Below are 55,921 nucleotides of genomic sequence, written 5' to 3'. Positions count from 1 at the left end.
TTTGAGTAATAACATACTGTGGCAAATTACTGCTCAAAGTTGTTGCAAGGCGTGGATAAGTCTATTGGTTCAAAGCCTGTTTCACTAAGGCTTGTGTTGAGGTTCCAGTACAGATTCATGCATCCATCCATTCAACAAATATTTATTGAGCACTTACTATGTGCCAGGTACCATCAGAGGCACTGGAGATATAATAGTGCATGAATCAGACAAAAGTTCCTGACCTTTTGGAGTTGACATTCCAGTTAAGAGAGACAGACAATATACAATATACAATATGAATAAGTATATTCTATATTACATACTGCTAAGTCTTAGGGGGAAAAATTAAATCAGGAAAGGGGAATAGAAGTTTGTTTTTGTGTAGTATGTGTGCCTCCTTTTGCAGGGAGAAGGGTGAAGAGGATTTGAAATTCTAAATAAGGGGACCAGGAAAGGCCTTACTGAGAAAGAAACATTTGCATAGACACATGAGGGAGGTGAGGGCTGACAGTGAGGGAGTGGAAGTGGAGCAAGCCTTGAGATATCTGGGGTAAGAAAAGTCCAGGCAGAAGGAACAAGTGTAAAGGTCCCGAGGGAAAGGTGCATGTGTCACTTTCAAGAGCAACATGATAAATCCAAGAACTAGGGGCAGAGCAGTAGCAGATGAGGTCAGGGCGGCCTGATCACACAGAGGGCTGGCTTTTACCATCAGTGGTACTGGAAGTCATTGCAGGGAAGGTGGTCTAATCAAAGGAGTTACAGGATTTGACATATGTTTTAAAAGGATCCTCTGACTGCTGTCATGATTGAACCAAAAGAGAGCTAAGCCAGGGGCAGTGAGACCAGTTGGGAGGCTGTTTCAATAATCTAGGTGAGAGACAATGATGGCTTGGACTAAGGTCTTGGCAGTGGAGACAGCAAGAAGGCATCAGATTCTGTGTATATTTTTATGGTAGCGCTGGAAGGATTTGCTGACATTCTTTGTGGCATATGAGAAAATGAAGAAGCAAGGATGACTCCAAGGCCTTTGGCCTGAGCCACTGGAAGGATGAAGCTGGCAATAATTGATGTGGAGAAGACTAGATGAAAGCAGGCTTGGGGGTGGAGAACAGCAAGAGTTCAGTTTTAGACCCATTAAGCCTACTGGGGATCCAATCAGGAGATGTGGAGTAGGCAGTTGGATATAGTGTCTGGAGGTCCACACTGTAGGTTTAAATTTGAAGTCATCAGCATATATTTGGTATTTAAAAGTGTGAGATTGGATGAGATCACCTAGCAGGTGAATACAGATAAAGAAGAGAAATGGACCAAGCTCTGAGCTTTGGGGGCACTCCAACATAAAAGGTTAGGAAAATGAAGAGGGACCAGCAAAGCATACTAAGAAGGAACTCTCAGTGAGGTAGATCAATCAGGTGATGGTAATGACTTGGAGGCCTAGGGAAGATAGATCTCAAGTTGGGGAGAAGGCTCACCATCTGAAAAGCCGCTGGTGGTTATTTAAGGATGGACAACTACTGACCACTGGATACAGAAACATGGAGGCCGTTAGTAGTCATGTAAGAGTAGTCTGGTGGAGGAGTGGGGCAAAAGCCCCATTGGAGAGCTTCCGTAAAAGAATGGGAGGGAAGAAATTAGAGATAGCAACTATCAACAAATTTCAAAAGATTTATTATAAAGGGAAGAAGAGAAATGTTGTGGAAGCTTGTTCAAGGGGGAAGTGGGCTCAAGAGATTTTTTTTTTAAGACAGGAGAAATAACAGTATGTTTCTATGATTCCAGGAATTATCCAGCAGAGAGAAAGATAAAAATAATGCAAGAGACAGGGGGAAGATTAGCTGGGACAATTTTCTCGTATAGATAAGAGAAGATAAGCTCTAGTGAACAGTAGAGGGCTCAGCCTTGGCTAGGAGCAGAGACAGCTCATCTACAACGACAGGAGAGAGAGCTGAGTAAATGGTCACAGGTGCTGGGAGGTCGGGCTGTGGAAATTCTTCTGATTGCCTCTATATTCACAGTGAAGGATCTGGGGGAAGCTATGGAAGGGTTAAAGAGAAAGCAGAGTGTCTGAAATAACTGTTGAGGAGGTTGGGAGAGTGAATGCTTTAGGGGCAGAGGGTATGATGGCTGAGCAACATCCAAGGCTAGTGATTACATTTAAAAAATATTTTTCTTTTAATTTCTTAACTTTTCATCTTGAAATCATTTAAGAACTAGAAAAAGATGCAAAAATAGTTCAAAGAATTCCCATATGCACTTCACTCAACTTCCCCAAATGTTAACATCTTATATAATCACAGTATAACTGTCCATACCAGAAAGTTATCACTGATCCACCACTCTACATTAAACTAGACCTTTTTCAAATTTAGCAAACTGTCCTATGAATGTTCTTTTTCTGGAGTAGGATCCAATCCATGATCCCATATTCTATTTAGTTGTGTTGTCTTCTTAGTCTCCTGTAATCTGAGACAGTTCTTCAGTCTGTCTTTCATTACCTTGACACCTTAGAAAAGGCTAGTCATAGAATGTCCCTCAGTTTGGGCTTGTCTGTTTCCTCACAATTTAAATCAGGTACATATTTTTGGCAAGAATATCACAAAAGTGATGTGTTGTTTTTAGTGCATCACATCATGGGGCACGTGATCTCTGCCAGAGTCCTCCTCTGTAAAGGTACTATTTCCTTTATAATTAATAATACAGTGATCATGGATTTTAAAATACAAGCATCCTGTATGGTTTCTTCCCCACCCCATTCATCTCCACTGGTGCAGGTACTGAGTAAGTGGAGGGTTGATTTAATATTGTGGTTTATCAAGTGAGGACCTCAACCAAGGTGTAACTAAAAACAGTTGTAGATATCATCAAAGAGAAGGGTTAACTGCCTCAAAAGATTTTCAAAGTAGACCAAGACAATCAGTTATAGAAAAGGTGTTTGATAGATTGATTATCAAAAGAGATAAATAGACCTGATTTTAAAGTTTTTCAGGACTGGTTGATTTGCACCCAGCCTTACTGGAAATACTTCTGGGGGCTTTTGGGAAACACTTCTTCAATCCAGTTTTGTCATTATAGACTTATATATAAGTGTACTTGAAAACAGCCTTCTGAAATCTAACCTGTTCATAAGTAGAAAAGAGGTTCTAGATTTTCATTCATCCATCCAACAAATACTTATTAGACCAATATCTGGTCCAAAACCTGAATACTTGGTTTGTGCTACAGGTGATAGAGAAAACAAAAGATGTGTCAAATATCTGATTAAAACATTCCAGAGGCTCCATGAAAAGTCAAAGATTTTCCCAAATGACATTAAAAATGATTAAATTTTCTAAACTTCTGACACAGTAGATATGCCTAATTAAACATTTTTCTTGCAATAGGATCTTGAACTACTCTGTGGCTTCACCTATATACTCTCAAAGAAATGGAGGCCTGGGGTGAGGTGGAAAATATACCAGACCACAAGTCAAGGGATCCTGGATCGAAATTTGGCTGTTTCAACTTGTGTGGCCAGATGAAGCCAGTATAGCTAGGTGATTAAGAGCACATGCTCTGGAGTTACAAAGGTCTGGGTTCCTAACTTGGTTCCTAGGTTTATTGTCTTTGTGCCTTTGGACAAGTTTCTTAATTCCTGTAAGCCTGTTTTTTCATCACAACGGGAAAAGTAAACAGCACACACAGCCTAGCATAGTTACAAGGTATACAGGAAGTGATGCATGGAGAGCACTTAGCATAATGACCAATATAGCAAATACCAATATAAGATATGAACCAAAAGTAAGTCATATTTAATAATTTTTATTATAGTTACTATTATTATTAGTCACCATTCTGTGCTTCATTTTACATAACTGTAAAATGAGGGGCATCAGCTAGACCAGAATTTCTCAAACATGAATAAATATCTGGAAAAATTATCTCAAACGTCCAAAGTTGTCTTTATTTCTATTACATGAGCAAATTCATAAAACTTGGCATAAACTGCTAATGCCATCAAAGCCTAAGTATAAATCCAAAATCAGGTTAAATTCAAAACAACAATAACAACAAAACCAAATTAAGTTATTTTAATGAGGATACTGGTGATTTTCTGGAATTAAATCGCCTTGTGAACATGGCGCTGATCCCCCATTGTGCGAGTTCTTCTGTGTTCATCGTCCAGGTTGTCTACTGTGTTCTGCTCAGTTCTCCCACTTTGCTTTCTTTGAACAACTGCAGGCTTCAGTGACATCATTTGGCCTTCACTTTGCATGAACTCATGACTTACTTGGAGCTGGTTCTTTTTCATTAGCTCTTGAAAATTAAGGGAGGAAGTTGGCCTCAATTCTAGATACATCTCTTAATGCAGATCCCCGTGGATTCCCAGCTCCAAATCTTTCAGTAGCTCTCTGCCTGTCAAAATCCTGATGTTTAAGTCTCTCCCAGACTTACATTTGCAGCCTTACCTACCCATCTTCTCTCTAGTCAAACTAGGATACCTTTTGCCATAGACTGTCAGTGTCCCTTCAAAACTCATATGTTAAAACCTAATCCCCAGGGTGATGGTATCTGGAGGTGAGGCCTTTGGGTGGAGCTCCCATGAATGGGATTAGTGCCCTTTTAAAAGAGATCCCAGAGAGCTCCCTTGCCCCTTCCATCATGTAAGGACACAGCAGAAGACAGCCATCTATGGAACAGGAAACGGGCCTCACCAGACATCAAATCTGCTGGTGCCTTGAACTTAGACTTCCCAGCTCCCAGAACTGTGAGAAATAAATGTTTATTAGGCACCAGTCTATGGCAATTTTGTTATAGCAGCCAGAACAAAGACACTTGCAAAATATTCTTTTAGAATTTGCTGAGATTTTCTTTATGGCCAAGTAAGCATCAATCTTGGTCAATATTTCTTGTGTACTGAAGAGACTGTGTGTTCTCTGGTTATTGGATACAGTTATCTATATACGTCTATCAGATCAAACTTATCAATTGGGTTATTCAAATTTTCTATATCCTTATACTCTTTTGTTTGCTTGATCTCTTAGTTACTGAGAGACGTGTTTTTAAAAAATCCCCATTTTAGAAATGAATGTATCAATAACATCTCCTTGTAATTCTGTCCATTTTTGTTTCATGTATTTAGAAGTTACATTGTTAGGTGCAGTCTCATGTTGGCATGTCATCTTGATGAATCATTTCTTTGCATCCTTAAAAAATAAGTCCATGAGAGCCTACTTTGTCCAATATTCGTATATTTCTTGCCCAGCCCTATGGTCAACTTCCTTGACACTTCACTGGCTAAGGTGTAGATTTTTTAGCTCCAGAGGATGGGTCTCAGTTTTGAGGCTCTCAACTTTATTCAGGGTGTTTTGATTCAGTTCTCTGCCCACTGCAGACTAGAGAGCTCATCTTTACTTCCTGTGTCAGTGGTACAATCCCAGTGCCTGGCTCCTAAAACTCCACGTCGGATACCCCCGTGGAGTACCATGGCTTCACCTCGACCTTACTTCACTGCCATTAAATTTTTTTGTATCAACACCTGGGATCTCCCTTTCTGTTCATCTCATACATATTTTATCTTACATTTCTATGTATTTGAGGTGGGTAGAAGGCTGTCCACATCAGCACTAATAGCCACATAGACTGAAAGTCCTAGCACTGATTTCTAACCAACAAAACAAACTACACATGCTCAAGCATAAAATAACTTTATGAATATATATATATATATATATATATGTATATAATTTTTGGGAAGGGCACAAGTTCCATTTCAGTTTAATTTAGCAACAAAGAAAGTCACTGTTATATGTAATTATAATAATAATGGTCAGGAGTGTAGCCTTTTCTTTATACTATTAGATTCTGGAATTATCATTGGGAAAAAATGATAGTTGACATTTATTGAGCATTTTCAATACTCAAAGCACTGTATTAAAGCACTTTGAGGACATTCTCATTTAATTTTCACAACAATTCTATGTAGGGTAGGCGCCATTACTGTCCCAATTTTACAGATGTGGACATTAATAGAGGGTTGAGAAACTTGACCAAAGTCTTACAACTAGTAAATGGTGGAGACAGTACTCAAACCATGCCTGTTTGGTTTTAGGGCCCAAATATGTAACCACTTTATGTCTTATCTTAAATAGCTGAGGTAGACAAACTGGGTACATTAGGTATCTATACTATACAAAGATTCCCTTCAAAATCACCAGAGGGAATAATAAATACTAAAATGTAAAAATAGGCAAGAGACTAGAATAAGTCATTTATAATAGAAAACATTCAGTAATAAACAGAGGAAAAGATGTTTAAGCTCATTAATAATCAAATGCTAATTAAAATAAGATGTTATTTCCCACCTATTAGAATAGCAAAGCTTAAAAAATTGACTAATTCCCAGGATCAGTTAGAATGAAGAGAAATAAACACTCTTATACACAGCTGATAGGTGCTTAAATCAGGATTTCTAGAAGAAAAATAGGGGGACTTCCCTGGTGGCACAGTGGTTAAGAATCCACCTGCCAATGCAGGGGACACAGGTTCAAGCCCTGGTCCGGGAAGATCCCACATACTGCAGAGCAACTAAGCCCGTGCACCACAGCTACTGAGCCTGTGCTCTTGAGCCCGCGAGCCACAACTACTGAGCCCACATGCCACAGCTACTGAAGCCCACGTGCCTAGAGCCCCTGCGCCACAACAAGAGAAGCCACCACAATAAGAAGCCCGCACACCGCAACAGAGTAGCCCCCGCTCACCACAACTAGAGAAAGCCCGCGTGCAGCAATGAAGACCCAATGCAGCCAAAAATAAATAAATAAATAAAAACCTTGAGGATATTTAAAAAAAAACCAAAAAAACCCCACTCTGGATCAAGTCTAGTCCTCAGGTGTGGGTCTAAAAATCACAGCTGCTCTAATTCATTACAGCTCGTCTTACACTACAAGATTAGCAAAACCGGCCATTCTGGTTCCTAACTAATTCCTACTAAGCAAATGGTGACAAGCCGGATTTGTTATACTTGTGGTTCCACTTTCAGTCACTGTGGTCTATCAGCTTAGCTCCTCACTGACCCCATAAGTCACTTTTCCATTCACTGGGGACATCAAGTGCCTCCCAACCATGTACTGAGAAGAAGCAGAGAGTGAGTGTGAGGATGAGATGCTTTTCTCCTCCCAAAAGGGATCACCTGGGCAAAGTGATATGAGAAGGTGCAACTCCTCTGGATGCAAATCCTTTTCAATGCCAGGAGTCTGGGTTTGGGAAGTGGGTGTTGGGGACGAAGGGGATGGTCTGGTTTCCTTAGCTCCTACTGAAAGAAAGTGTGACTAGAGGTATCTCCTTATGGGTCTGATTCAGGTGGGTGGGTAGTGTGGGGTTCGTGGGTGCAAGGAAGGTACCCCACCAGCAATGGCATCCAAGGTGTCCACGATTCAGGACGAGGTACCATCTGATGAAAAGCAGGAGCACAGACTTACTCTCATGCTATTTGGTGGTTTGCATGCAAATCCTTGTAGTTACTGAACCTCTTCTTTAAAGCAAGTCTTAAGCAGAGCCATATTAATATGTCAAACAGGTAAAAGGGTAGTTGCTCTGCTTGGAACTGCGGTGGAGGGAAGAGCAAAGCCCCATGGCTCCTGAACAGAGCTGGACACCGTATCTCTTCCATTGGAGGGTATTACTTCACCTGGAATAGCTGGCAGAGGAAATGAAGGAACAGGGTGAGAAAAGAAACAGTGTCCTGGGATTTACTAAGTTCAATCCTGATATAATCTCCAACATCAAAACATAAGGGTGGGGGGACTGAGATTGTTGTAACTCTTGAAGAACTGTCAAAAGCATACTAAACTCACTGTGTGACACTGAAACAAAAGTGATGGTTCTGTTAGTCCCGTTGTGGTGTAAGAAATGTGAGTTCTTCACCAACACGGAGAATATAAAGCACCATGACAATGTGCAGGCAACCTGTGCTCTTCCCCACCTGCCATCCCCAGACCTCATTACACTTAGGACTGTCAGCATAAAGCAGAATAAGTCTGAAAAGCAAATCCACCATATTTACTGTTTAAGATCATAAATTGCTATTTGCCTTAGAATGAAGAGTAAGTAATTACAAAGCATTTCTGCTTACCTATGGTTCTACATGCTAGAGGTCTTTTTTGAGGACTGAACAGAAGGCATGCAGCTCCTACACCTCCTGGGTATGGCACATGCTCCTTGTAAGTTTAGGACTAAATCCTAGCTAGTCCCAAGGACTCAGTAGATTATTCTCCCAAAGTTCAGTGAGCACTTTAGAAAAAACCTGAGAAAAATTATATGCTTTCAGAACATCTTTCCCTCTAGCAATTCTGAGGAGGGTCACACTGCAGCCTTTTGGCCTTTTCCACTTTTGTTTGGCTCACCAGCTGGCCTGGAGGACACCAAGAACAAGGCAGCTTTCATCCTTGGGTCACAGGTTGACATTCATCATGGATTGGGTCCAGCTCAATGCTGACAGCAGCTCACAGACTCAACTCACGTGAATGACACAGGTCAAGGTCTCTTTACTCACATCACTGCACTTGGACATTTTCAGGCATGAGCTGTCCCATGGCTCCTCTGTGGCCCAGAGGGGTATAAGGACCAGTGACAGAATATAGGGACGTGCCCTGGAGCATGCACGACATTTGTTCACAATCTGAGAGGTGCAGACCTCTTTCACCAACATACCAGAGACGTTAGCAAAGCAAGTGTGATACTTTATGGATAAATGCCCAGGATTCACCCCTCAACACTCCAAATACTTTGGTTAACATCAACTATAATCACATAAAGCAGGGACAACGCAGATAGGAAATCTGAGCTATTTGTTTTTAACAGCTAGCATCTAATGAGGACTCATCTGTACCCAGCATGAACCTAAGTCCTTGACCTAGATTCTCTCTCTAAATCCTCACAACATCCTGAGTCAGGTACCATTTTCCCCCAGTTTTACAGGTGAAGAAACCACAGGGGCTTTAATAGGTTGAGTAGCTGGTCCAAGGGCACAGAGCTGTCAAGTAGCGGCCAGGGATTTGAACCCAGCCGAGCTGAGCTATGCTGCCTTTGATTGACATATGATGCAGGTAATAGAATTTTCAGTTAACATGAGAACTGTGGAGTCAGATAAAACATAAAATCAACACTTAGACCAGTGCCTTCCACATGGTAAGTAACCACCATTGACATTTCATCACTCACAGCAATGAAAGGCAATGTTGCTTAGTCAACCTAACATTAAGGAAACAAGTACTATTTACCCTTTTTTGGTGAAGGACACAATCATACAATATACACAGATATCTAGTATCAGCTGGGTGTAGACAGTCTAAAACAATCACTGAAACTAAGGAAATACAGAACTGTTCCTAAGTGTTCAGGGTACTGTGAATAAATAACAGTATTCTATCCGAGCAACATAATAAAAAGATGTTAAAAAATTAAAAAACCTCAAGTAGTCATAACTATAAAGACTGAAAAGATTTAAAATTTCATTTTAATGTCTAAAATTATAAAGCCTCAAATGAATCATTACATGTTGTTTTAATAAAGTTTAAAGTTTAGCACCTAGCAAAGAGCCTTACACACAGGTTCCAATAAATCATTCTGGAGTGAATGGCTAAATTCATGAATATGCTTTTATAACAGATGGACATTGTTCTTTCACTATGTTTGGGAATTTTTCTTAATTCTATGATGCAGGTTGCATGACCTTTCCTTACTAATAATGATTTTTCTGAAAAAAATCCCTGGACTATCATCCTGAAAGACAAAAAGAAAAAACGATATAACCGGCCCCAAAATAATTAAGAACAGAAATGAAGTTTTTGCCTTTGCAATGAGATAGGAGAGGTAAAAAGAAAAGCAGCTTCTTCAAAATATCTTTATTAACATTTAAGAAAATATAAAATTGTTCTCTATGCAGCAGCATGAAAACACATGAAATAAAAGTATACATTTAAGCCACTGTGACTGGTGAAGAGTAAAGACATTTCTAAGTATATATATAAGAAAACAGGTAAACTCAGATCAAGAAAATACCTCTTTCTCAAAAGCTTTTCGTGCCTTGGTTTACCCTGGGGACTCAACAGTTTATTCAATGTGCTCTCAAAAATAACTATTTTTTAAAAAGAACTTCTAAAAACTAATATGAGCACAAAAATACAGATCACTGCAGTTATTTCCATAAAGTAAAATGCTAAATTGAATCTACACTGACCAAACTATTTTGTAAACCTCCATCCTGTTTAAAAGGAAAACAAACAAATAGAGCAGTATATAGAAAACAGTGAAGATTTCCAGCAACAGTTTCTACACCATTCCAACAGAGCTGTGTCCTTTCACCAATAGCAAATCTGAGATTCCCCAAGTACTCCCCACTCGTTAGGAAAATCAATAGCATTACCTGCAGGGTGCGTAGGGTTGCTTGTGCATAAGGCTTTTATCTCATTTTAGCAACATTAAAAAAACCCAAAAAAACCCGCAGAATGTATACAATCTTGGCACTCACCATTACTGTGGCCTCCTTAATATAGTCTGCTAAAAGTGCTGTGGTTCAGTTTGACAAGCTTCATCACACAGCTAATGCGACAAACAAAAAGGATGACTGTACTGTATATCAAGTGAAGGAGACCCTTAAAATCAGAGGGAGTTGTATTATTTAAAGAGACATGATTATTTTAAAAAAAGAAAAGGAGATTGAGCTAGCAATATTTCCCTCCAAAATTTAAAAATAAATTAAATAAAAATAATTAAAGAATCCAAATTGAATGTGATGTGTACTTTCTAAATCCAGCCTGCACTTGTACATAATTTCCATAGATGAAGCACGTAATCTGTGTTAGAAAAACTGATAAATGCATATAAAACACACCAAGCCATGAATTTAATTTTCATAATCACGATCTCATTTACCTACATGTTTGGTGCTAAGTAACAGAAGTAGTAAGTAGTGGAAGACAAAATATTCACACCTAAGGAGGTTACATATTAAACAGCCCTAGTTTCTGCCTGCTATTTGCTAGAAGAAATCTGCAGGGAATGAAGCCTGATGCCTGATTCCATGTGTGACAAAGCATTTAAAAAAAAACTACTGATAAGTGCATCGCTTTGATTTTGACTATGCAATACTAAGCATAAATTTTAAAGGCCAAGCATTGGTCAGTAAAACTGAATCCCAGTAGTTCTCACGGTTCAAACAACTTTTAAGAGGATAGGAACCTGACTCAATTTATCTATTGGAACATAAATATTTTTCATGGTTAAAAGTATAAACATTTTTCACACTTGCAAAATATGCACAACACATATTACTTGAGACAAAACCTAGCAAACAGACCTGCCTATTGTCAACATTCTTAGCTTTCTGAGAAGCTAATTAATCTATGCAGTGGATTAAAAGTGGAATAAATTCATAGTGTTGGGCAGCAGCTTAACTGGGACATAGTTATCTTACAAGGAAAAGAAACCACATAGAAAGGAAAACAAGGTGCTGAATATTTCCCAGAGTCTGATGAAATACTTTTTTACTTTTCCACTTTTTGCACTGTTTAAAAATATATGCTTGTTCCTAAGGAGAAAAAGGAAGACTTGGTTAGGGAGTAAATCTTGAAAGATCCCAAAGTTACAAAGATTTACACACAAATCTCATCTTCCAACAACTGTACTAAAGTTCCTACACTTGTACTTACAAAATAAAGCAAAACAAAACAAAACACAAGACTGGAAGGTAGCTCCATCGACTTCACTTTCTGAGCTGGGATTTACACACCTACCTAATGAGTTTTCTCTCTCGCACTTTCTCCGTCAAATCTCCAGAGAAACACATGCGCATACATGCAAACCCACACGATGTATCGATCACAGTACGTACAGGTTCATCAACAACATGACACAGGACACAAGTCACAACACGATAGTCAGAACAAATAACTAGGACAGTGAGAAATGGGTTTCTTTTAAAGCTCTCTTGGGTCCTTAATGCCCCTATGCCTACACATTTCCTATTCATCCAGGCACTTTAAAGGATCAGAAAGACAAAACAGGTTGCATTAAAAGAAGAGAATGTTCGCTATTCGGGGGCCCTGTAAAATCAGCCCCGGGACCCGGCTGCACAGAAGTGCAGCATGAAAGAATGCCAGCCCGGACCCTAGACACCCGAGTTAAGCACCCTGCAAGCGAGGAAAGTAAATACATAATAGTGGTCATTGTCATTAAGAATAAAAACAGTAATAACGATTGTCACCACGGGGTTCCGTACAGCAGGTGCACGTGGAGCGGGCTTCTCCTGCAGCCCGGCACAGCAGCTGTGCAAAGCGAACGGCCTCGGCGCGCGCCGCCCGCTTGGGCGGGACCCGCTGCGCAGTACTCCGCGGGCGGGTGCGCTCCCCGCCCGGCCCCGCCCTCCTCCCTGCGCCTGCGCATCCGGCGGCCGGGACGGGTTTATCGGCTTCCGGTTGCTAGGGCCTGTCTTCTTGGTCTGGGGTCGCACCTGGCGGTTGGGTGAGGGTGGCCTGGGTGCTTTCTTTCCGGACAGCATATACCGCGGGAAGACGTGCGACCTCACTTGACCTTAACCTGCCTAAATTCCCAGGAAGAGGAGATAAAAAAAGGAAAAGCTGATTGTTTTGAGAAGCAGCTGATTGCCCTAAAGGAGAGCGTACGAGTCCAACGTTTCCAAGCATCTCTTCCAATAATAAGAACGGAAAATTACAGGCATCAAGAGGGACGTACTACCAGGAAGCATACCTTGAGTGCTTGTGTGCAAGTCATCCTGGGGGGATAAAGCGGCCCATTTGTGCAGCTCCGGAGCGTACCCGTCTAGACTGTCAACGGAATAGTGATGTCCCAGGCACTTTGATATTGTCCCGACTAAGCACACATATTTGGTTCTATCTTCTGGCATCATTTCCAAAACAGTACTAATTGGGACCGCGATCCTGGAAAATCTCATTATATTGAAGATCATTTTATTTTTGGGTTAAATAGTTATGGCCCAAGTGTAGTGGTTGAAATTTAAAATAAGTCATTATTACAGAAAGGAAACAACTTATTTGTGAAGAGTTAGGTATTGTGGGTGTTCAGAGGCCATGGAAGGACTTCCTCACCTTTTTTACCAAAAACTCTTTCCAAATTTATAAATTGATAATATTTTGGAGGTAGAAAAAAAAATGAGTGTCAGTTCTACTCTTCTGGAAAATCAGTATTTACTAGCTGAAATAACACTGACTGAACTTTTTGCTAACGTGAAATTTTAGAATGATCCTGATTGGTAATAGTATAAGTATTTTTAACTTTTGTATTAATTATAAACCTAAATTTTATTTAGATTCTTTCTAGAAGTTTTACGAAATTATTTTCTTACCCTCTTTTCCTTTTATAGAAATTCTGCTTGGACCCAGTATAGTATTAGTGCAGAACAAGTTTCATTAGGATGTAATCTGCATTCGAATGAATTATTTTTCAGCAACAATTCAAACATATTCAAAAACTTTTCAATTCTCAATCAATAGCTGTGAAAAACAGTGCTTATTAGTAAAATGCAAAACCATCCACAACTTCTTAGAAGGCCCTTACCTCCAAATCTCCCTAAGCCGTCTTTATGCCAGAAGAAAGCCCGTGCAGGTATGTGCATTACTCAGATGTTTAACTTTATTTTTTACAGAAGTTGCTCAACCTGCACAGCTCAGAATCACAATAAGGACACTCACTAAAAACCAGCAACTTACAAATGTTTGTTGTAAGATGGTAACATCCAATTCATTTCTACAAGTACAGTTGATCCTCATCATTTGTGGATTCTGTAGGAGTGAATTTACCTAACTGCTAGAATCTATTTGTAACCCCCCAATCAGTACACTGTACTATATTTTGTCTTTTTAGCTCCAAAATATACCATGAAGAACACTTCGGAGCAGTATATAGAGCTCTTTCTCAGTCCTTTTATAATAGTGAAACTGTGCAGGAGGGGGGTATATATGATAATTCTCGGACACATGCAAGGCATTGAAAACACACATGTTCCCAGCTGAGGTCAAAGAAAGATATGGCTGTGCCTTCTTGTTTTAGCTCTCATACTATAAATAACTGCCCTTTTCCTGGTCTAGTTAGTGCCATGTTTTCTGAATTCTGTACTTTTTGTTGGTGATTTAACCATCTAAAATAGCCCCTAGGTATAGTACAAGAAGGCTGTGATGTGCCTTATGGAGAAAATATATGCCTTAGAGAAGCTTCCTTCAGGCCTGAGTTACAGTGTTGTTGGCTGAGAGTTCAATGTTAATGAATGAACAATCTATATTAAATAAAGTGTCTTTAAATAGAAGCACATATAAAACAAGGTTATGTATTGATTAGCTGCTGATAATGTTGAGACCAGAGGCTTTCAGGAACCTAACCCTGTATTTTCCCAAGAAGTAATGGTTCAGTGTTGGATAGCTCAGTGCTCACTGAGACTACAGAACAGAACTGCCACAAATCATGAGAACTGAGTGTACTTATAAGCACAGTGCTAAGAACTGGAGATATAATAGTGAGCAAAACCAAGTCTGCCAATCCTCTTTCTTAGTTACCCTCTGGTGGGATCCACTGATCATACAACTAAATGTAAAATTACCCGTGATAAGTGCTGTGAAGTAAAGATGAGCCACTTTTATGATTATAACTTTATATAATACCCTTAATCCTCTATTTCTGTATATGGTATTTATTAACTCCTTACTTATAAGCAATGGTAAAATTTGCATATTTCCTCTTTTTCCCCTTTTCAGTCTCCTCTACCCCCTGATTTTAGTTGATTATATTAATTATTTTAGTGTTGACATTTATACTGTTCAAATGTGCCTAGTCTGTAACTTGGTTTACAATGCTAAATCATTACCTTTTGATCCATGGCTATTAAAGATGTGTCAATCAACATACCTATGTTACATCCAATTTCCTCTCTCACTTTCCCTACCAACTTTTGTTATATCATTTTTACATTTCTATAATGGTCTACATTTCTGCATTTACAATCTGTTCTGTAATAATAATACCCGCAGTTATGTAGATATACTGCTCACTACTAGTTCTTTGGTTGTAGTTTTTCCATTTATCTTTTGGTTGAAGTTTATCCTCTAGTACAGAGTTTCTCACTCTTGCTATTTTGGGCTGGATAATTCCTTTTCGTGGGGGGCTTTCCTGCTTTTGACAACATGGAGATTCAATGACCTTAACTATTAGTAATCCTGTGTCTCCAAAGGTTCTTGGCAGAGTGCTCTGCATATAGTAGATGTTCAAAATACTCATTGAATAAATGAATGAATACTTAAAATGACCGAAATATAATTTATAAAAATGAATACTCAAACACTGAAATAAAAACCTGAAATAAATACCTGCAGTTTGCATACAATGCTAAATGCTGTAGGGAATGAATGACACGATTGATCTGGTCCCTGCCTTTCCGGACCTTTCAAGAACTTTAGTTAAACTCTAAAGATGAGATACAGTAAGAACCTTAGATAACAATACAAAGAGCATAGAATTTATGCCCAATTAATGGTACGGACAGTAGTACTTCATAAACGTGAGAAACCCTGGGGCAGGAATGGGGTGTGAACTAAGACTTGAGGAATTAGTGAAAGTGAAATGAAATATGTTTAATTATAGAGGAGACCCGTGTAGTTTTTGATGGCAGAGGAGTCTATTGGAAAAGTGGAATTTTAACATACTAGAAGAAAAAGAAAAGAAATCATGGGGATGGGGAAATGTATCAAACAATAGGGAAGTCTAAATTGAGAAGACAGATATCATCTTCATTGGGCAGATCTCCCTAAGCACCTCTTCTCTCTGTACCCAGTCAGAGTGCTTACCTTTATGGTCCCAGAGCATCCCCCATCTACCCCCTTACTGAGCTCTTCTTCTCTGGTGTGACTGTTCACCTGCCTAGTTTCTACGTTAACTCGTGAGGTCTTTGATGGTAGTAAGGTTTGTGCTGTGTGACTGTACCCTCAGCACTGTGTACAGCTAGCACATGGGAGGCGTTAAATGTGGACTTAAGTAATGAGAGCAGTGAGTATGGGTTGTGTTCATCACGAAGGGTGGATTGCACAAGGTTTAAGGTAGACTTTGGAAAAGGAAAATGATTTAAATTGGTTAGTAAGAGAACGTATCCCACACCGTGTGAGCAACAAAAGAAACTCAGGCCTACCTAAAAAAAGAAGAGTGTCAGAGAAGGATAAGTGATCTCACGTGATCTAATAGGCAAGTCTCTGTTCTAAGCAAGAATAGCAACGATGTACTGGGTGATTATAGCACAAGGATAAATGGAACGAAAGACGGCGGTGTTATAAGGAATGGAGAGAAGAACCGGGGCTATTCTGTTAAAAGATACTTGCCGTTAGGCGGCGTAGTGTTTATTGAAAGTAGACTTAGATTCGCTGTAAGTGTATACTGCAAACTCTAGGGCAACCACTTAAAAAAAATTTATAAGTATAACTGATGTGCTAAGAAAGGAATGAAACTGAAGGAGAGAAACTGACTCATAAAATTCTCACCTAAAACCAGAAAAGACAGAAAAAGAGTGGAAGATTTCAAAAAGACAAAGAAGTGAAACAACTGCAATGAATAGAAAACTTTACAAATGTGGTAGATGTTAAGCCAACAATGTCAGTAATTCGTTAAAACGTGAATGGTCCAAAGTGTGCCAGTTAAATGATAGAAACTGTCGGAGTAGATAAAAGACAAGAGCTAATTATATATTGTCTGCAAGAAACTTCCTTTAAATATAAAAACACAGATAGATTAAATGTAAAGGGATAAAGATACATCATACTAACACTAATCAAAAGAAAGCTGAAAGCGTATATATGTCAATGCTACTCTCTCACTTCGTCCCAGCTTCCCATCCCCCGCCCTCCACCCCTGCCACCGTGTCCTCAAGTCCATTCTCTATGTCTGCGTCTTTATTCCTGTCCTGCCCTTAGGTTCATCAGAACCATTTTTGTTTTTAGATTCCATATATATGTGTTAGCATACAGTAATATCTTTTTCTGACTTCTTCACTCTATATGACAGACTCAAGATCCATCCACCTCACTACAAATAACTCAATTTCATTTCTTTTTATGGCTGAGTAATATTCCATTGTATATATGTGCCACATCTTCTTTATCCATTCATCTGTCGATAGACACTTAGGTTGCTTCCATGTCCTGGCTATTGTACATAGTGCTGCAATGAACATTGTATACATGACTCTTTTTGAATTATGGCTTTCTCAGGGTATATGCCCAGTAGTGGGATTGCTGGGTCACATGGTAGTTCTATTTTTAGTTTTTTAAGGAACCTCCATACTGTTCTCCATAGTGGCTGTACCAATTTACATTCCCACCAACAGTGCAAGAGGGTTCCCTTTTCTCCACACCGCCTCCAGCATTTATTGTTTGTAGATTTTTTGATGGTGGCCATTCTGATTGGTGTGAGGTGATACCTCATTGTGGTTTTGATTTGCATTTCTCTAATGATTAGTGATGTTGAGCATCCTCTCATGTGTTTGTTGGCAATCTGTAAAATAGATAGCTAGTGGGAAGCAGCTGCATAGCACAGGGAGACCAGCTCAGTGCTTTGTGACCTAGATGAGTAGGATAGGGAGGGTGGGAGGGAGACACAAGAGGGAGGGGATATGGTGATATATGTATACGTATAGCTGATTCACTTTGTTATACAGCAGAAACTAACACAACGTTGTAAAGCAATTATACTCCAATAAAGATGTAAAAAAAAAAAACTGGAGTAGCTATGTTCATTGGCTTGTTTTCTTATTGTTGAGTTGAAGAGCTCTTTATTTTGGATGCAAGTCCTTTATCAGATGTGTGTTTTGCAAATAGTTTCTCTCAGTGCATGGCTTGTCTTTTTATTCTTTTAAGAATGTCTTTCACAGAGTAGAAGTTTTAAATTTTAATGAAGTCCAACTTAACCATTTTTTCTTTCACGGATTGTTGTTTTGGTGTCATATCTAAAAAGTCACTCTGAATAGCACAGGGAACTCTATTCAATACTCTGTAATGACCTATATGGGAAAATAATCTAAAAAAACCCACAGTGGATAGATGTGTATGTATAACTGACTCAATTTGCTGTACAGCAGAAACTAACACAACATTGTAAATCAACTATACTCCAATAAAAAAATTAATTAAGAAAAAAAGTCATTGCCACACCTAACATCACCTAGATTTTGCTCATGTTATCGTGTTTTGTTTTAATATGAGAGAGAAAGGAAAGTTGAAGATGGTGGTGTAACCATTTTATGAAATGAGCTAGCTTTGATAAGTTCCATATAAGCAGGAAGCAAACATTATCCTTCTCCTACTACTGCCCTTTAAACTCACATGGCACACATCTCTCTACCAAGGCTTTTCTAGTCACTTTCATCTATTAGCCTTGTCTAATTTTTAGATATTAAACAAGTCCAATCTAAATCAATACTTTCATCTAGCATGCAATTAAACCTTGCCCTTTCTCCCAGCTCAGACTAGGTCTGCTAATTTTTAGACAAGCCAAGGGCAACAGGGGCATGATAAATTCTTCCACCTTGTTCTTTTACTTCTCTTCCCCAACTCATAGTTTCTGGTATCTTCATACGTGTGGCTAGGAGTAGGAAAGAGTTAAGGAGTTAAGAGTGAAGGTGAGAATCAGTTATCAGTCTCTGTACCCCCCGGAAATGCGAGAAGGTAGAGGTCAAGTAGATTCAAGGATTCTCTTGTCTTACACAAGTTGCAACACAGCGATGGGAGGGCCAATACATTTCTGTTACTCTGTAGGTATAAGGGGGTTGGGGGAACCATGGCAGGGAGTGGTGAGATGTTATTTTCTCCTTGCGGCATACACTCCTGTTCTCTGTAGATGGTTCTCTGAGAGTCCCCCTCACTTGGTTTGAGGTCGGGGTAAATCCTCCTCCACCCACCACAAGGAGGGGAAGATCAGGGAAACACATAGCACGCCAATAGCTCGATTCAGAAGAAATCCTCTCTGCGAATGCATATCAACCTCTAGCCATCTCTCATATATAGACAACAGGTGAGAGTTGGGCTTGTTTTGGCCATCTCTTTGCAAATCTTGCCTTAATGAATCTCTTATCTTCTCATCAGAATGTTGAGGTCCTCATCATTTATTGTACTCAACCGAGATGATAGACAAAAATGTTATTTAACATTCTGTCACAGAAGAAAGAGAAAGCACAATTTGATATAGTGAGGTCCCTAAGAATGCAGGCACAGTGCATTTTCTGGACCTAAGAGAGATAAGAATACTTCTGGTTGTAACCTGAGTGAACTCGTGGTACCTTGTAGCCAGTATCAGCATGTTATCATGTTCCAAAGCCATCTTGGTCTGATATCTGGCTTTGAAAAGAAATGTAAATCTTTGCTCAAAGAAGTTTCAAGTGAGGAAGCAATAATGATAAATGATAAATAGCCAAACTTCACTGAGTCATTTTTACCTCTCTATATTGCCAAAGTTTTTAGTGGCAACTGCTCAAAAATCTCCCTTTATGTCCTACTCTTCCTCATCCATTCTGTTCTTCCATGAGTAGCTGCCTACTCTTTCTAAATCTAATACAATTTGGCCTTCCTGATTCTCCAATTGTTCATGTAAACTTTATCCCAGTAAGATAAGCAAAAGTCCTGATAGCTGAGTGAGTGTATACAGAAACGTTTCTATAAGGTGAGAGAGGGTGAATTGATAAAGAAAAGCTATGAATGCTGAGACATTAATGGTTCTGCCCCTGACACCTTGATAAACATAATCTAATCCTGCTTTATTTTGTCTTTTTCTGGTTTAGGAAAGACTGGTGAAACTGAGCTACCACGTGTACGGTTCATTCCAGATAAAACCGCTTCATTTGAAAGAGATAAAACTAGTTTTCCTGATGTTCCAAGAGATCAGTCACAACCCTCTGTTAATATTCAAAATCTCTTTCTTGATCATCGTGTACAAAAAAGAGTGACTACTATTTCAACAACCAAAAAATCTTCTAAGCATGTCTATTGGCACATTCCAGAGACTGCTACTGGTTCCATATTTTTTCCCAAGTGTCGTTCAGCTTCAAGTCGAGTTTTTGGGAAAGAAACAAGAAAGATGGAAAGTTCCAGAAAATCAGAAGAGCCATTAAAAATAACCAATATTTATGCTAACATTTTAAAAGAGATTCTGATTCTCTCCTCAGAGTTCTCCAAACTACCAAGTGCCCCTTCTTCAGTGCCCACTCCCAAACTCAAGGAAGTTCATTCTGACCAGTTTTTACAAAAGAGCAGTACCTACACTTTTAAGCAGCCCCTGTTACGTTTAAGTGCAACAGTGCCAATCCCTGTACCGAGGACTATACCTGTTAAAGCTGAAAGTCAGCAGTCTGACCGTTTACAATGTCGTATGGTGACACTAAATATTAATGATTTTCCAGGTCCCATTTTCATACCAACGCCAGTTTTACCAAGGAAACCTCTAAGACAGTCTGTGATAGGTAAATCCAGTCTGAACATGGTCTGTAATAATGGGGTCAAGTAGAGCAAAAGGGAGAGAAGGCATCCAAGCATATGGTGGTTCCCCCTTGGGTCTGCAGAATGGGATGGTGGGATCCCTTTTCACCTGTACATTTAATATATGGGGCAGAATGCAGTAGCAGAAATCCTGACCTTGCAGGTCTGCCAAGGGCAAACTGGGAACTCCACCCAGATGGTGGTGATGGGAACCAGATAAAGCAGTTCAAAGGATCAGAAAAGCTCATATAAAGGAGCAGTATGAATGAACAGTCATCTGTAAGGTGGTCTAGATGAACTCTAGAAGCAGAATGCCAGTGCTCATGGATGCCTTCATGGGCACTTTTCCATGGATAACCTCAATTCATTAAAAGATGAACAATTATAATGAAGTCATAATACCCTCAACATGAATTTTCACACGAATTTAAACATTATCCTATTTTTAATTTTTTTCCTAGAAAGTCGTGTAACAGAATATGAACATGTAGAAAGTGTCCCAAAGCAAAGCATGCTGAGCGTATGTGAAGGTAAATGCTAGGTTTATATCATTCTTTTAAAAATTGTATATATGATCTCTCCAATAAGTATTTGTGATTGTGTGTTTGTGTATGTGTGTGATTTACACATATGTCCCACCTCATTTTCCATTCCTTAAGCTATTTACTCAGCAACTATTTTTAGAGTGTTGACTATAAACCCAACTTTGTACTGATATTGGGAACATAAAAGACGGAGTATTCTTTCTTTCCTTTTCTTTTTTTTTTTTTTTTTTTTTTTTTTTTTTTTGCAGTACGCGGGTTTCTCACTGCTGTGGCCTCTCCCGTTGCGGAGCACAGGCTCTGGACACGCAGGCTCAGCGGCCGTGGCTCACGAGCCTAGCCGCTCCGCAGCATGTGGGATCTTCCTGGACTGGGCACGAACCCGTGTCCCCTGCATCTGCAGGCGGACTCTCAACCACTGCGCCACCAGGGAAGCCCAAGATGGAGTATTCTTAATCTGGATGGGGAAGATAGACGTGCAGTCATGACAGTTAACTGCTTGCCATGTGCCAGCACTGTTTTAAGTGCTTTGACCTTAGTTACCTAGCAGAAACAAATGAAAAATCATCTTTAAAGAAAGATTACATCATGCTACGTCTCACACTATTTCTATAAACAATTTCACAAATACAGTGTGTAGTAAACAATTCACAATTATCAGGTACACAAAGAAAAACAAAATGAAAGAAAACTAGCAGAAATAGTAAGCAGTAGAAACATACCCACAGGAGTTCCAGCTATTAGAATGATCAGATTCAGATTTTTAAATAACCTAATGACTTTTGCTTCTAGCCAGGATTGAGTAGCTTGTATTGGACAAACCCTCCCACCAAAATCAGTTATTAAAGCTGCCCACAAATATATAAAATAACCATTGAAGTTACTGGAGAGTAACCCTTGCAAGCATGACTTGAGTGGTTACCATCTTTGAAATAAGCTGAATTAGCTGTACATTTACCTTGGCTTTTGCTTGAGGGGATTTGTGGTGTTGGAGAACAGGGCACAGGTAGAAAGAAGGTGATAGTTTTGCTGGATTGAGGAGATAGCAGTCAGACTTCAGAGTTGACAAGATAGCTGGGATAGTGGGGTAATATATCAGAGAGGAGAGAACTGAATTCAAATATCTGCATACAAACTCCCTTAAGAGTGTTGGCTGATTTCTAAGCTGGGCATGTACAGCACAATACGCTAAGAAACACAGCAGAGAACATCAGCTGAGATGCTAAGGAAGTGAGCCTAGATTTTGACAGTTGCACAGAAGACAATTATTGGAGTTCAAGCTCTGCTGAAATGAAAGGGCCTTGGTAAACACACTGGGCTTTCAGTTGCCGACCCAGAAGACCTATGCCTTGGGAATAAGAATGATGCTCTAGGAGAAAGGACAAAACCAAAATACATTATCCCCTACAAAACTCAAAACCAATCCTTGATAAATTGAAGTGGTATTTCCTGCCTAGTCGAAGAAAACCTAACACTTATTAGAGACAGATAATATTATCCAGACCCTTTAAATTTTTCATTCACAATGTCCAGCATTAAACTTAAAAATCACAAGGCATCCTAAAAACAGGATAAAAGGTCTGGAAACCAGTAGAAAGAGGCAAAAGAAAGAGACCCATAGGATCAGATATTGGAGTTTTCAAACAAGGATTTTAAAATAACTATGATTACTATGTTGAAGAAAATAAAAAGTTGAAGAATTTTATCAGAGAACTGGAATTTCTGTTTTTAAAAATTAGAGTCATATAAAATTTGAGAACAGAAAAAGTAATATAACAAATTAATGATTCACAGATGTGTTTAGTAGGAGATTATACACAGAACACTCCAGCCATAAAACTTTCTTTTTTCCCCAGTTGTATTGATACAATTCACATGCAACTCTGTATAAAGTTAAGGTATACAACATAATGACTTGATACATGAATATACAGTATGGTGAAATGATTACCACAATAAATTCAGTTAATTCCCATCACCTGACAACTTTTTCTTGTGACAAGAAATTTTAAGCTTCACTCTCTCAGAAACTTTCAAATATACACTGTAGTATCATTAACTACAGCAGCCATAAGACTTTCTGAGCACAATACCCTTCCAGCAGTTCCCTATCCCTGTCTGTGACATAAATTAACCACTGGGTCTCCTCCACATCATAGGCCTAAACAAGTCGTGTTACCATTTCTGACTTAGGGAGTTTATTCCACTCTGGTGTTTCCCTCTTTGAAAAGTTCCCAGGTAAGTTTAAGCATCCTGAGATCCTTCAGAGATCTGTCAGGGAATTTCTAACTACCTCTGCACCTCCATCTCCCTCCTTTTCACTCAAAAATCAACTGCTTGAGCTTAGCCCCTAAGTGTGGGTGGGCAGGAAGCAGGCCACAGACTTAATTCTTAACTCTTTCTCCATTCCTCTTGCTCCATTCCCTCCCACAAGACAAGGAATCTCCATATCACATCATACATCTTTCTTCATTCTGTGGTTAACTTTCACATCGATTGACCTGAAATGGGCACAAAGGCCTATTTTAGAAATTAACAACTGAACATTGTCTTCTTTGGTCTAGGATGCCTCATTTCTTCTCACTGAAGCAATGGTATAAGAATTACTGAGATGATAAAATATGTTGCAGCAAGTAATACAGCAAGAATGGCTGGGAGTGTAAAATATATTTCAAAATATTTTCCTGCCACACCTGGGTGTGTGCTTGAACAGGCCATTTTTGACAAAAGGTGAAACCCACAAGGGTTGTGATAAAGTAAATGTAGGTGGTCGCTGTTTGGCTACTCCTGAGTTGTCTTTCCACCCCCCTTTTTCTTGTGTGAGGTCTTTAAACTGAAAGAAGAGCTTAGTTACACAGGGTATTTGAATCATGCATCAATGTGATATTAAGGCCAAAAGCAAGATTTCTCCTTGGGATGTGATCTCTATCTGAGATATGCTTGTATGATGTCCTTTATTCACATTGTGAAGCAAGAAGTTATTTATGTAATTCATCATAAAATGTTTTTACATATAGCACAAGACTCAGACTGATGGAATCTAAATTATTGAGGTAGAAATCTACAAGCTTATGGTTTTCTTTTGGAAAGAAAAGTTTGCTATCTAATATTAGTCTGCTATCTAATATTAAAATGTTTGGCCAACAGAACCAACTGAGGTTGGGTGGATGGAGGTTATGGGGAATCTCCAACATGAGGTTGGGTGGGTGAAAGTTATGGGGAATCTCTTCCAAAGGAGGCATCCAGGTAACCTATTTATGATGACTTACTGTTATCATAACATGAATACCTTTTAACTTTCACTCTAAGTGATGACACATTTACATTTCCTATCTTGTTTTTTTAGGTAGCATTAAATCTAGAAAAATCAAAACCTCAGTGGCACATATCGTACATGGTGAAGGTTTTAAGACTGTTGTGGCAACATGCTATGAAACAGTAACAGCCATGACCAAGCTGGCCATAGTAAACTGTCAAATTCATGGAAGAAATGCACTTAATCTTAAGGTATACTACATCTTCTCAATGGCAATTTCCTGTTGTATTATTGGTCATTTTTGTTTTAGGTTTCCTAACTTAGGTTATTCTCCATGGTATTGAAGGAACAACATAAAATGGTGGTGGTTGGGGGAGTGATGGAGTTGTATAGTAACAAAACTTTTGTGTGCTACTGAAGTTAACTTGGTATCAATCCAAACTAGATGTTTTAAATTTAGGATGCCGAACGTAATCTTCATGGTAACCACTCCTAAGAAACTATCTTAAAAACGTACACAAAGGGAATGAGAAAGGAATCAACATGACAGATTACAAAAAAATTAATTAAACACCAAGGAGGCAGTAATGTAGTAAACGTGGAATAACAACAATGACAAAAATTCCAGAAAAGGCAAAACTACGGTGACAGTAAATATATCAGTGGTTGTAAGGGATTTTGGAGGGAGGGAGGGAAGGATGGATAGGAGGAGCACAGGGGATTTTTAGGGCAGTGAAATTATTCTGTATGATACTGTCATAATGGATACATCTCATTATACATCTGTCAAGACCCATAGAATATAAAACAAAAAGTCTGGACTCTAACATAAATTACGGATTTATGTTGATAATGATGTGCTAATGTGAGTCCATGGATTGTGACAAATATACTGGTTTGTGAGATGTGGATGTCGGGAGATGTACTGGGTATGTGTGGGGAAGGGGTATGTGGAAAAGAAAGATCTCAAATCAGTAACCTGACTTTGCACTTTAAGGAACTTGAATAAAAGAGCAAACTACACCCAAAATTAGCAGAAAGAAGGAAATAAAGATTAGAACAGAGATAAATGAAACAGAGGATAGAAAAGCAATAGAAAGAATCAGTGAAACCAAAGTTAGTTCTTTGAAAAGATTCACAAAGTTGACCTTTGCCTAGACTAAGAAAAAAAAGAGAGAAGGTACAAATAAATAAAATCAGAAATGAAAATGGAAACATTACTACTGGCTTCACAGAAGCAGAAAGGATTATAAGAGAATACTATGAACAACTGCATGCCCAAATTAAATATCCTAGATGAAATGAAACATTTTCTAGAAAAACGTAAATTACCAAAACTGACTCAACAACAAACAGAAATTTGAGCAGACCTATAAAAAGTAAAGTGATTGAATAAATAATCAAAACCTCCCAACAAAGAACAGTGCAGGACCAGATAGCTTCATGGGTGAATTCTGCTAATCGTTTAAAGAAAAAGGAACATACATACTTCTCTAAATCTTCCAGAAAGTAAAAGAGGAAGGAACACCACCCAATTCCACTGTTGTGCTGGTGGGGGGGGGGAATCCCACATCACCCAACAGTTCTGGGACACCAGCTGGGTGTCCTACAATTCAACTCAATTCTGACACTATCTACCCAGAGATAACATCAGATTCCACAGGTAAAGTGCTCAGTCCCATAAGACTGCTCTACACTTCAGACGCCAATCACAAGCCCAGGTGGTTACCTGTGATTCTGACCAACCAGCTACAGACTGGAGGTTCCAAGGACCCCCTCCAACTCAGGATGCCAATCACAAGTTGTTACCTATAGTTCTGATCGACTGGCTATAAATCAGAAATTCCCACGACCCCTCCTGATTAATTCGCTAGAGTGGCTCACAGAACTCAGGAAAGCTATTTACTTACTTGATTACTGGTTTATTACAAAGGATATTAAGGGATGTGAATCAACAGTTATATGAAGAAAAACATAGGACATGGTATGAGGAAAGGGTGTGGAGATCCCACACCCTCTCCAGGTGCTACTCTCCCCAAATCTCCACATGTTCACTGACCTGGAAGCTCTCCAAATCCTGTCCTTCTGGTTTTCATGGAGGTTTCATTAATAGTATAATTGATTAAATCATTGGCCACTGCTGATTGAGCTCAGTCTTCAATCCCTTTCCCTCTTCAGAGGTGAGGGGATTGAAAGTTCCAACCTTCTAATCACATGGTTGGCTCTTCTGACACCCAGCCCCTTTCAAAAGTCACCTCACCAACATAAATCCAGTTGTGGTGGAAAGGGGGTTGTTACGAATAACAAGACACCCATTTCACCTTTATGGTTCTGAAGCAATTTCAGGAACTGAAGATAAGAGAATAAATATTATGACAAAAGATGCTCCCATTGCTCTTATTGTTCAGGAAATTCCAAGGGTTTTGGGAGCTCGTAGCGAGGAACCATGGATAAAGTCCAACTATATATGAGAAATATATTTTGGTCATTCAGATGACCAAATATATTTTTTAACAAGTAAAAATATCAACAACATATAACACATTTTATGCTATCAGTATAACCCAGATATCAAGGGAAGATAAAGACACCACAAGAAAACTACAGATCAATATCCTTTGTTAATTAATTAATAAAATTGCTAAATCCATGATATGATTAAGAAAAAAAGAAACTCTAAATACCAAATTCAAAATTTAAAAAGGGGAAATCACATTTCCTACAGACATTAAAATAGAAAATAATGAAATAATAAGAACAACATTTTCCCAATAAATGCAACAACTGTGATGAAACGGAAAATTTTTTTGAAAAATACAACTTGCTGAAACAGGCGCAACAAGGACTAGAACATCAGAATAGTCTTGCACCTGTAAAAACCTAATTGAAATTTTAATTAAGAGCCTTCACACAGAGAAAGCTCCAGGCACAAACAGCCTCACTGGTGATTCTATCAAACAATGAAGAAGGAAATAATATCAGTTTAGGCTAACTCCTTCAGAAATCAGACGAGGAAGAACACTTGCTAACTCATGTTTTGATGCCTGTGTAACTCCCCTACTATCTCTTCAGATATTGCTCCTGTCTCATTCCTTTTGTCCTCTTCTTATCAGACTCCAGCTGCATGTATCTTAGGCCTTTTCATCCTGTCCTATATATCCCTTACTCTCTTCCTGTATCCCTTTTACTCTCTGTGCTTTATTCTGAGCATTTTCTTCTTACCTAAATTCTGGTTCATTCATTCTCTTTTCAGCTTTGTGAAATCTGCTGTTAAACCCTTTATCAAGTCCTTAATTTTGGTTGTTTTATTTTATAATCTAATTTCTTTGAACTTTAAATTCTTTATCTTATAATTTGATTTTTCGAGCCTATTAACCACAGTTAACTTTTTTTTTAACACATCTGATGTATCCAAAAATTTTTGATTGCATGACAGATGTTGTGTAGAAATAATTTGAGGCCCTAGATAATGTTATCTTCTTCCAAAAATTTTTTATGGTTGCTTCTGACAGGCAAAGAGGCTAGCGGATATTCATCTTAATCTAGTCAAAATCAGCTGGTTTAATGCTGGACTTTAATTTTTGTAGAGATTTCCTGTTGAACTTCTTTCCTAAGGCTGCAGCCTTTTAGCCACCTCATATCAAGTCTGAAGTCCCTTCTCCTTGGGAAGCCCTGAATTCCAAATTTTGTCTCCCTAGCCCTGTGAGACTGGCTATAGTTTGCCACCACAGCTTTGGATTAGGCAAATGACTTTTGGAGAAAAATAGTGTTGAATGCTGTGTTTAACACCCTGAGATTCCCTTCTCTCTGGAATTTTGGCTTCTTAAGACCTAGCTACTTTAGTCATTCCCCAAGTCTTTGTTGTGTTGTGTTTGTTTCCCTTTTTGGTTTTGGTTGAAGGGCTGGTTTGAAACAAGGCTGTTGCCCATTAGTGTAAGTGAAAAAAACAGATTATCTGGTTTAGAAGCGAATTACTTTATTTTTTTATAAATTTATTTATTTTATTTATTTATTTTTGGCTGTATTGGGTCTTCACTGCTGCACACAGGCTTTCTCTAGTTGCAGCGAGCAGGGCCTACTCTTCGTTGCAGTGCATGGGCTTCTCATTGTGGTGGCTTCTCTTGTTGCAGAACATAGGCTCTAGGCGCACAGGCTTCAGTATTTGGTGCATGGGCTCAGTAGTTGTGGCTCGTGGGCTCCAGAGTGTAGGCTCAGTAGTTGTGGTACACGGGCTTAGTTGCTCTGCGGCATGTGGGATCTTCCCGGATCAGGGCTTGAACCTGTGTCCCCTGCATTGGCAGGTGGATTCTTAGCCACTGCGCCACCAGGGGAGTCCCAAAGTGAATTATTTTAAATCAGAGGTTGGCAAGGTTCTTCTGTAAAGGGACAGATAAGTAAAAAAAATTTTTTTTCCTTTTTTGCGGTACGCGGGCCTCTCACTGTTGTGGCCTCTCCCATTGCGGAGCACAGGCTCCGGACGTGCAGGCTCAGTGGCCATGGCTCACAGGCCCAGCCACTCCGTGGCATGTGGGATCTTCCCGGACCACGGCACGAACCCGTGTCCCCTGCATCGGCAGGCGGACTCTCTGGGCTTGCCACCAGGGAAGCCCAGATAAGTAAAATTTTAGACTTTGAAGTCTACATGGTCTCTGTCACAACTACTCAACTCTGTTGTGTAGTACAAAAACAGCTGTATTACAACACCCAAACTTAGAGCGTGGCTGTGTTCCAATAAAACTTTATTTATAGAAACAGGTGGCAGACTGTAGCTCACTGATTCCTGCTTTAAATTGAGGAAGAGTATATCTTCTAAAGAGTTAAATGGAGCTAGTCAAGAGAAACATCTACTTACACAGTCATCAATATTATTTTAAAAGAATATTTGACTCCAGAGTAGAATCCTGAGCTCTGTGGGGGTGATATAAAAGAAGTAAAAGTCATAATTTCTAATCTGTCTCATGGACTTATTAAGGAAACAGATTTTACATGAATAGAATTTACACAAAACAAATGTACTGATTAATTTAATACAGACTCAGTGCATCAATGCTTAAAGGTTGCTAGAGCAATTCAAGAGATTGAGAAAGCCTCCACTTCTTTGGTGTTGTTTAATTCTTTACATCCTTATCATGGTAACTGCAGCAAACAGGTTTTACGATGGGATGGTAAAAGAGAGATCCAGTGTACCCATGCTGGGCAGACCTCATAGTATATCCACAGTGAAGGTCCCTGGGATTCCATGAGGCAATAAGAAGGTCCTGGATAGTCGCTCATTCAGCCAATATTTATTGATAACCCACTATGTACCCAGTGGTAAACTATGTATCTCATTATGTATCAGTGTGCAAAACAGAAAAAAACATACTTATTTCATGGAGCTTATACTTTAGTGGGATGAGATCATACATACATACATACATTTATATACAGTCTGTCCTCTGGTGATAAGAGTTATGAAGAAAAATAAAGCAAGTGGAGGGGACAGAGAGCCATCAATGGGGCACTGGTTTGAGAGGTTGCTATTTGTGATAGGATGTGATGACTTATGAGCAGACAGCTGCCTATAAGCATCCTGTGAATGAAGTGAGAAGTTATTTCATGGGAATAGATGGGGGAAGAGCTTTCCAGGCAGAAGAAAATGTAAAGGCACTAGTTATCTGAGCACACTTAGTGGAATGATTACAAACTGTGACAGACACTTTCCTGCTACATAATTTAGTGTACTACTAGTTATGCCGAGAAGAGATGAATGTTTAGTGACAGGAAGAAAGAACACCTACTCTTCTATAGGTGTATATGTCTACCAACATCTAGACATTTACAAATATTGATACTTTAATAAGAGGTCAGTCTTGAAACCAGTACGGTCAATTCTAAGATTCTTTAGCCATGAACCTTATCTCTCTCATACAGTGCATGCCATAACCTAATGCACTGGTAGCAATGCCTCCCTTCACTATAAGCTGAGGTTTGATCCTTCAGCATTAGAGTTCCTTGGTTCATTCAGTTGAACACTACTGATGCTATGATCCTTAAGAAACAAATGTACCAACTTTCCTGGAACATTAAAGATACTGGGGGCACTAAGCATGTCTTGGTCAATTTGGGCTGCTATGACAAAATGCCATAGAGTGGCTTAAACAACGGACATTTACTTCTCACAGTTCTGGTGGCTGGGAAGTCTGACATTGAGGTGTCAGCCAATTTGGTTCCTGGTGAGCAGTCTCTTTTTCACAGCTGACTTTTTGCTGTATCCTCACATGCGGAGAGAAAGAGATCTCTGGTCCACTGTTCTTCTTATAAGGACACCGATTCCATCATGAGGGCTCCATCCTTAAGACCTCATCTAACCCCAAATTACTTCCCACAGACTTCACTTCTAAATGCCATCATGTTGGGGATTAGAGCTTCAACAAATGAATTTTGGGGGAACACGAACATTTAGTCCATAACAAAGGCATATGTTTTCCTCAATCAGAAATTGGCATATTTAAGCAAGAAATTTTAAGATGTTAGATTAATAGAAAGATAACAGAGAAATAGAAGTAGAAACATGAAAAAAAGAGGAGGTAAAGAGAATTAAATATAAAATATACTGAATTACTTATTTCAGCATGTAGTGGACAGTCAATAAATGTTTGCTTGTTATTAACTGAAATAATGCCTTTCACACATGTAACACTATATTTATTACATATGTAAATACTTAGTTTTTCTATTTTGTTTCTTTACATATTTAAGAAATTATTATCATGAAAGACTAAAATAAATGAGTGGAAGATTATTATAGGCTTGTTATTAGGTCAAATATTGTCATTTAGATTATGTGCTCATTTTTTTAAACACTTGCACAAAATATTTTGTGCATGGTAAATAATTAATTCTTATCTCTTTTTTTGTCACTTTCTTTTAGGGCTTTTTTCTCCTGAATTGTCCAGACCTAACACCTTTGGCTTTCCAATTGATATATCTTAATTTATCATATAATAACATCTGTTACTTTCCCACAGAAGTGAGTCCATTTTTATTACTGTATATATTATCATAATTTCTTATTATTAATAATAATTATAATTTTAAAATAAACACTTATGATACCCTGGAGTTACTATAAATAAATATATTTTGGGTTGCATCCTAAAAGGCTTATTTTTGGAAGTACCAAAATTATAGTACATTTTTCTTAGCAAGTCCCATGACACAATCCTCAAAGACTGTGTTATGGTCAGGCTCTCAAATATGTTCTCATAATTGTACAATGTATATAAAATTATTTATTTTTCTGATTCTGAATAAAACCTAAGATATACTTTATCCATGTTAATTGGAAGCTTTAAAGGCAATGTTTAGTGACAAGGTAATATGATGTTGTAACAAGCTTTAATTACACTAGGCTGAAATAGGATATTCTGCTTAATAAAACATACCAAGGATAATCAGATATTGGATGAGATGATTCAATGTCATTATATAAAGAAGTCATTATAAGTAATTAGGACAGATTATGTTTTCAGTGTCTTTAGTCATTGTTTCATTGGTCACGGGGTGTTTTGTTGTTTTGTGCATTGATTTCCAGAGTATTAACTTTTAGTGAATTGATTTCTAGCAAATTGACTTGCTTTCTATTTCAAACATGTAGTATTGGAAACATATTTTCCATAATTTCTATAATATTGTGTTTTTATTTTCACTAGAAGAGTTATTTGTTCTTTTCTAGTATATCACACTAGTTTTATTAATTTGACTAAGACAAATTGACAAGAATTCCCAAGGAATACAGGGATCTTAGTTCTTCACATTAATTTTAACCTTTCTTCTAAACAGTCATATGTGAGACTTGTGCATCTGCCAAAGAATACTCTAACCACTCAAGCAGAATGTACAACCATATGGGAGATTTTCAGGTGTAAAATATAAAGTGCTCATTTTTAAAGTGATAGAAATAAGTAGAACTTGCCAATAAAATGCAGATCAGTGTTGTATAGCTATAGATAAAATGTTCCAATGAAAATGGCAATATCCAGGCTTGGAAGGGCCGTACTAGGGGTAGGCAAATGATCCCAAGTTATTAGCATAGTGTAAATGAAATGAATAGAAGACTAGAGGCTGGCATACATGTGGTGATTGGACAAGTTTCATGGAAAATTCAAGATGGTAGACGCTGGCAGAGACAGAGCCTACTGACATAGTTTAGGACAGGAAAAGGTAGAAGCAGAAATGGTATCATTCTTGACATGGTTGCCTCTTATGAAACCGTGAGCTTGATCAAACAGGATGATTTTCCCATTTAGAAAAGGAACATTCTTGAGTCAAGGGTATATGAGTACAGTAGTTGCACTATCTTACCATATCATACATATGAATGCAGGTTAGTTATTTTCAAGGCTTACCAAACGTATTTATTGAGATATATGACACAGCCAATTAGTGTTACCATACTGATTTGACTGCATTAGTTCAAAGGGTTTATAAAATGTAAAAAATAAGGATTCGCATACTTTAGTATTCTACTCATGCTTATTTCTCTTTTCCATTCTTCAGATATTTTGTCTTAAAAATTTACAAATACTGAATCTGAGAAATAATCCTATCAAAGAAATCCCTTCTACAATTCAACAACTTAAGTTCCTTAGAACTTTCAACATCGCCTTTAATTTGATTACTACGCTTCCACCTGGGTAAGGTTGATAGTCTGAGATTATAAACACAAAAAATAAAGAGCATATAATTTAGAAAAGGATCAATTTCCCTTCTGAAAGCAGCTAGCTACTTTTTAGCCATTTGATAATTTTTATTCAGTCCCAATTAGCTGATTTGCTTCTAATTATCGTGTTTTAAAAAAAAAACCTACCAGTTACATAGATAGCAATTAATCTGGGGCTAGTAAATACATATCTAGACATCCATTATCTGAGTATGGATTAGATCATATAAAGAAGCTCAGGTGAGAAACTTACACCTATCCCTTGGTAGCCTTTTTGGATATCGAAAGAACTCTGAACTTGGAATTAAGAATTCTAGCTTTGGGACTTCCCTGGTGGTGCAGTGGTTAAGAATCTGCCTGCCAATGCAGGGGACATGGGTTTGGGCCCTGGTCTGGGAAGATCCCACCTGCTGCAGAGCAACTAAGCCTGTGCGCCACAACTACTGTGCCTGTGCTCTAGAGCCCGCGAGCCACAACTACTGAAGCACGTGTGCCTAGAGCCCGTGCTCCGCAACAAGAGAAGCCACTGCAATGAGAAGCCCACACACCACAACAAAGAGTAGCCCCTGCTTAACACAACTAGTGAAAGCCTGCACGCAGCAGTGAAGACCCAATGCAGCCAAAAATAAATAAATAAGTTAATTAATTAATTAAAAAAAAAAGATTGAGAAAAAAAAGAATTCTAGACTTTTAACTTCAAAGTTGAGATTATCTATTTGATCTGGAGAAAGACACAACCATTCTAGGCCTCAATTTCCTAATCTATGAACTAAGAAATTACCTGTGTCTAAGATCCTTTAAACTCTAATAGGAATGTTGATATCCAGGTATAAAAGAGATGGATTTTTTCCCCACATATGGACTGGTAATTATTTAAGTCTTAATGAAAGTTTTGAACCAAAACCTTAACCATACGCCAAAACAAGATATCTCTTCCAGTTAGATTTTAACAAATTGAATGTAGGTTAAGGGCAAAAAGTTAAGAGCACAGGGACTCTTAAATAGTTGAATAACATTTTGTAAAAGAAGGTTCTTATAGTAATTAAGAAAGTGCATCAAAATTCATTTATAAAACTGTTCATCCAGCATTGTTTGTAATTAACAATCCAAGATCTACATTAAAACACTGTAAAACTATTCATTTTGAAAAATTAAAAAGTATATAAAAATTATAACATTTCTGTGTAAAAACGCTTATATACACATCACACATTACACATAAAATGTATTTAATACTAAGTAAAGGGCCTCCCTGGTGGCGCAGTGGTTGAGAGTCCACCTGCCGATGCAGGGGATACGGGTTCGTGCCCCGGTCTGGGAGGATCCCATATGCCGCGGAGCGGCTGGGCCCGTGAGCCATGGCCGCTGGGCCTGCGCATCCGGAGCCTGTGCTCCGCAACGGGAGAGGCCACAACAGTGAGAGGCCCGCATACCGCAAAAAGAAAAAAAAAAAAAAAAAAAATACTAAGTAAAGATATTGCATTATGAGTTTTATTTTTGTTTGACTCATTTATCTTTCCACAGTAACATAAACTGTACTGCCTTGATTCCCTGCCTTGATACTAGAATCAGCCATTTCTCTTAGGAAAACCTATTTCCTTTTTATTGGAGGATGGTATTTAAAAAATAAGATCTGGGTGTTGGATATTCCCACTGCTGTTGGGATGATATTGCTTCTAGACACTCTCAGTGGACAGAGATAGGTAACTTATGTATGTATACTAATCTGTGTGTACACACATATCTATAATTGTTTCTGTGTATACACACACACACACATACATATATGTACACACACCTCACTCCCTGAAGTTATGAAGCCATAACTGTAACAAAAGTTAAAAAAAAAAAAGTTCTGGGCTTTCCTGGTGGCGCAGTGGTTGACAGTCCACCTGCCAATGCAGGGGACACGGGTTCGTGCCCCGGTCCGGGAAGATCCCACATGCCGCTGAGCTTGCGCGTCCGGAGCCTGTGCTCCACAATGGGAGAGGCCACAACAGTGAGAGGCCCGCATACCAAAATAAAGAACTTAAGAACATACTTGTGAACCCTGAAGTAAGAGCTGATTCTGGAAGTGCACAAATTTATTTTCTCATATTGCTATTGATTAAAGATAGGGATTGAATTACTTTGTATCCATATACCTGAAGAATAGGGAGTACTAATTTGATTTCATACTGACTTGGATAAACTACTTAACTTCTTATAGCTTCCTTTTTTTTTTTTTTTACAGTTCTTTTTTTAAAAAATACCTTTACTGGAGTATAATTGCTTTACAATGTTGTGTTAATTTCTGTTGTAAAACAAAGTGAATCAGCTATAAGTATACATATATCCCCATAGTCCTTCCCTCTTGAGCCTCCCTCCCACCCTCCCCATCCTATCCCTGTAGGTCATCACAAAGCATGGAGCTGATCTCCCTGTGCTATGCAGCAGCTTCCCACTAGCCATCCATTATACATCTGGGAGTGTATATATGTCAATGCTCATCTCTCACTTTGTCCCAGCTTCCCTTCCCCCCACCACCCATTTTCTACGACTGTGTCTTTATCCCTGCCCTGCCACTAGGTTCATCAGTACCGTTTTTTTAGATTCCATACACGTGTGTTAGCATATGGTATTTGTTTTTCTCTTTCTGATTTACTTCACTCTGTATGACAGACTCTAGGTCCATCCACCTCACTACAAATAACTCAATTTCGTTTCTTTTTATGGCTGAGTAATATTCCATTGTATATATGTGCCACATCTTCTTTATCCATTCATCTGTCGATGGACACTTAGGTTGTTTCCATGTCCTGGCTATTGTAAATAGAGCTGCAATGAACATTTTGGTACATGACTCTTTTTAAACTATGGGTTTCTCAGGGTATATGCCCAGTAGTGGGATTGCTGGGCCATATGGTAGTTCTATTTTTAGTTTTTAAAGGAACCTCCATAGTGTTCTCCATAGTGGCTGTATCAATTTACATTCCCACCAACAGTGCAAGAGGGTTCCCTTTTCTCCACATCCTCTCCAGCATTTACTGTTTGTAGATTTTCTGATGATGGCCATTCTGACTGGTGTGAGGTGATACCTCATTGTGGTTTTTATTTGCATTTTTCTAATAATTAGTGATGTTGAGCATCCTCTCATGTGTTTGTTGGCAATCTGTATGTCTTTGGAGAAATGTCTATTTAGGTCTTCCATTTTTGGATTGGCTTGTTTTTTTGATATTGAGCTGCATGTGCTACTTGTATATTTTGGAGATTAATCCTTTGTCAGTTGCTTCATTTGCAAATATCTTCTCCCATTCTGAGGGTTGCCTTTTCATCTTGTTTATGGTTTCCTTTGCTGTGCAAAACCTTTTAAGTTTCATTAGGTCCCATTTGTTTATTTTTTATTTTATTTCCATTACTCTAGGAGGTGGGTCAAAAAAGATCTTGCTGTGATTTATGTCAGAGTGTTCTGCCTATGTTTTCCTCTAAGGGTTTGATAGTGTCTGGCCTTACATTTAGGTCTTTAATCCATTTTGAGTTTATTTTTGTGTATGGTGTTAGGAAGTGTTCTAATTTCATTCTTCTACATGTATCTGTCCAGTTTTCCCAGTTCCACTTATTGAAGGGGCTACCTTTTCCCCATTGTATATTCTTACCTCCTTTGTCAAAGATAAGGTGACCGTATGTGTGTGGGTTTATCTCTGGGCTTTCTATCCTGTTCCATTGATTTATATTTCTGTTTTTGTGCCAGTACCATACTGTCTTGATTACTGTAGCTTTGTAGTATAGTCTGAAGTCAGGGAGCCTGATTCCTCCAGCTCCGTTTTCCTTTCTCAAGTTTGCTTTGGCTAGTTGGGGTCTTTTGTGTTTCCATACAAACTGTAAAATTTTTTGTTCTTGTTCTGTGAAAAATGCCTTTGGCAAATTGACAGGGATTGCACTGAATCTGTAGATTGCTTTGGGTAGTAGAGTCATTTTCACAGTGTTGATTCTTCCAATCCAAGGACATGGTATATCTTTCCATCTGTTTATATCATCTTTGATTTCCTTCATCAGTGTCTTATAATTTTCTGCATACAGGTCTTTTGCCTCCTTAGGTAGGTTTATTCCTAGGTATTTTATTCTTTTTGAACACTCCCATTTACCATTGCAAGGAATCAAGGTAGCTTCCATTTTTAGAATCTGTAAATAATATTAACAATATTGCTGTGGTCCAGTGAAAGATCATTCTAAACTGCCACAAACACATAGTAGGCTCTCAATAAATAATATTTATGTTGCTGTGGTGGTGATTAATGTTATGACATGCAAATATTAATGCTAGCACAATCTTCCAAGCCAAGAGCAAGGCTCTAGTTTAAGCATCTCATTGCTCAATGATGTACTGATAAATAAAACAATGAAATAAATGTAAAACATTCTATACACCCTGAAAATTGTGATAGATTTGTTGCTAGTGGGGTACAGAGTATCAAACCAAACTGAGGCTGTCTGAACAGATTTTCTCTCTAAAATCATGTATAGATGAGATAAATTTCAACTCTAGAAATTTCTTAATTAGCTTTCTCAGTGCTGTCTACAAGCCCGATTAAAAATTACAATCAACAGGAATTTATCATCAACAGTGAAAGCCTAGAACCAGACTAATTTGCTTTTACTGAAGTAATAAGGGAAGACAAAATGACTCTAGAAACTGCCTGAGGCAAGAAAATGAAATAACATAATTTTGAGTTAAAAAAATGGAACAGATGGTATTAACATTTTCTTTACAGAGGTGGAAAAAAAGTCTGAGATGAATACTGAACTGAAAAGTTTTTTTTTTTTTGCTTTTCTATTCAATCTCATTAATTTCTCAAAGCAAATGATTTTAAATTAACTGAGGTCACCATACCTTTTATTCAATTGTGATTTCATAAGTACTTTTGATGTGCTAGGCACTGGGCAAAGCACTGGATATACAGAAATGTAAAATAGAATCCTTGGCCTCCAGAATGTCATAGTTTAGTAGACATTTATTACACAGTGTGATAAATTCTATGATAGTGGTAAGCAGAGAAGTACAGAAGAGGCAGCTCACCCATTCTGAAAGATGCAGGAAGAGTTCCTTGGAAGAGGTGACATCTAAGTCAAGACTTAAAAAATGGCAGACACTGATCAAAGAGTCAAATTTGGGGGAACTGGAGATATGTGAGAACTGGGCTAATTCAGGGAAATTCAGCAAATAACTTCTGGGCCTGAAGTGAATGTGGGGTAATGTGAGAGGTGAGTTGGACGAGTAGTCTGGGGACAGATCATGAGGACCATTATAATCCACACTAAAATAGTAGGAAGTTAATGAAATATTGTGCTCATGATGCTTTAGTTAATAATCATGCAAGTAATTTTTCATCCTTTAAGTAAAACAGGAAGGTATTTGAGAAGAGCATTCACAAAGAGGGGAATATTTACTAGGGATTTTGGTAAATGTCATACTTCAAGTCCAGTCTCCAAGAAGCAACTCCCACTCCCAGCCCCCAGGAGACAGGACTCTCTGTGTTAGCCTTTGTGTTCTTTGGTTCTTACTTTTAAGTACTTTGCTTAATGGAAAGAAAGACCAAAGATATTTCATCAGGAAAATCTTAATGCAACTGCACTGGGTTGAATGGTGCCCTTCAAAAATTCGTGTCCATGCAGAACCTTAGAATGTGACCTTATTGGGAAATAGGATCTTTGCAGATGTAACTAGTTAACATGAGGTCATACTGGATTCGGGTGGGATTAGGGTGGGTTCTAAATCCAATAAATGGTGTCCTTATAAGAAGGCCATGTGAAGACAAAGGTGGAGTTATGCTGCCACAAACCAAGGAAAACCAAGGATGGCTGGCAACCACCAGAAGCTAGGAGAGGGGCAAGGGACAGTTTCTCCCTCAGAGCCTCCAGAGGCACCAACTCTGCCGACCCCTTTGTTTCAGACTTCTGGCCTCTTGTACTGTGAGAGAATAAATTTCTGTTGCTTTAAGCCACCCAGATTGTGATATTTGTTATGTCAGCCCTAGGGAACTAATAGAGGTGTTTTTTTCTAGATGGGGCTTTACCAAATCTAAACATTTCAAACCAGTCTTAAGGGATAGATGAATCATTTTTAGGAAATTTCATTGTAATTATACCATTTATAATTTTTTAAAGTACATAAGTTGAAAAATTTTAGAAAAATACAGTTTCTCTATGCTTCTATTTACTGAAGAATTAAATTCTTTATTAATGCCCAGTAATGGTAAACATATAATCATTTTCTCTTTCTATTTAAGGTTATTTTGCTTGCTTAATCTTGAGGAACTTGATATTTCCTACAATAGTATTGCTTTTATTCCAAATGAAATCAAGAAACTCAGGTATTTTGGAAGTAGTAAGTACCCATAAGACATATGCCCCTTAAGGATATATTAGGTGATGACTGTGATGGATAAAATTGAGTCCTTTCATTTATTCAATAGCCATAAAACATAATATGTGAAGCATAAGGTTCACCAAAATGTAAATTGAATGGTGTTTAGTATTTTTAAGACATAACATTTTCAGTAATTATTTAAAAGATAGTATTGATGACCACCTTAACAGAATGACAAGATGCTTTTGTCCATTTATCCGTGTGTGCACCTGTAATTCTTATCAGTTGATTTTTTTGTAAGGAAATACATATACACAAAATGCTAGTAATACACAGTGCTTTAATACTAAGCTCTGATTCTTTCTTGTACTAATTTCTAAAAAGTCTCTGAAGTTGACCTCTGACCTTCTAGGTCAGTACCATACTCTTTTGATTATGACTTTAGAATAATTTTAATAACTAGTATGGAGATTATTTTTCAATAATAGTCTCAACTAGTCTCTTTATATTATGATCTTTAAGATCATTTAATATCATTCTAAGCCCCTCCTCCCCCAAAAAACATACAATTGTGTTGCTACTATGAATGTAACATTTTCTGTAATTCCCATTTCTAGTTGACTATCGCCAGTCAGAATAGAGAAATAAAGAATACAACAGAATAGAGAAGAGCTCTTTACTTCTTTACATTTTAAAATCAAACTATGTAAAAAATTATCTTAGTTCTGATTGAGTTTTACTAGATTTTATTTGGTTTCTAGGAGCATTATCTTATCTTCAGTAAAATGAGATCATTTTGTTTCTGTTTTTCTAATATTTATACCAATTATTTAATTTCCTGTGTAATAATCTTTGTATTTTAATAGAATTCAGCCTATTCACATTTGTTATGATATATTTAATTTTTTACCTTCTGTTTTACTTTGTATTTACTATTTATTCACTTTCTGCTTTTCATATTTCTTTTTTTGGGGGGGGAGATTATTTTTCAGGATTCTTTCTGTTCTCTTTTTTTCTCCCTTGTTAATTCTGGAACTCCATTGAACTTTCTGAGTCTATTACAGGCTATCTTTCCTTCCCCAAAATTCATAGAACACATTTTTCTTTAATATTTTATAAAAGCAAGATAAAAGCTTCCCCCAGCATGATGGTCTATTTCCCCACTGCTGCCTTCCACCAATAGTTGAGACCTTTACCTGAATGAAAAAAAGTATGTGTTAATGTTTAATTTGCCTATGAAAATAAATTCTTTCTTTGTATCACTATCCTATACTGTATTATATTTTATGTAGTATAACATTCATTCTTCTGTTTGTGATTATTTCTTTTTCCATAGTGATGACTTGTTGCAAAGACCCAAAATATGTGCTTTAACTCTACTATTTACACAAATGCACTTACTTCCATGATAATATATTGGTTTGGTTGTTTTTTAGTTAATTCTCTTGATTTTAAGGAAATACTTAACACATTTTATTACTACTAAGTTTTATACCATTTGGGGGGAACACTGGGACAGATTTCTTCTTCTATCTTTTAAAATATGGTTTCCTTTATTTGCAGATCACTTGAAAAACTGATCGTTGATGGAAATGAACTGACTAGTTTTCCACCTGCAATTTTGAAGCTTAACCTGAAAAAAATCCTATTTGAGAATAATTTCACTCATCCTAGTCTTTGGAAAGAGAATTCTATGAATAGTCCACAACGACTTACTCAACTTACTTCTTTGTTCTTTTTAGAGAATAATCTACATAAATATTATAATGTGATCCCAGTGGAAATTCAAAAGTTACTGAAATGGTGAGCAAATTCTGAAGCTCTTTTTACCAAAACACACTTTTAAGCATTTAAATGAATATTTAAAATATTCTTTATTACAGGGCCAGATGATAGTTTTACTATACACACACACACACCACCACACACCAAAACATATGCCATCTTTCAGATTGCTCCTTCTGGCTCTTCAGGCATAATTTTTTAGTCTGAATTCAGCCCACCTTCTCAAGTTATTACTTAAATCCAATGTGAGGTACAGATTGCTGAGGTGTAACTGGCAGTATCTATACAGTTGTAGTGTAAGTCTTTTCTATGAACCACTAAGGACAAAGGGGGATTCTTCCAAAAAAAAGATTCTTTAGTGCCAGGCACACTGAAGGGAAATGCTTTATTCTACTCTAACTTCATAGAGACCAGGAATAGAGCAGACACACACAGGGCAACTTCTCTTCGTCAGGGGTCGACAGCCAGTGTGGGAATTATTGCCTATCTCAGGACTAGGATTCTTAAAGCCCACACACTATGAGTCCACTCAGGCTCACCTCTTATTTCCTTTTAGATGGTGTAGAACTAATTTTTACTGCACTACCGATCATCAGTGCTTGTATTACTGATATAACTTTTTTTTTTTTTTGGTCGTGCTGCATGGCTTGCGGGATCTTAGTTCCCTGACCGGGGATTGAACCCAGGCCACAGCAGTGAGAGTGCTGAGTCCTAACCACTGGACCACCAGGGAATTCCCTGATATAACAAATATTTGTTGTATGCCTAAGTAAAATGGAGTATATTAATCACCAATATTGATTGAATAAAAGACAGAAAACCTGAACAGACTAGTAACCACTGGAGAAACTGAAAAAGTAATTAAAAATCTATCAATAAAAAAAGGAACCAGGTGCCAAAGTTTTTGATTTTAATGCACTATGTCAATGTTCATGAGATTTGAATGCACATGAGAAAGTAAAATCACCAAGGACAAAAACATTTAAAAAGAATTAAAACCTAACTAGTGACTGTAAACATATATGGGACCAATAGATTTGAATTCACCACAAAATAGGGAAGCTGAACATGGTATTCCTGAGTGAAATCTGTACTCCCAAAGGGGCTGGTGGCCCCAGAGCAGTGAATTATTCTCTTTCAGCAGAACAAATGTTTTTGAGAGAAACATCCTCAATTTAGACATTAAAGATTCCAGAAAATTATTTCAAATGAATATTATCTCAAAATTAAAATTTCCAAATACATGAGGAAATAAAACACCAAGAGTAAAAATTATCACAATCAACAGATATGAATCTCCAAGGATCTAAGATATTAGAATTGTTGACAGAATATGAATTACCTACTTTAAGTGTTTAAAGAAGATATAATTTTTAAAATGGTTAAGGAATAAAAGACCATCAAATATGACCAGGCAAATATGAAAAAGAAATTTTAAACGCAATTAAATTCTAGAGACTAAAAGTGTAATAGTTGAAATTGGTGCGTGGGTTTAACAGACAATTATCCACATATGAAGAGAAATCTGGAGAAATTATTGTGTATATGTGGACAGGAGGCAAAGAGATATGGACAGTAAAAGGAGAAAATTTAACATATCCTTAGAGTCCCAGAGAACGTTGGGAGTCATTGTTCAATGAGGTAGTGTCTGTAAATTCTCAGAAGTGATGAAAGGAGTGAATTCACAGATATTGAACACTCTACACAAGCCAAGTAAAACACCTTGTGGTGAAAGTGAAGAACACCAAAGACAAAGACTTAGAAATCAGCTGGAAAAAAAGTCACTTACAAAGAACAACAAATAAACTGCTAGCAACAGTGGAACAATAACTGAAGAAATGTTATTTAGCCCAGCAAAAATAACTTTCAAGAACAAGGGAGAAAAATTGATTTTCAGATAATAAAACAGAGAATTTATTCCCCACAGATTTTCACTTTAGTGAAATGAAACATGCAAAGAATGTGCATGAGAAAGAAGAAAGATAACTCCAGAAGTATGCTCTGAGATGTAAGAAGGGCTGGAGGGAAAAGAAATTAGAAAATATGGGGTAAACAAATATGATCTCTACGATCTATAAATTAATAGTAACAACAAAGTCTATGGTGTGGTGTTAAAAAGAAGATGTAACTAAAATCAGATATCAAACAGTGAGAAATGTGATTTTTGAAAAGATACCTTTTATGATAGCAATAAAAAACATAATGTACCTAGGAATATATCAAGTGAAGTATGTCCAAGATATTTATGGAGAAAAAGATTAAAACTTTACAAAAAGGTAAAGAAAGCTGAATTAAATGGGAGAGATACACACACTCAGGTATAAGATGATTTAATACCAAAAATATATCAGTTCTCCCCAAATAGAGCTATAGATTCAATGCAATTCTGGTCAAAATCTGAACAGAATTTTCTGAGAGACTTGATAAGCTGATTATAAAATGTGTATGGAAAAGCAGAGACTCTAAAATAGCCAAAGCAAGCCTGAAAAAGGAGCCTAACATTAGGGACTTGCCTATCAGATATAAAGACTTATAAAATTAGAGAAATACAGTTGATATTACACGCAAGGAAAGACAATCTAACCAGTGAAGAATACATAGCCCAGTTATGTTCTCATGTACATGTGAAACGACGTTGGACAAAAATAGCACTGTGGATCAGTAGGGAAAGGAGAGACTTTTCAATAAATGACACTGAAACATCTGATCATCTATAAGTAAGAAGTATATAATTATGTTTCTGCTATGTATATGTTACCATCATTTACAAAATCATTTCCAATTGGATTAATGACTTAAATATGAAAAGCAAAATTTTAAAGCCTTAACAAGCAAGTACAGGAGATTATCTGTATGACTTCAAGGTAGAGAAAGATACCTTAAACAAACCTCAAAAATATAAACAGTAAAGCAAAGTTTCATAAATTTGACAAAAGATGTTTCTACATAATATTATAACCATCAATAATATTGAGGCAAGCTATTAACTGAAAGAAGATATTGCAATGCTTATAACTGTTTAAACATATATCTCCCACAAATCAATAAGAAAAGATATAACTCATAGGAAAGTGGTTAAATGATAGGAATATGCAATTCATGGAAGACGATATATAGACGATAAACATAAAGAATGTTAAATCTCTCTAGTAACCAAGGAACTGCAATGTAAAATAGCAACAATAGGGTTTTTTACCTACCTGTTTTATCGAAATTAAAAAGACTGACATTAAGTGTTGCCCTTGCATGCCCAGAAACAGGATTATCAGGCACCATTGGTGTCAAGTTGGTGGAAGTTTTGTGGAAGGTTAATCTGACAGTATCTTACATATTCCTTGAAACAGAAATCTAAATTTTAGTAATATGTCTTATAGAAACAGTTATATGTGAACACACAGGCAGAGGGATGATAACTGCAGACTAAGTGTGCATCAATAAAAAAGTAGGAAGATAAAATGGTGTATCCATATCTTGGAACATTATGGTGCTGTTAATAATAATGAAGTAAAACAAAATGTATTGACATAGAAAGCTGTCCAAAGCGTTTTGTTAAATCAGAAAAGCAAGCTGTATGTACAGACACATACAGAGAGAACACATACACAAGAGAGATTCCATTTATGTAAAAAATAGTCAGGTGTCTGGGAACTAGAGGGAACACCACCATATGTGAGCTTTAGTTATTCTGCAAAGGGGAGTTAGAATGATTTAAAGGAGGAATAAAGGGGAAATTCTGTGCTTTTTTTCCTGTATGCTTCTATATTTTTTGGAAATTTTACAAGGATGGGTATTCATGTAAATAAAAAGTGACAAATGAATTACAAATAAAAGGGGCTAGAGAAGGAAAGATTATAACTACAGCTGGGAAAATAGGGAAAAGATTTAGGAATGAAACGGTGTTTGAAAAGAATCTTAGAAGAACAGGTAAAATTTATATATTTGGAAATATGTGTTGTATTAAAGAGACATTCCAGGAAGAGGGAACCAAATGGGGAAATGAACCAAAGTTGAGTAAAAATAGGAACGTGGGCAAAGAGAAAAGTGAATGTCCAGCCAGAACAAAACATCTACGAAGAGTAGCAAAAAGTAAGTTTAAAAAGGAAGGTTGGGGCTTCCCTGGTGGTGCAGTGGTTGAGAGTCCGCCTGCCGATGCAGGGGACACGAGTTCGTGCCCCGGTCCGGGAAGATCCCACATGCCGCGGAGCGGCTGGGCCCATGAGCCATGGCTGCTGAGCCTGAGCGTCCGGAACCTGTGCTCCGCAAGGGGAGAGGCCACAGCAGTGAGAGGCCCGCATAACGCAAAAAAAAAAAAAAAAAAAAAAAAAAAAAAAGGAAGGTTGGAGCTAGCTTATGGAGACCACGGATGGGGTTTCTTCTTTAGGCCATGGAGCCATTGCAGGTTACAGCAGCAGACCTGGCAGTAGAGTTGAAGATGGACTAGAGTAGCGGAAGGCGGGGTGGAGCTCACTGAAAGTGCTCTTGTAACTGGTAAGGAGGGATTAAACCAAAGTAATAGGTATAGGAGTAAATAGGTAGGAAATGACACACGACAAATTATGAAGGTGAAATGAACTCAACGGCTGCCTGAGTATGTGAGGCAAGTAAAAGAGGGAGGGGTACGGGCCTCCCTGGTGGCGCAGTGGTTGAGAGTCCGCCTGCCGATGCAGGGGATACGGGTTCGTGCCCCGGTCTGGGAGGATCCCACATGCCGCGGAGCGGCTGGGCCCGTGAGCCATGGCCGCTGGGCCTGCGCATCCGGAGCCTGTGCTCCGCAACGGGAGAGGCCACAACAGTGAGAGGCCCGCATACCGCAAAAAGAAAAAAAAAAAAAAAAAAGAGGGAGGGGTAAAAACGATGAGGGGTTCAATCGCATCAAGGACAACTGTCGTGATATTAATAAAGATAGAAACAACGAAGGAGGCGTTTGTCACCCCACCCCACCCTCATCCTCTAACGTCTACTTTTGGCTTTGATTCTTAATTTCCAACCTCCGTCCCCAGTACTACGTTTGCTGAGTCTGGATGGTGGCTCAGCTCTGGGCTCTGCACAATGCCTGCGCCTAGGCTGCTCCAAGCCCAGCTTCTGCCTCCACCCCAGTGACTTGGGCCCTACCCAGTAGCAGCTGTGAGCTTCTTTGTTGACCCCTACAACTTCTCTTTGCATTTTGCCTCCCTGTGTCTCTACCTGCATTCTATCACCTCAATCAGACAGAGAATCTGCCTTTGTTGAGAGCTGGGTCAGAAGACTCACGTTCCATAGGATTTTACCTTAATTTTCTTGCGCACGAGAATGATAGAAATGTTTACTTAGAGATATAAAGTTTCAAAAGTATTATTCAGTTCCACTAAACTATAAAGCCTTGATCGTACTTAATACTTGGAAGTCATCTTTACTAGAGATAACTCAGTATGTTTTTTTTAACATCTTTATAGCCTTCCATTTTTCATTATTGTGCAAAAGTCTGAATTTTTTGATAAATTATATTAAATATTGCAATTTAATTTTCCATGTGATTTTATTAGTACCAGCGTATTTTCTCAAGTATATATCACTTACTTGGGGACAGTAATAGAACTATTTAGTTAGAGGAAATAAGGAAATAACAACTCAGGCCACTAAACTCCCTTATTCTGAAGATGATATTCCTCAAGAGTTTAGGCGACCTGCTCAACCAAATTTTCTTCTCTTTAAAATAATTTTATCTTTCATCAACACAAGTATTTAGTTTAAAAGATCAAATGTTGACTCCGGGTCTTTTCATGAAAATCACCCCTGTCCACATCTCTAGCCCCCTTCACTCTTTACCTCCAGAGTCACCTACTGCCAAACTCTTTTTGCAGTTCTCCTCTGGGTGTTTGCTCTCATATTCTTTAAATTTTATTTTCAATTGTGGTAAAATACACATAACACAGAATTTACCATCTTGGTCATTTTAAAGTGTACTGTTTAGCAATCAGCACATTTTTATTTCTGTGCATCCAACCTCCAGAAGTCTTTCCAACTTGCAAAACTGGAATCAGTCTTTATACCCATAAAAGAACAACTCCCCACTTCCCCCTCCCCCTAGCCCATGGAAGACTGCCTTCTACTTTCTGTCTCTGAGTTTGACGACTCCAGAAACCCCCCATATAAGTGGAATCATGCGATATTAGTCTGTTTTTGTGATGAGCTTATTTCACTTAACATGATGCCCTCAAGGTTCATCCATGCTGTAGCCTGTGTCAGAATTTCCTTCCTTTTAAAAGTTGAATAATATTCCATTGTATGGATACACCACATTTTGTTTATCCATTCATCTGTTGAAGGACATTTGCATTGCTGCCACCTTTTGGCTATTGTGAACACTGCTATGAACATGGTTGTACAAATACCTGCTTTCCATTTTTCTTCTATTTCCAGAAGTGAAATTGCTGTATTATATGGTAATTGAATTTTTAATTTTCTGAGGAACAGCAGCACTGCTTTTTATAGAGGCTGCACCATTCTACATTCCCACCAGCAGTGCACAGGGTTCCAATTTCTTCACATCCTCTCCAACACTTAATGTTGTTTTGCTTCTGTTTTTTTTTTTTTATTATTGGCCATCCTAATGGGTGTGAGGTGGTATCTCACCATGGTTCTCACTGCATTTCTCTAATTATTAGTGATGCTGAGTATCCTTTCATGTGCTTTTTGGCCATCTGCGTATTTTCTTTGAAGAAATGTTTATTCAGGTCCTTTGCCTATTTTTAAATTGGATTGTTTGTGTTTTCTCTTGTCAAGTTGTAGTTGCTTATGTATTTTGGATATTAACCCCCTTTAAAATACAACTTACAAATATTTTCCCCCATTCAGTCATTTGCCTTCTCCCACTGTTGATGGTGTCCTTTAATGAACAAAAGTTTTTAATTTTGCTGAAGTACAACTTAATCTATTTTTTCTTTTGTTTCCTGTGCTTTTCTTGTCATTTACAAGAAATTACCAAATCTAATGTCATGAAGCTTTTTGCCATATATATATTTTTTTTAATTAATTTATTTTTGGATGCTTTGGTTCTTTGTTGCTATGCACAGGCTTTCTCTAGTTGCAGTGAGCAGGGGCTACTCTTTGTTGTGGTGCGCGGGCTTCTCATTGCATTGGCTTCTCTTGTTGCAGAGCATGGGCTCTAGGCGCGCAGGCTTCAGTAGTTGTGGCTGGCGGGCTCTAGAGCGCAGGCTCAGTAGTTGTGGCCCACGGGCTTAGCTAGCTGCTCCATGGCATGTGGGATCCTCCCAGACCAGGGCTCAAACCCGTGTCCCCTGTCTAAGAGTTTCATAGTTTTAGCTCTTACAGTTAGGTTTTTGATCCAGTTTTAGTAAATTTTTGGATATGGTGTGAGTAAGGGTCCAACTTCATTTTTTTTATGCGTGGATATTCAGTTTTCCCAGGACCATTTGTTGAAAAGACTGTCCTTTCCCTACTGAATTGTCTTGGCACCCTTACTGAAAATCATTTGACCATATATATGAGGATTTATTTTGGAGCTGCCTCTATATTTTTAAATAGCATCCTTGAGTCATTCTTCTTGTGTTTTCAATTTTAGCTATTATCTCTAAATTTCCTATTAAGCAAGATAGGTATTAGGACTCTTATCAGCCCTCATATATACCTGTCTTCTTCCTCCAACCTCACAATATAGTTATTTACAGAATGTTTAAAATTTCAAGCATCCTATGCCTCACATTACTGGCACTCCTTATTCCTCCCCTTTCCTTGCTTTAATTTTTCTCTGTAGCACTTACCATCACCTCATTTTATATTTTATCTAATTATTTTATTTAATATCAGGCTGGTCCTCTAGTATGTAAACTCCACGAGAAGAATACATGATAGATTTGTTCATTAATGTTATCTCCAGTACCTATGATAGTTCTGGCAACATAATAAATGATGAATACTTCTCGAGTAAAATAATGATTTTTAAGTTAAATCAATAATTATTAGTTAAATTATTATAAAATCTAAGTAATGCATAGTTAGGCTACACAGTGTACTATGAATATATTTCTTTTACTGTACAACTTTTTGTTTTTCCTAGAAAGAGTAATTGACTTTTATTCATTTACTTTGCTTTATGTGTTTATCATTAATTCTGCCATGACAATTCTAATAGAATTATTTAAATTTTATCAGTATGAATGTATCAGATATGGCTATCAGTCCTATTAATTTTTTTTAATACATCATCCTGGAGCCCTGTGTCTTTCTGCCCTAATCTAGAAATGTTGCTGTCTAGATCTGGTGCACAACTGTTATTCCAAGACTTCCCTTCACTATTATCTTGGAATTCCCTTTACTATAGTCACATTGGATACCTTGTTCTTTGTTTACCTCCACATTTTGGTGAAGCCAGCCCTCCAGTGTCTTCCTGCAAAAGAATGCATGGAAATAAAAATTTAAGACCATGCATATTTGAATATGTCTTTATTCTGCACTCAGACTTGATTGATAATTTGGCTGGGTATAAAACTCTGGGTTCAATCATTTTCTTCAGGATTTTGGAGACATTGCTTCATCATCTTCTACTTTTCTATTTTTTATTTGAGATCTACAGCTTTCTTATTCCTTATCCTTTATATATAACCTATACCTCTTTTTTGGAAGGGGAAGCTTTTTGAATCTTCTCTTTTTTTTGCTAGTTGTTTAAAATTTTCATGATGATGTGCCTTTGTTTTTTTTTTTTTTTTAACTCAATGTGTTCAGTACTTGATGTATCCTTTCAATCTGGAAACTCATGTATTTTAATTCTGAGAAATTTTCTTATACTATTACTTTGAAAATTCTATCTTCTATTTTTCTGTGCTCTTCCTGGGACTATAGCAAATCTTGGACCTTCTGAATTTTTCCACTTCCTTAAGGCTACCAGAATATGCCACCCCAAAATATGCTTCGTTGACATAGGTATTATTTTGAACTTAAGGCAACTGAGATCTAACAGATGCAGGAAAAGCTCTTTACCTCCCAGTAACTACCTTAAAATAGAACATAAATTTCCCCTTTTGGAAATTTCCATTTGTAAAATGTTTTCACACCAGGAAGAGAACTACTTCAGGAGACAACTCTTATCACCTGAAAGACTCTTAGCTGTATAACAAGACAACCCTTATTTACCATATATTTCCACCCTTTGCCTTCCCATAACTGGGCTTCTCAGCCCAGAAGCCCAAATCCCCTTTTCCTTTGTTTAGCCTAAGATGGTATATAAGCCTCAATCATTTGGCTGCTTCTTTGAGTCTCATTTCTTTGAGAAAGTCCCATGTATGTGTACATAATTAAACTGTTTTTTTCTCTTGCTAATCTGTTTGACAAGTTTAAACTGACAAATTTAATTTTCAGGGCCCCAGCCAATGAACCTAAGATGTGTAGAGGAAAAGATATTTTTCCTCTCTTACAATTCCTGGCCAGAGGAGGCTTGTTTTTTGTCTTTTTTTTTTTTTAACAATGTTGTATATATTTAAATTGTACAACAGGATTATTTGATATACATACACACCATGAAATGATTACAAAGATAATGTTAGGGCTTCCCTGGTGGCGCAGTGGTTGAGAGTCCGCCTGCCGATGCAGGGGACACGGGTTTGTGCCCTGGTCTGGGAGGATCCCACATGCCGCGGAGCGGCTGGGCCCGTGAGCCATGGCCGCTGAGCCTGCGCGTCTGGAGCCTGTGCTCCGCAACGGGAGAGGCCACAACAGTGAGAGGCCCGCGTACCGCAAAAAAAAAAAAAAAGATAATGTTAATTAACACATCCATTGCCTCATATAGTTAACTCTTGTTTTATGAGGTGAGAACATTCAAGGTTTACTTTTAGCAAATTTCAAGTATATAATACCACATTAACTATAGTCACCATGTTGTACATTAGATCCTTAGAATGCATTCATCTTATAACTGAATGTTTGTACCCTTTGACCTACATGTCTCCATTTCCCTCTTCCCCCAGCCCCTGGCAACCATCACTCTACTCTTTCTATGAGTATGTACATCTTCAACCTAAGTAGAAATTGCCAAATTGCTCCAAAGTGATTACACCAATTTATACTCCACCAATTTATATGTATCCTCACCAAACTTTGCACTAGCAGACTTTTACATTTTGCCCATCTGATGATTTATGAAATGGTATTCTTTTGTTATTTTGTTTTGTATTCCCTGATTACTAATGAAATTGAGAAGATTTACTTTTCAATGTTCTCTGGATGTTCAAGTTTCATCTTCTGTGAATAGTCCATTCATGTGCTACTCTTAATATACTAATTGGCTGATGTCTTTTTTTAACTGATTTGTGAGCATTTAAAAATATACATGGACACTAGTCCTACACTAGGTTACAACAGTCCCTTTATTTTTAAAATGATATATTTATTTTGAGTTATAAAAATAATATGTATTTATTATAGAAAATTTGGGAAATACAGCAAAACATTATGAAGAAATTTAAAATTCCCTGTGATCACATAGGAGAATAGGTCCAAGAATAATTACTGTCTTCCATTTGGGATTTGTCCTTAGGGTGTTTTCTTACTATGAATCTATACATTTTTTGTTTTAGAGAACTAGGATTATTTTATACACATATATTTATTTTTTAGCATTTAGTTTTTCACTTGCGTATGTCTTAGCTCCTCAATGAGATGGTAAGATCGATAATGAGAAAGGTCATATTTTATACTACTTTGAGTCTTACATAGCATCAAGCAAAATGTCTTTCCTTTAGTAGATTTGACGTTTCCTTCATTGCAGCACATCCCGATGTGAATGGTGCCATGGTCCAATGTTTGGTGAAGGTTTTCGCATCATCCGATCCTGCAATATTTTTGGAGTAACACAGTTTCCTGTTATATTTTATGTCTGTTCCTCTTCCTGCTACAGAAAAGTAAAGGAAAGCAATTTTGTTTTCGATAATGTTCCTGGTAAAAGAATATCTCTAAATCCCGAGTTGATGAATCATACAGTGATTTATGAGTCCCACTTTAAAAGCCATTAAAGTTTACATATATAATCATTCATGTCTTTGAGAGCACAGGTTCTGTGTGGAAGATAAGTGTCTTCTCATGTGAATCCTCTTGGTAATCCTAGCTCCTAATGAAAGTCTGCGATTGTTAGGGAATCTTTGCAGAATATTTACGTAAGAATGATTAGTAAAATGTCTTCGGGGATTTCAAAGAAGATCTAGAAAATTTCTTTCAGAGCATGTTTACTATAAAAAGAAAAATGTTAGAATACTTTGCAAAAAGTATTTATCTTACAACTGGCCTTTTTATGCATCCATTCTCAGGGATAAGATAGTAATCAAAGTCATCAGTGGGGTTTTGGCCCCATATGGATTCAAAGTCATGTACCCAAGTTCTCAATATTTGTGCATTTCTATGGAAATCTGTCCAGTGCCAACCATCTCAACTGTGGATTGCTTTGGGGAATAAAAGATTAATTCCAGTACTATATTTAGTTGTTTGAATTCATTACCCAGGCTCTAAGAAAACTGGTACAATTTTTCAGTTATCTTGACTGCCATCTCATAAAGCCTGATTCCATAGGCTAGTGCCAGCATTCAGTAGGCTTTCAGTGATAGGCTGGCAGGAAAATAAAGTAAAACGTACAAAATTACATTGCAAAGCAACATATGGATACAGTAGAACTTGAGGCTTTAAGAATTAGTATTTAGTAAGAGGAAGGTAAAAGAGCATTTTGAGATAACAATTTTAGAAAGGCATAGAATTGTTTCATATATGGCATATGATTTATGTGCAGTTAACTTAAATCTAAAATGTCATTGCTAATGAAACCTGTTGAAATGAAACGATTTAAATTTATACAACCATCGTATCAGGCCTGACCCAATATGTTCTTACTTGCTGAAGAGTTCAGAGTGTGATTATCTCACTGGACTGGTTGCTTTGGTACTGAAATGACACAGCTTAGGACACAGAGGGCAGGAGGACTTTGGGATCTAGCAGAAATTCCGTGCAGGGGCAGGGAAAGAACCAGCCCTTGGACGTGGATATAAAGGGCTGTGCAGAGAAAGGGTCAAGTTACTCGGTGCCGCCCCCTTCCTGACAACGGCCTCCGCCCTCACTGGGTCCCACTCGCTCAAAAAGGCAGCTGCAGCCCCCTTGCCATTGGGCCCTCATGGCCCAAGGACAATGCACGAGTGCAGGATATTGGGACCACCTGTCCCTTTTGAGAGAATTTCTACCCCGGCTGCTTCTGAAAATTGGAAAGGATGTTTCCTGGCGCCTGGAGCGTGAGAAGAATAAGGATCAGTCTCCTCTAAGTGCCAGTTTTGAAATGCTGTCTGACCCTCCTTAACAGCATTTCCACAGCAATTTGCTGAGTATGTTTGATCACTCGGAAAACCTGAACCAATTAAATTTTCACTGGGTTTCAAATACAGGAATTTGATGTTAGAAAATTCTGCAGAAGCCAGCGTTGAAACTTTATGGGGACAAGTGGCATATTCCTTGGCAACTCAGCTAAGCCACTTACCATTAATTTAAAAAAGTTCAGTGAGAACCATGGGCTTACTTGAAACTGACCAAATAACAGTCAGCTTGATTTTCTTCCTTTACTTTTTTTTTTAGCTTAATTTCACATAGCTTTTAAATGGTAGGCGTTTTCTGTACTAAAAAGAGATGCACACTAATTGCATTTTTTGATCCCTGAGTCACTCTTGCTTTGGTCATACACTTTTAATTTAAGGAGCGAGGCACTGAAAAGTAAGAATTGCCCCAGTAATTTATAGTAATGCAAAACTTGGCTCAGCACACAGATCAATAGTCTCCATAAGGCCTAGGACAGATACAGAGACAATTACAATCTATTTGGGAAATATCTGCTCAGCCACCAGATTTCCAATTGACCTTAACTGAAGATTCTCTTGGCCCAGAAAGCACGATAATAGACAGTCCTTGAAACAGCATCCAGGAAAGGGCACTTTTTTGTAACATCATGTGTCATAGAAAGAACTGCCTTAACTGGAACTTTCCAATTTCATTTTCCCTGTCCACTTGGCAATACACCAAGAAAGAGATCCAAAATGATGTACAGTATTCCTTCTGGTGATTTCTCAAAGAACCCCCAAACGTCCCTGCATTTAGATTGCAGCTGTTTTCATTCCATTATGATAACAGAGGGTGCTTGTTACCATGACCACTGGATCTATCTCCTTGACCCCCTTTTTACAGAGCAAATGGAATTACAGCTATTTATAGTTCACAGTGGACACAAGCAGATAGCATGTCCTGTGTAAAAGACAAACAGGTTTTTGAAAAATAGGAAAACAATATTACCTTATAATGGTAATGGGGATGCCATTAAGCACTGTCCCAGCCTGAGGGTCTACCTTTCAGCTGACAAAGCACAGGGCAGGTGGAGCCCAGGTATACCCTATATACAGCTCAGCGGTGGAGGGGACAGAGGTCTCTACACGTGTGAACGCTTGCGGGTCAGTGATGGAGACACCATTCAAGGCGGCTCCAACTGCATGAGAAGGACCCAGGACAGGCCTATTAGTCTGCTCCCCTCCCCAGTTCCCCCTCTCCCTCCCCAGGCAGCCCCTCCGCATTCTGACCATCCCCTCTAAAGTCCCGGGTAACTAGCTCTCCAGCCCATAAACACTACTTGCAACGCTGTCTTCTCTATTTTCTGTGAGTTCCTGTTGCACACTCCCTTTATTGTCTTCCCAAACAGCTGAACTCTCCTCTGTTATTTCACAACAGACTTTGATTTGCTCATCCAAACTACAGCCCAATCATTACCAGCCAAAGCAATCTGAATTCCCGTTCCTTAGGGGCCAGGAAGGCTCGTCATCAAAGACCTTTGAAAACCTTCAAATAGACCCAGATCCTAATCCTACAAACCTGCTGCTGATAAAGTTCAATCAGCCCCCATGAAACACACAATTCGAGGCACTGAGTGCTCACTAGAATGTTCCCTCAGAAAACGAAGTTTAGGGACTTCCCTGGCAGTCCAGTGGTTAGGACTTCACCTTCCAATGCAGGGGATGTTGGTTTGATCCTTGGTTGGGAAGCTAAGATCCCACATGCCTCATGGTGAAAAAACCAAAACATAAAACAGAAGCAATATTGTAACAAATGCAATAAAGACTTTAAAAATGGTTCACATCAAAAAAATCTTAAAAAAGAAAAAGGAAAACAAAGTTTACCCTAAAAGCAATCCATAAAAATTATATGTGTAGTTTTCTTACGTCAAAGAAGTCCTTAACCCTTTTTATGACAATATGTCTGAATTAAATCGAAAGCTCCAGTTTATGTAACTTTGAGACATCTTAAGAGATCTATTTCCAGAGCTGAATGAGCAGTGGGTGGACCAAAGCTCTCTTCCTAAAATATTTTTTTAGGTTTGTTCAAGCACACAGGGTACCAATATCTGAAAGTTCTATGCCACCATGTTGTAATAATTTTTATCTGGAAAGATTCTTATTTTTTCCATCAATAATTATGCCTAACATCTGTCTAGCACACATTGTGTGCCAGTTTTCCATTATTTAATTCTCAAATCACCCTATGAAATAGTCTCTATTAATATCTATTTTAGAGATAAGGAAACTGAAAGGATGAGTTTAAAAATGATGAATTCTGAACAGTATCATTTCAGGGTTACATATATAAACATGCTGAAGGCTCTTGACACAGAAAGCCAGTTTGCTTTCTGGAAAATTTGTGTGCTCACTCATGTACACACCAGCAATCTACGTCACCTTTTCCACCACACACTCACCAAAACACTGAGGATTGTCATTTAAAATATTTAATCAT

General features: G+C 38.0%; 1 protein-coding gene across 1 annotated transcript; it reads left to right on the top strand.

Annotated features, from left to right (window-relative positions):
* Positions 1-13,313: 13,313 nt before the first annotated feature.
* On the top strand, positions 13,314-55,036 carry LRRC63 (leucine rich repeat containing 63; the record flags this gene model as incomplete). The annotated part of the gene is made up of 10 exons (XM_082602355.1): positions 13,314-13,602; positions 19,802-20,479; positions 20,957-21,025; positions 24,384-24,544; positions 31,207-31,305; positions 32,835-32,971; positions 39,264-39,347; positions 40,907-41,146; positions 51,888-52,057; positions 54,834-55,036. Exons 1-10 carry the CDS (start codon positions 13,518-13,520, stop codon positions 55,034-55,036), a joined length of 1,926 nt encoding a protein of 641 aa, XP_082458481.1. The 5' UTR covers positions 13,314-13,517.
* Positions 55,037-55,921: the final 885 nt, after the last annotated feature.

Source organism: Mesoplodon mirus (genome assembly GCF_964341445.2).
Source record: "Mesoplodon mirus genome assembly, chromosome: 17".
Lineage (NCBI taxonomy): Eukaryota > Metazoa > Chordata > Mammalia > Artiodactyla > Ziphiidae > Mesoplodon > Mesoplodon mirus.
This window is presented reverse-complemented; position numbering and strand designations above follow the sequence as displayed.